General features: G+C 44.9%; 1 protein-coding gene across 1 annotated transcript; it reads right to left on the reverse strand.

The window, feature by feature from the left end:
- Positions 1-28498: 28498 nt before the first annotated feature.
- On the reverse strand, positions 28499-54472 carry TRAM1 (translocation associated membrane protein 1). The gene is made up of 11 exons (XM_075826142.1): positions 54213-54472; positions 48692-48755; positions 45288-45406; positions 42174-42290; positions 40159-40217; positions 37465-37549; positions 35982-36052; positions 35175-35279; positions 34116-34259; positions 32819-32976; positions 28499-29241 (listed from the first exon to the last, which is right to left on the reverse strand). The coding sequence occupies exons 1-11, from the start codon at positions 54333-54335 to the stop codon at positions 29168-29170; spliced, it is 1119 nt and encodes a 372-aa protein (XP_075682257.1). The 5' UTR covers positions 54336-54472; the 3' UTR covers positions 28499-29167.
- Between the last annotated feature and the right edge of the window lie 6476 nt (positions 54473-60948).

Consider the following 60948-nt stretch of genomic DNA (forward strand, 5'->3'; position numbering starts at 1 on the left):
TTATCCCCCCTTGTCTTTCCCCTCTGAGCCCTGCTGTGTGTCCAGGCAGCTGATAACAGCCACATGTAAGGTATTGCCATACCCGTGAGAACCCACATTACAGTTTATGGGGTGTAGGTCTCCGGTCAAAATGCTCACTACACCTCTAGATGAATGCCTTAAGGGTGTCGTTTTTAAAACGGGGTCACTTCTTGCGGGTTTCAACTGTACTGGTACCTCAGGGGCTTCTGCATACATGACTTCCCACTAGAAAATCCCCAGTAGGCCAAATGGTGGTCCTTTCCTTCTGAGCCCTCCCATGGGCCCAAACGGCAGTTTATCACAACAAGTGGGGTATTGCCGCACTCAGAACAAATTGCGCAACAGAATGGGGTATTTTGTTTCTTGTGAAAATAAGAAATTTTCAGCCAAAACTACATATTATTTGAAAAAAATAATTTTGTTTTCATTCCCAGCCCAATTCAAATAAGTTCTGTGAAAAAACTATGGGGTCAAAATGGTCACAACACCCATAAATGAATTCCTTGAGGGGTGTAGTTTCCAAAATGGGGTCACTTCTGGTGGGTTTCCATTGCTTTGATACCTCTGGGGCTCTGCAAATGCGACATGGCACCCGAAAACCAAACCAGCAAAATCTGTACTCCAAAGAACACACAGCGCTCCTACCCTTCTGAGGCCTCCCATGGGCCCAAACGGCAGTTTATTACGACAAATGGGGTATTGCTGCACTCAGGAGAAATTGGGCAACAAAATTGAGTATTTTGTTCCCTGTGAAAATAAGAAATTTTGATAAAAAATTACATCTTATTGGAAAAAATGTCATTTTTTTAATGTCACAGCCCAATTGAAATAGGTGCTGTGAAAAAACTGTGTGGTCAAAATGCTAACAACAACCATAAATGAATTCTTTGAGGGGTGTAGTTTCCAAAATGGGGTCACTATTGGGGGATTCCTACTGTTTTGGCACCTCAACACCTCTTCAAACCTGGCATGCTGCCTAAAATATATTCTAATAAAAAAGAGGACTCCAAATGCACTAGGTGCTTCTTTGCTTCTAGGGCTTGTGTTTTAGTCCACGAGCGCACTAGAGCCACATGTGGGACATTTCTAAAAACTGCAGAATCTGGACAATACATATTTAGTAGTGTTTCTCTGGTAAAAACTTCTGTGTTACAGAAAAAAAAAATGTATAAAATTGAAATTCAGCAAGAAAAATGAAATTTGCAAATTTCACCTCCACTTTGCTTTAATTCCTGTGAAATGCCTGAAGGGTTAAAAAACTTTCTAAATGCTGTTTGGAATACTTTGAGGGGTATAGTTTTTAAAATGGGGTGTTTTATCAGGGTTTCTAATACATAGGCCCCTCAAAGCCACATCAGAACTCAAGAGGTACCTTAAAAAAAAGGCTTTTGAAACTTTATTAAAAATATGAGAAATTGCTGTTTATGTTCTAAGCCTTGTAACGTCCAAGAAAAATAAAATAATGTTCAAAAAACGATGCCAATCTAAAGTAGACATATGGGAAATGTGAACTAGTAACTATGTTGGGTGGTATAACCGTCTGTTTTACAAGCAGATGCATTTCAATTCTGAAAAATGCAATTTTTTCTAAATTTTCTCTAAATTTTGCAATTTTTCAACAATAAACACTGAATATATCGACCAAATTTTACCACGAACATGAAGCCCAATGTGTCACGAGAAAACAATCTCAGAATCGCTTGGGTAGGTTTAAGCATTCCGACGTTATTACCACATAAAGTGAAATATGTCAGATTTGAAAAATGGGCTCTGAGCCTTAAGGCCAAAACAAGGCTGCGTCCTTAAGGGGTTAAGAGAGGCTAAATAAATGGTGCCTGAGAGAGGCCATACAAATAGTGCCCAGAGAGGCCAAGCAAATGATGCTCGAGAGAAGTCAAACAAATGCTGCCCTAAAGAGGCTAAACAAATGTTGCCCTAAAGAGGCCAAACAAATGGTGCCCTAGAGAGGACCATACAAATGGTGCCGGAGAGAGGACCATACAAATGGTGCCCGAGAGAGGACCATACAAAAGGTGCCTGAGTGAGGACCATACAAATGGTGCCCGAGTGAGGACCATACAAATGGTGCCTGAGTGAGGACCATACAAATGGTGCCCGAGAGAGGACCATACAAATGTGGAAGAGAGAGGATCATACAAATGGTGCCTGAGAGAGGACCATACAAATGGTGCCCGAGAGAGGACCATACAAATGGTGCCCGAGAGAGGACCATACAAATGGTGCCCGAGTGAGGACCATACAAATGATGCCCCGAGTGAGGACCATTCAAATGGTGCCCGAGTGTGGACCATACAAATGGTGCCCGAGTGAGGAACATACAAAGAAGCTAAAGAAATACTGCCCTAAAGAGGCCAAACAAATTGTGCCTCACAGAGGCTAAGCAAATGGTGCCTAAGAAAGGCTAAGCAAATGGTGCCCGATAGAGGCCATACAATATTGTGCCCAAGAGAGGCCAAGCAAATAGTGCCCGAGAGAGGCCAAGCAAATGATGCTTGAGAGAAGCTAAACAAATGCTGCCCTAAAGAGACTAAACAAATGGTGCCTAAGAAAGGCTAAACAAATGGTGCTCGAGAGAGGCCAAGCAAATAGTGCCCGAGAGAAGCCAAACAAATGCTGCCCTAAAGAGGCTAAACAAATGCTGCCCTAAAGAGGCTAAACAAATTCTGCCCTAAAGAGGCCAAACAAATGGTGCCCTAGAGAGGCCAAAGAACTGGTGCCCGATAGAGGCCATACAAAATTGTGCCCAAGAGAGGCCAAACAAATGGTGCCTGAGAGAGGCCAAGCAAATAGTGCCCGACAGAAGCCAAACAAATGCTGCCCTAAAGAGGCTAAACAAATTCTGCCCTAAAGAGGCCAAACAAATGGTGCCCTAGAGAGGCCAAAGAACTGGTGCCCGATAGAGGCCATACAAAATTGTGCCCAAGAGAGGCCAAACAAATGTTGCCTGAGAGAGGCCATACAAATAGTGGCCGAGAGAGGCCAAGCAAATGATGCTCGAGAGAAGCTAAACAGATGCTGCCCTAAAGAGGTTAAACAAATGGTGCCCTAGAGAGGACCATAGAAATGGTGCCCGAGAGAGGACCATACAAATGGTGCCCGAGAGAGGACCATACAAATGGAGCCCGAGTGAGGACAAAAGAAATGGTGCCCGAGTGAGGACAAAAGAAATGGTGCCCGAGTGAGGACCATACAAATGTTGCCCGAGAGAGGACCATACAAATGGTGCCAGAGAGAGGACCATACAAATGGTGCCCGAGAGAGGACCATACAAATGGTGCCCGAGTGAGGACCATACAAATGGTGCCCGAGTGAGGACCATACAAATAGTGCCCGAGTGAGGACCATACAAATGGTACCCGAGTGAGGACCATACAAAGAAGCTAAAGAAATACTGCCCTTTAGAGGCCAAACAAATGGTGCCTGAGAAAGGCCAAGCAAATAGTGCCCGACAGAGGCCAAGCAAATGATGCTTGAGAGAAGCCTAACAAATGCTGCCCTAAAGAGGCTAAACAAATGCTGCCCTAAAGAGGCCAAACAAATGGTGCCCTAGAGAGGACCATACAAATTGTGCCCGAGAGAGGACCATACAAATGGTGCCCGAGAGAGGACCATACAAATGGTGCCCGAGAGAGGACCATACAAATGGTGCCCGAGTGAGGACCATACAAATGGTGCCCGACTGAGGACCATACAAATGGTGCCCGACTGAGGACCATACAAATGGTGCCCGACTGAGGACCATACAAATGGTGCCCGACTGAGGACCATACAAATGGTGCCCGAGTGAGGACCATACAAAGAAGCTAAAGAAATACTGCCCTAAAGAAGCCAAACAAATGGTGCCTTAGAAAGGCCAAGCAAATAGTGCCCGACAGAGGCCAATCAAATGATGCTTGAGAGAAGCCAAACAAATGCTGCCCTAAAGAGGCTAAACAAATGCTGCCCTAAAGAGGCCAAACAAATGGTGCCCTAGAGAGGCCAAAAAACCGGTGCCCGACAGAGGCTAAGTAAATGGTGCCTAAGAGAGGCCAAACAACTGGTGCCCGAGAGTGGCAAAGCAAATAGTGCCCGAGAGAGGCCAAGCAAATGATGCTCGAGAGAAGCCAAACTAATGCTGCCTCTCAGAGGCTAAGCCAATGGTGCCTAAGAAAGGCTAAACAAATGGTGCCTGAGAGAGGCCATACAATATTGTGCCCAAGAGAGGCCAAACAAATGGTGCCTGAGAGAGGCCAAACAAATGGTGCCTGAGAGAGGCCAAACAAATGGGGCCCGAGAGTGGCCAAGCAAATATTGGCCGAGAGAGGCCAAGCAAATGATGCTCGAGAGAATCCAAACAAATGCTGCCTCACAGAGGCTAAGCAAATGGTGCCTATGAAAGGCTAAACAAATGGTGCCCTAGAGAGGCCATACAATATTGTGCCCATGAGAGGCCAAACAAATGGTGCCTGAGAGAGGCCATACAAATGGTGCCAGAGAGAGGCCAAGCAAATGATGCTTGAGAGAAGTCAAACAAATGCTGCCCTAAAGAGGCTAAACAAATGTTGCCCTAAAGAGGCCAAACAAATGGTGCCCTAGGGAGGACCATACAAATGGTGCCAGAGTGAGGACCATACAAATGGTGCCCGAGTGAGGATCATACAAATGGTGCTTGAGTGAGGACCATACAAATGATACCCGAGTGAGGACCATACAAAGAAGCTAAAGAAATACTGCCCTAAAGAGGCCAAACAAATGGTGCCTCACAGAGGCTAAGCAAATGGTGCCTAAGAAAGGCTAAGCAAATGGTGCCCGATAGAGGCCATACAATATTGTGCCCAAGAGAGGCCAAGCAAATAGTGCCCGAGAGAGGCCAAGCAAATGATGCTTGAGAGAAGCTAAACAAATGCTGCCCTAAAGAGACTAAACAAATGGTGCCTAAGAAAGGCTAAACAAATGGTGCTCGAGAGAGGCCAAGCAAATAGTGCCCGAGAGAAGCCAAACAAATGCTGCCCTAAAGAGGCTAAACAAATGCTGCCCTAAAGAGGCTAAACAAATTCTGCCCTAAAGAGGCCAAACAAATGGTGCCCTAGAGAGGCCAAAGAACTGGTGCCCGATAGAGGCCATACAAAATTGGGCCCAAGAGAGGCCAAACAAATGGTGCCTGAGAGAGGCCAAGCAAATAGTGCCCGAGAGAAGCCAAACAAATGCTGCCCTAAAGAGGCTAAACAAATGCTGCCCTAAAGAGGCTAAACAAATTCTGCCCTAAAGAGGCCAAACAAATGGTGCCCTAGAGAGGCCAAAGAACTGGTGCCCGATAGAGGCCATACAAAATTGTGCCCAAGAGAGGCCAAACAAATGTTGCCTGAGAGAGGCCATACAAATAGTGGCCGAGAGAGGCCAAGCAAATGATGCTAGAGAGAAGCTAAACAGATGCTGCCCTAAAGAGGTTAAACAAATGTTGCCCTAAATAGGCCAAACAAATGGTGCCCTAGAGAGGACCATAGAAATGGTGCCCGAGAGAGGACCATACAAATGGTGCCCGAGAGAGGACCATACAAATGGAGCCCGAGTGAGGACAAAAGAAATGGTGCCCGAGTGAGGACAAAAGAAATGGTGCCCGAGTGAGGACCATACAAATGTTGCCCGAGAGAGGACCATACAAATGGTGCCAGAGAGAGGACCATACAAATGGTGCCCGAGTGAGGACCATACAAATGGTGCCCGAGTGAGGACCATACAAATGGTGCCCGAGTGAGGACCATACAAATAGTGCCCGAGTGAGGACCATACAAATGGTACCCGAGTGAGGACCATACAAAGAAGCTAAAGAATTACTGCCCTAAAGAGGCCAAACAAATGGTGCCTGAGAAAGGCCAAATAAATAGTGCCCTAGAGAGGCAAAAAAAACTGGTGCCTCACAGAGACTAAGCAAATGGTGCCTAAGAAGAGCTAAACAAATGGTGCCCGAGAGAGGCCATACAATATTGTGCCCGAGAGAGGCCAAAAAAATGGTGCCTGAGAGAGGCCAAACAAAAAGTGCCCTAGAGAGGCCAAAAAAACTGGTGCCTCACAGAGGCTAAGCAAATGGTGCCTAAGAAAGGCTAAACAAATGGTGCCTGAGAGAGGCCATACAATATTGTGCCCAAGAGAGGCCAAACAAATGGTGCCTGAGAGAGGCCATACAATATTGTGCCCAAGAGAGGCCAAACAAATGGTGCCTGAGAGAGGCCAAACAAATGGGGCCCGAGAGTGGCCAAGCAAATATTGGCCGAGAGAGGCCAAGCAAATGATGCTCGAGAGAATCCAAACAAATGCTGCCTCACAGAGGCTAAGCAAATGGTGCCTATGAAAGGCTAAACAAATGGTGCCCTAGAGAGGCCATACAATATTGTGCCCATGAGAGGCCAAACAAATGGTGCCTAAAAGAGAGACCATACAAATAGTGCCAGAGAGAGGCCAAGCAAATGATGCTTGAGAGAAGTCAAACAAATGCTGCCCTAAAGAGGTTAAACAAATGTTGCCCTAAATAGGCCAAACAAATGGTGCCCTAGAGGACCATAGAAATGGTGCCCGAGAGAGGACCATACAAATGGTGCCCGAGAGAGGACCATACAAATGGTGCCCGAGAGAGGACCATACAAATGGTGCCCGAGAGAGGACCATACAAATGGTGCCCGAGAGAGGACCATACAAATGGAGCCCGAGTGAGGACAAAAGAAATGGTGCCCGAGTGAGGACAAAAGAAATGGTGCCCGAGTGAGGACCATACAAATGTTGCCCGAGAGAGGACCATACAAATGGTGCCAGAGAGAGGACCATACAAATGGTGCCCGAGTGAGGACCATACAAATGGTGCCCGAGTGAGGACCATACAAATGGTGCCCGAGTGAGGACCATACAAATGGTGCCCGAGTGAGGACCATACAAATGGTGCCCGAGTGAGGACCATACAAATAGTGCCCGAGTGAGGACCATACAAATGGTACCCGAGTGAGGACCATACAAAGAAGCTAAAGAATTACTGCCCTAAAGAGGCCAAACAAATGGTGCCTGAGAAAGGCCAAATAAATAGTGCCCTAGAGAGGCAAAAAAAACTGGTGCCTCACAGAGACTAAGCAAATGGTGCCTAAGAAGAGCTAAACAAATGGTGCCCGAGAGAGGCCATACAATATTGTGCCCGAGAGAGGCCAAAAAAATGGTGCCTGAGAGAGGCCAAACAAAAAGTGCCCTAGAGAGGCCAAAAAAACTGGTGCCTCACAGAGGCTAAGCAAATGGTCCCTAATAAAAACTAAACAAATGGTGCCTGAGAGAGGCCATACAATATTGTGCCCAAGAGAGGCCAAACAAATGGTGCCTGAGAGAGGCCAAACAAATGGGGCCCGAGAGTGGCCAAGCAAATATTGGCCGAGAGAGGCCAAGCAAATGATGCTCGAGAGAATCCAAACAAATGCTGCCTCACAGAGGCTAAGCAAATGGTGCCTATGAAAGGCTAAACAAATGGTGCCCTAGAGAGGCCATACAATATTGTGCCCATGAGAGGCCAAACAAATGGTGCCTAAAAGAGAGACCATACAAATAGTGCCAGAGAGAGGCCAAGCAAATGATGCTTGAGAGAAGTCAAACAAATGCTGCCCTAAAGAGGCTAAACAAATGGTGCCCTAGGGAGGACCATACAAATGGTACCAGAGTGAGGACCATACAAATGGTGCCCGAGTGAGGATCATACAAATGGTGCTTGAGTGAGGACCATACAAATGGTGCCTGAGTGAGGACGATACAAATGATACCCGAGTGAGGACCATACAAAGAAGCTAAAGAAATACTGCCCTAAAGAGGCCAAACAAATGGTGCCTGAGAGAGGCCAAGCAAATAGTGCCCGAGAGAGGCCAAGCAAATGATGCTTGAGAGAAGCTAAACAAATGCTGCCCTAAAGAGACTAAACAAATGGTGCCTAAGAAAGGCTAAACAAATGGTGCTCGAGAGAGGCCATACAATATTGTGGCCAAGAGAGACCATACAAATGGTGCCTGAGTGAGGACCATACAAATGGTACCCGAGTGAGGACCATACAAAGAAGCTAAAGAATTACTGCCCTAAAGAGGCCAAACAAATGGTGCCTGAGAAAGGCCAAATAAATAGTGCCCTAGAGAGGCAAAAAAAAACTGGTGCCTCACAGAGACTAAGCAAATGGTGCCTAAGAAGAGCTAAACAAATGGTGCCCGAGAGAGGCCATACAATATTGTGCCCGAGAGAGGCCAAAAAAATGGTGCCTGAGAGAGGCCAAACAAAAAGTGCCCTAGAGAGGCCAAAAAAACTGGTGCCTCACAGAGGCTAAGCAAATGGTCCCTAATAAAAACTAAACAAATGGTGCCCGAGAGAGGCCATACAATATTGTGCCCAAGAGAGGCCAAACAAATGGTGCCTGAGAGAGGCCAAACAACTGGTGCCCGAGAGTGGCAAAGCAAATAGTGCCCGAGAGAGGCCAAGCAAATGATGCTCGAGAGAAGCCAAACTAATGCTGCCTCTCAGAGGCTAAGCAAATGGTGCCTAAGAAAGGCTAAACAAATGGTGCCCTAGAGAGGCCATACAATATTGTGCCCATGAGAGGCCAAACAAATGGTGCCTAAAAGAGAGACCATACAAATAGTGCCAGAGGGAGGCCAAGCAAATGATGCTTGAGAGAAGTCAAACAAATGCTGCCCTAAAGAGGCTAAACAAATGTTGCCCTAAAGAGGCCAAACAAATGGTGCCCTAGGGAGGACCATACAAATGGTACCAGAGTGAGGACCATACAAATGGTGCCCGAGTGAGGATCATACAAATGGTGCTTGAGTGAGGACCATACAAATGGTGCCTGAGTGAGGACCATACAAATGATACCAGAGTGAGGACCATACAAAGAAGCTAAAGAAATACTGCCCTAAAGAGGCCAAACAAATGGTGCCGAGAGAGGCCAAGCAAATAGTGTCCGAGAGAAGCCAAACAAATGCTGCCCTAAAGAGGCTAAACAAATGCTGCCCTAAAGAGGCTAAACAAATTCTGCCCTAAAGAGGCCAAACAAATGGTGCCCTAGATAGGCCAAAGAACTGGTGCCCGATAGAGGCCATACAAAATTGTGCCCAAGAGAGGTCAAACAAATATTGCTGAGAGAGGCCATACAAATAGTGGCCGAGAGAGGCCAAGCAAATGATGCTCGAGAGAAGCTAAACAGATGCTGCCCTAAAGAGGCTAAACAAATGTTGCCCTAAATAGGCCAAACAAATGGTGCCCTAGAGAGGACCATAGAAATGGTGCCCGAGAGAGGACCATACAAATGGTGCCCGAGAGAGGACCATACAAATGGAGCCCGATTGAGGACCAAAGAAATGGTGCCCGAGTGAGGACCAAAGAAATGGTGCCCGAGTGAGGACCATACAAATGTTGCCCGAGAGAGAACCATACAAATGGTGCCAGAGAGAGGACCATACAAATGGTGCCCAAGAGAGGACCATACAAATGGTGCCCGAGTGAGGACCATACAAATGGTGCCCGAGTGAGGACCATACAAATGGTGCCCGAGTGAGGACCATACAAATGGTACCCGAGTGAGGACCAAAGAAGCTAAAGAAGTACTGCCCTAAAGAGGCCAAACAAATGGTGCCTGAGAAAGGCAAAATAAATAGTGCCCTAGAGAGGCCAAAAAAACTGGTGCCTCACAGAGACTAAGCAAATGGTGCCTAAGAAGAGCTAAACAAATGGTGCCCGAGAGAGGCCATACAATATTGTGCCCGAGAGAGGCCAAAAAAATGGTGCCTGAGAGAGGCCAAGCAAATGGTGCCCGCGAGTGGCAAAGCAAATAGTGCCCGAGAGAGGCCATGCAAATAATGCTTGAGAGAAGTCAAACAAATGCTGCCTCACAGAGGCTAAGCAAATGGTGCCTAAGAAAGGCTAAACAAATGGTTCCCGACAGAGGCCATACAATATTGTGCCCAACAGAGGCCAAACAAATGGTGCCTGAGAGAGGCCATACAAATTGTGCCAGAGAGAGGCCAAGCAAATAGTGCCCGAGAGAGGCTAAGCAAATGATGCTTGAGAGAAGCCAAACAAATGCTGCCCTAAAGAGGCTAAACAAATGGTGCCTAAGAAAGGCTAAACAATTGGTGCCCGAGAAAGGCCATACAATATTGTGCCCAAGAGGGGCCAAACAAATGGTGCCTGAGAGAGGCCAAGCAAATAGTGCCAGAGAGAGGCCAAGCAAATAGTGCCCGAGAGAGGCCAAGCAAATGATGCTTGAGAGAAGCCAAACAAATGCTGCCCTAAAGAGGCTAAACAAATGCTGCCCTAAAGAAGCCAAACAAATGGTGCCCTAGAGTGGCCAAAAAACTGGTGCCCGACAGAGGCTAAGCAAATGGTGCCTAAGAGAGGCCAAACAAATGTTGGCTGAAAGAGACCATACAAATGGTACCCGAGTGAAGACCATACAAAGAAGCTAAAGAAATACTGCCCTAAAAAGGCCAAACAAATGATGCCTGAGAAAAGCCAAACAAATAGAGCCCTAGAGAGGCCATAAAAACTGGTGCCTCACAGAGGCTAAGCAAATGGTCCCTAATAAAAACTAAACAAATGGTGCCCGAGAGAGGCCATACAATATTCTGCCCAAGAGAGGCCAAACAAATGGTGCCTGAGAGAGGCCAAACAAATGGTGCCCGAGAGTGGCAAAGCAAATAGTGCCCGAGAGAAGCCAAACAAATGCTGCCTCACAGAGGCTAAGCAAATGGTGCCTCAGAAAGGCTAAACAAATGGTGCCTGAGAGAGGCCATACAATATTGAGCCAGAGAGAGGCCAGCAAATAGTGCCCGAGAGAGGCCAATCAAATGATGCTTGAGAGAAGCCAAAGAAATGCTGCCCTAAAGAGGCTAAACAAATGTTGCCCTAAAGAGGCCAAACAAATGGTGTCCTAACGAGGCCAAACAAATTGTGGCCTATAGAGACCCAAAACTGGTGCCTGAGAGAGGCTAAACAAATGGTGCCTGAGAGAGGCCAAATAAATGGTGCTCGAGAGAAGCCAGAAATAAGCTGCCCTAAAGAGGCTAAAAAAATGTTGCCCTAACGAGGCCAAACAAATGGCGCCATAGAGAGGCCAAAAAACGGATCCCCAAGAGAGGCTAAACAAATGGTGTCCTAGCGAGGACCAAACAAATAGTGCTTTACAGAGGTCTAAACAAAGTTTTGTTGAAAAATAATGTTGGAATGTTAATAAAGTCAAATGTCATACGTATTTTGGAAAACAAATGATGTGACTTTTTAGGTAGTTCAGTCTAAACACCATATTTAGTAAGTCCCCGCATTATTTGTTGGAACAAGTTTCTGAAATTTTTCTTGTTCGGCAGGCTGTACCTGACGGTTTAAGACTGACACATTCATCATGGGGTGTGTGCCCTGAAAGGGAATCTACCGAACGCTGTATTAGGGGAAACTTTAGAGTTGCATGTTTAGTTGAAATTGGATCTGTCTGTGCTGTAAAATGGCTGTGTGTAGGCTCAGCCCAAAATCTGTCTAGTGACCGGGCTCCTAGTGCTGCATCAATCGGTAAACTAAGAGACCCAGCGATGTAGCTGAAATTCATATGTGTGCCTCAGCTGGCAGCCTTGAATAGACATTGCACTTGGGGGGTATGGGGAGGGCTTGGAAGGAAGTACCACGACTCATCCAGTACTCACTTGGTCCACCCACTTGGTCTGCCAATGCTGTCCTGTGTAAAGGGAAAAGGGGCAAGACTACAGGAGGAGAAATTCAGACCTTACCCTGCATCTATTCCTTCTCCTAGACGTCCTGACCTGTGGCCCAGCGTCGCAGAGCTTAGCTTATTGAGGTAAATCCACTAGCTGAGTAGCCGACCGTACTGGAAGCAGTACTTCTATTATTAGACCCCTGCAGGCTGCAACAATGAAAAATGGAGGGCCATCTGCAACCCTGAAGACTGGAAGGTGGTCTGCAATCGTGAAGACTGGAGGGCAGTCTGCAGTCATGTAGACTGGAGGGCGGTCTGCAGTCATGTAGACTGGAGGGCGGTCTGCAATTGTGAAAACCAAAAAGTGGTCTGCAATTGTGAAGAGTGAAAAGTGGTCTCGAATCGTAAACAGTGGAAGCCGGTCTGGAATTGTGGAAACAGGAAAATGGTCTTTAATCGTAAATAAAGGAAGGTGGTCAGCAGTTGTAAAGACTGGGAGTTGGCCTGCAATCCTAAAGATTTAAAGGTGGTCTGGAATCATAAAAGAGAAGGTAGTCTGCAATTGTAAAGATTAGAAGGTGGTCTGCAATCGTGAAGATAAAAAAAAAAATCTGCAATTGTGAACACTGAAATGTGGTCTGCAATTGTGAAGACTGGAAAGTGATCTGAAACTCTGAAGAGTGAAAAGTGGTCCCAAAGTGTGAATACTGGAGGACGGTTTGGTATTGTGAACACTGGAGGGAGACTGGAATTGTGAACGCTGGTGGGCGGTCGGAAATCGTACACACTGGTGGGCGGTCTGAAATAATAAACACTGGTGGGTGGTCTGAAATCATAAACACTGGTGTGCGGTCTGAAATCATGCACACAGGAGGGTGGTCTACAATCTTAAAGATTGGAAGGTGGTCTGCAATCGTATACACTGGAAGGTGGTCTGCAATTGTGAAGACTGGAAAGTGGTCTGAAATCCTGAAGCCTGGAGAGTGGTCTGGAATTGTGAACACTGGAGGGCGGTCAAGAATTGTAAAATGCTGGAGGGCAGTCTGGAATCGTGAAGACTGGAGGGTGGTCTGCAATTTTGAACATAGGAGGGTGGTCTGCAATTTTGAACATAGGAGGGTGGTCTGCAATCCTGAAAACTGAATGGCAGACTGCAACCCTAAAAAATAATTTATCTCTCGGCTCAACATATCCTGAGATGACTGGTGCGAGAAAACATAGGATTCCATGTTAAAAAAAAGTATACTTCAAACTGTGAGAGTAATTGAGATTAATGTTTGAATTCCTCAGACAGATGTAATCCGTTGGCCGTCCATCGCCCATAGGTTCCCATGTTAAAAATATGCAGACTGCACGGTATACTTTTCCCTGACGGATTTCATCGCTTGGCCATCTCTAACCCATAGACGTTATACATTTGTTTACTCATTGAAGCAAGAATTTGTCATATTTGTATGCTGAGAAATTTGAGTCCTTAATTAAAAAAAACATGTGCGAATCTGAATCCTGGTGGGCGATCTAGAATTGTGAAGACTGGAACACGGTCTGTATTTGTAAAAAATGTAAGGTGGTTTGCAATCATAAAAAATGGAAGGTTGTCTGCAATCGTAAAAACTGGAAGGTGCTATGCAATCATAAAAACTGGAAAGTGGTCTGCAACTGTAAATACTTCTAGTCTCCTCCTTCATACTGGAAGACTGGCTGGCCGTCTGTGACCCTAAATCCTTGAGGGCCACCTGTGATCCTGAAGCCTGTAGAGCCGTCTGCGACCCTGAAGCCTGGAGGGCCATCTGCGGCCCTGAAGCCTGGAGGGCAACCTGCGGCCCTGAAGACTGGTGGGCGATCTGCAATTGTGAAGACTGGAACATGGTCTGTAATTGTAAGGAATGTACGGTGGTTTGCAATCGTATGGATTGGAAGGTGGTATGCAATCATAAAAACTGGAGGGTGGTCTGCCATTGTAAATATTTCTAGTCTCCTCCTAAGAACCTGAAGCCTGGAGGGCCATCTGTGACCTTGAATCCTGGAGTGCCATCTGCCACACTTAAGCCTAGAAGACTGTCTGCAAACCTAAAGACAGGAGAGCTGTCTATAAGCCTGAATCCTGAAAGGCCGCCTGCGACCCTAAATCCTGGAGGGCTATCCACGACCCTAAAGTCTGAAGGGCCGTCTGTGAAACTGAAGCCCGGAGGGCCATCTGAAGCCCTGAAGCCTGGAGGGTTGTCTGCCACACTGAAGCCTAGAAGACCATCTGCGAATCTGAATCCTGGTGGGCGATCTAGAATTGTGAAGACTGGAACACGGTCTGTAATTGTAAAAAATGTAAGGTGGTTTGCAATCATAAAAACTGGAAGGTTGTCTGCAATCGTAAAAACTGGAAGGTGCTATGCAATCATAAAAACTGGAAAGTGGTCTGCAACTGTAAATACTTCTAGTCTCCTCCTTCATACTGGAAGACTGACTGGCCGTCTGTGACCCTAAATCCTTGAGGGCCACCTGTGATCCTGAAGCCTGTAGAGCCGTCTGCGACCCTGAAGCCTGGAGGGCCATCTGCGGCACTGAAGCCTGGAAGGCCATCTGCAGCCCTGAAACCTGGAGGGCCATTTGCGTCCCTGAAGCATGGAGGGCACTCTGCGACCCTAAAGTCTGGTGGGTGATCTTCAGTTGTGCACGGTCTATAATTGTAAAGAATGTAAGGTGTTTTATAATCGTAAAGACTGGAAGGTGGCATGCAATCGTAAAAATTGGAGGGTGGTGTGCAATCGTAAAGACTAAAAGGTGGTCTTCAATCATAATGACTGGAAAGAGGCCTGCAGTCGTAAAAACTCGAAGGTGGTCTGCAATCATAGCGATTGTAAGGTGGTTTGTAATTGTAAAGATTGGATGGTGCTCTTAAATCGTAAAGGCTGGAGTGTGGTCTGCAATTGTGAACACTGGGGGGCGGTCTGCAATCGTGAACACTGGAAAGTGGTCTGGAATCATAAAGACTAGAAGGTGGTCTGCAATTCGTAAAGAGTGGAAGGTGGTCTGCAATCGTGAACACAGGATGGCAGTCTGGAATTGTGAACAAAGGAGGGTGATTGTAAAAACTGGAGGTGTGCAATTGTGAAGACTGGAAGGTAGTCTGGAATGGGTCTGTAATCGGGAAAACTAGAAAGTGGTCTGCAATAGTGAAGATTGGAAGGTCATCAGCAATTGTAAAGACTGGAAGGGGGTCTGCAATTTTACAGACTGGAAGGGGGTCTGCAATCTGGGACATTGGAAAGTGGTCTGCAATGGTGAAGATTGGAAACGTGAACACAGGATGTCGGTCTGGAATCGTGAACAAAGGAGGGTGATCTGCAAACAGGAACACAGAAGGGTGGTCTGCAATCATGACGTTTGGAGGGCAGACTGCAGCCCTAAAAACTTACTTTTCTCTTGGTTCACCATATTTCAAGATGAGTGCCGCGTGATGACACCCATGTTAAAAAACAGCATATCTCAGACGGATGCCTCTGATAGATGTCATCTGTCATTCATCCATCACCCAAAAACTCCCATGTAAAAAAAAAATGCGTACTGCGCAGTATACTTCCTTCTACTGTATTGCATAAATGTATACCTCTGACAGATGCCATCTGTCGGCCATCCATCGCCCATAGGCTCACATGTTAAAAAAAACATATCGTGTGGTATACATTTTGTACTGGATGACACGAGAATGTATTACGTTTGTATCTTGAAAAATGGAAGTCCTTAATGAAACTCAAGCAAAGGTAAGGGTGGACACATCTGTAATTAAAAGATAGCCTTTAATTTAGATCAAACAACATTTTGAATATTATTGAGTAAATAAATAGAGACACCAAACTAATAGTGCCCGACAAAGAGGCTAAACAAATGGTGTCAAATAGAAAAACCAAACAAATGGAATCATAGAAAGGCTATAAAACAATGGTATAAAGTGAGAGTCAAACAAATGATGTATAGAGTCTAAAAAAAATTAGTGAATGAATAAAGAATGGTGCTGACCAAACAAATGGTACCTGAGAGAAGACCGAACAAATGGACCACACAAATGGTGCTGACCAAACAAATGGTACCTGAGTGAAGACCAAACAAATGGACCATACAAATGGTGCCCAACTGAGGACCATACAAATGGTGCCCGAGAGAGGACCATACAAATGGTGCCCGAGAGAGGACCATACAAATGGTGCCCGAGAGAGGACCATACAAATGGTGCCCGAGAGAGGACCATACAAATGGTGCCCGAGAGAGGACCATACAAATGGTGCCCGAGAGAGGACCATACAAATGGTGCCCGAGAGAGGACCATACAAATGGTGCCCGAGAGAGGACCATACAAATGGTGCCCGAGAGAGGACCATACAAATGGTGCCCGAGAGAGGACCATACAAATGGTGCCCGAGAGAGGACCATACAAATGGTGCCCGAGAGAGGACCATACAAATGGTGCCCGAGAGAGGACCATACAAATGGTGCCCGAGAGGACCATACAAATGGTGCCCGAGAGAGGACCATACAAATGGTGCCCGAGAGAGGACCATACAAATGGTGCCCGAGAGAGGACCATACAAATGGTGCCCGAGAGAGGACCATACAAATGGTGCCCGAGAGAGGACCATACAAATGGTGCCCGAGAGAGGACCATACAAATGGTGCCCGAGAGAGGACCATACAAATGGTGCCCGAGAGAGGACCATACAAATGGTGCCCGAGAGAGGACCATACAAATGGTGCCCGAGAGAGGACCATACAAATGGTGCCCGAGAGAGGACCATACAAATGGTGCCCGAGAGAGGACCATACAAATGGTGCCCGAGAGAGGACCATACAAATGGTGCCCGAGAGAGGACCATACAAATGGTGCCCGAGAGAGGACCATACAAATGGTGCCCGAGAGAGGACCATACAAATGGTGCCCGAGTGAGGACCATACAAATGGTGCCCGAGTGAGGACCATACAAATGGTGCCCGAGTGAGGACCATACAAATGGTGCCCGAGTGAGGACCATACAAATGGTGCCCGAGTGAGGACCATACAAATGGTGCCCGAGTGAGGACCATACAAATGGTGCCCGAGTGAGGACCATACAAATGGTGCCCGAGTGAGGACCATACAAATGGTGCCCGAGTGAGGACCATACAAATTGTGCCCGAGTGAGGACCATACAAATTGTGCCCGAGTGAGGACCATACAAATAGTGCCAGAGTGAGGACCATACAAATGGTACCCGAGTGAGGACCATACAAAGAAGCTAAAGAAATACTGCCCTAAAGAGGCCAAACAAATAGTGCCATACAGAGGCCAAAAAACTGATGCCTCACAGAGGCTAAGCAAATGGTGCCTAAGAAAAGCTACACAAATGGCGCCCGAGAGAAGCCATACAATATTGTGCCCACGAGAGGCCAAACAAATGGTGCCAGAGAGTGGCAAAGCAAATAGTGCCCGAGAGAGACCAAGATAATGATGCTTGAGAGAAGCCAAACAAATGCTGCCCTAAAGAGGCTAAACAAATGCTGCCCTAAAGAGCCCAAACAAATGGTGCCCATGAGAGGCCAAAAAACTGGTGCCCGACAGACGCTAAGCAAATGGTGCCTAAGAGAGGCCAAACAAATGTCTGCTGAAAGAGGCCATACAAATGCTGCCCGAGAGGGGCAAAACAAATATTGCCCGGGAGAAGCCAAAAAACAAATGCCCGACAGAGGCTAAGCAAATGGTGCCTAAGAGAGGCTAAACAAATGGTGCCCGAGAGAGGCCATACAAAATTGTGCCTAAGAGAGGCCAAACAAATGGTGCCTGAGAGAGGCCATACAAATAGTGCCCGAGAGAGGCCAAGCAAATGATGCTCGAGAGAAGCCAAACAAATGCTGCCCTAAAGAGGCTAAACAAATGTTGCCCTAAAGAGGCCAAACAAATGGCGCCATAGAGAGGCCAAAAAACTGATGCCCGAGAGAGGCTAAACAAATGGTGCCCTAGCGAGGACCAAACAAATAGTGCTTTACAGAGGTCTAAACAAAGTTTTGTTGAAAAATAAGGTTGGAATGTTAATAATGTCAAATGTCATACGTATTTTGGAAAACAAATGATGTGACTTTTTAGGTAGTTCAGTCTAAACACCATATTTAGTAAGTCCCCGCATTATTTGTTGGAACAAGTTTCTGAAATTTTTCTTGTTCGGCAGGCTGTACCTGATGTTTTAAGACTGACACATTCATCATGGGGTGTGTGCCCTGAAAGGGAATCTACCGAACGCTGTATTAGGGGAAACTTTAGAGTTGCATGTTTAGTTGAAATTGGATCTGTCTGTGCTGTAAAATGGCTGTGTGTACGCTCAGCCCAAAATCTGTCCAGTGACCGGGCTCCTAGTGCTGCATCAATCGGTTATCTAAGAGACCCAGTGATGTAGCTGAAATTCATATGTGTGCCTCAGCTGGCAGCCTTGAATAGACATTGCACTTTGGGGGTATGGGGAGGGCTTGGAAGGAAGTACCACGACTCATCCCGTCAGGGGCGTAGCTAAGGGGGGGGCAAGCGGGGCATGTGCCCCGGGCGCAGCCTGGAGGATACTGATAGGGGGGCGCCGAAGAGCAGCTGATCACTGCTGACAGGCGCCCCGTATGTGGGACACCTGCAGTAGCTTAGGAAGAGCCAGGACATTACGGCGTTCTGACCGGGGTCTGTGACGGCCAGGGAGTGGACCAGTCACCTGACCTCACGTCAGTGACATGAGGTCAGATGACTCAGGTCAGGGGACAGGTCCACTCCCGTGCTGCAGCCTCCCAGCATCTGCCTGTGCTCTGCCGAGAAGCAACGAGGAAGCTCCGCCCACACACAGCCGGTCCTGACCTGTCAGTAAGGAGACATGGTGAGTGTGTGTGTGTGTGTGTGTGTGTGTGTGTGTGTGTGTGTGTGTGTGTGTGTGTGTGTGTGTTACATCTACTACATTATCTGTACTCAGAGTTATCACTGTTACCTGTGGTGTTACATAGGACTGCAGGGAACATCTACTACATTATCTGTACTGTGTGCTAAATTACAATCTGTGTGCTAAATTACAATCTCAGCTCTGCTACACAGTACAGATAATACAGATAAAAACAAGGACATTTATGCAAAAACACCGAAAAAGGCCATACTTACAAATGGACACAGCAAGGTCAGAAAGTATGGCCTTTTTCGGTGTTTTTACAGTACAGATAATGTAGTAGCTGTTACCTGCAGTCCTGTGTAACACCACAGATAACACAGTCATATCTCTCTGAGTACAGATAATGTAGTAGCTGTTACCTGCAGTCCTGTGTAACACCACAAATAACACAGTCATATCTCTCTGAGTACAGATAATGTAGTAGCTGTTGCCTGCAGTCCTATGTAACACCACAGATAACACATAGTGCTAAATTACAATCTCAGCTCTGCTACAATGTGTTATCTGTGGTGTTACATAGGACTGCAGGTAACATCTACTAAATTATCTGTAATCAGAGTTATCACTGTGTTATCTGTGTTGTTACATAGGACTGCAGGTAACATCTACTACATTATCTGTACTGTGTGCTAAATTACAATCTCAGCTCTGCTACACAGTACAGATAATGTAGTAGCTGTTACCTGCAGTCCTGTGTAACACCACAGATAACACAGTCATATCTCTCCGAGTACAGATAATGTAGTAGTGTTACCTGCAGTCCTATGTAACACCACAGATAACACATAGTGCTAAATTACAATGTGTTATCTGTGGTGTTACATAGGATTGCAGGCAACAGCTACTACATTATCTGTGCTGTGTACATATGTGCCTGTGTGGGTATATATGGGTTTGTTTGTGAATGTGTCTTTGTGCCTTTTATGTATTTGTTCCGGTCTGTGTATTTATCTGCGTGTGTGTGTGTGTGTGTGTGTGTTTATGTGTCTGTACGTCTATATATTTCCCTGTATGTATGTATTCCAGATGTGTGTATCTATATTTGCCTGTATGTCTAAATATCTGTCTTTATGTATGTACAGTATATATGTTCCAGCGTGTCTATATATGTGGTTAATTTTTGGTTTCTGTAGGGGACGGCAATAGTGAGTCCCGCACAGGGCGCCATCCAAGTTAAGGCCGGCCCTGGCTGTCACCAACCCTAGTCAGAAGAAACTCCGCCGCTGCCTGCGCCGAATGACCTCCTCGGCTCCTCCGGTAAGTCACACCAGGCAGAGCGGAGAGTGGTATCGGTAGGCTACCGCTCACCGGTCTGTTCACAGTGTGGCGCTATTTAAAAGGGGGGGGTGTGTGGCGCTATTTTCAAAGGGGCAGCAGCCCGCTGCCCCTTTGTAAATGGGCACTATCTGTTTGTAATGTGGCACTATTTACAAGGGGGGCTGTGTGTGGCACTATTTACTGGGGGCTGTGTGTGGCACTATCTACAGGGGGCTGTGTGTGGCACTATCTACAAGAGAGGGGCTGTGTGGCGCTATCTACACGGGGGCTGTGTGTGGCACTATCTACAAGGGGGGGTGTGCCGCTATCTACTAAGGGGGAAGCGGGCTGTGTGTGGCGCTATCTGCAACCCTGAATACTGGAAGGCGGTCTGCAATCGTGAAGACTGAATGGCAGACTGCAACCCTGAAAACTAATTTATCTCTCGGCTCAACATATCCTGAGATGACTGGTGCGAGAAAACATAGGATTCCATGTTAAAAAAAGTATACTTCAATCTGTGAGAGTAATTGAGATTGTTTAAATTCCTCAGACAGATGTAAGCTTGGCCATCTATCACCCATAGACGGTATACATTTGTTTACTCATTGACGCAAGAATGTGTCATATTTGTATCCTGAGAAATTTGAGTCCTTAATGAAAATCAAGCAAAGGTAAAGGTGGACACATGTACCTAAAAGTTAGCATTTCATTTGGACTATTTTTTTTTTTTTCATTTTATTTCCCTATTTCTTTTTAAAATTATCAAGTAAATAAATTGAGATGCCAAACACATAGTGTCCCTCAGAGAGGCCAAACAGATGGTGTCCTAGACAGACTAAGGCAATGGTGCCTGAATAAAGTAATGGTGCTGACCATACAAAGGTGCCTGAGTGAGGACCATACAAAGGATACCCTAGGCTAAAGAAATGGTGCCCTACAGAGGCCAAAACCCTCTGACTCTACTCTGTATATGTGTCATGCTGAGCAGTCACACCTGAGGGCAGAATGCTCAGCATGACAGAGACAATATATGAATAAATTCTTTATTATTATTACAATGAATGTATATTATTTATATACTGTATATATATATAGATAGATATACATATAATAACAAAACAGATCAGGGGCGGACATACCATTGCTGCAGCCTACTGCCACCTTATAAGCAGCTTGCAGCTTCCTACTGTCTATAGCTCACAATTACTGGGGATTGCTAGAGAAACATAACAAACTGACCTGTGTGAATGACACCTTAGAGACAGTGGCGTAACTACCGCCGTAGCAGCAGTAGCGGCTGCTACGGGGCCCGCGGCATGAGGGGGCCCGTGTCGCCCGCCAGCACGGGCCCCCACCATGGCCGGAGGCTCCGCTAGCAGCCGCTATGGCTGCTACAGCGGGACGCCACTGAGCACTACAGCAGAGCGGGGAGGTATCTCCCCGCTCTGCCACTAACTGGTTCCCGACCGCTGGCTGTATTTTTACGGCCAGCGGTCAGGGACGCGTCCTTAAAACCCGAGCCATAGACTTTCTACGGCTCGGGTTTTAACTTGCTGCCCGCGCGATCGGGCAGCTGAATGTCGGGTCTCCGGCTGTCAGTGACTGCCGGGGACCCTGAGGAGAGGACAGAAGCAGCTTTCGCTGCTTCTGTCTTATCTGTTCATTTGTACACAGCGGCGCTGTCTCTATTCCTCCCGGTGATCATGTGACTGGTCACATGATCGCCGGGTGCCGTTAGTGACAGACTGCTGCTGGGTCTAACAAGACCCGGCATGAGTACCCTGGGCAGTGAGGTTATGCATCTAAATGGATAGAGGGAGGAGCAAGAGCATCCAGGAGACTTTCCTAGGAGGTCATCAAGGTATAGCAAGACCAAAAATCTACAGGTTTTGGGAACTGCTATGACTTCGGCAAGTAACTTCAGGATGACATGGAGTTATCAGGCCGAAAGGAAGCCTACGAAATGTACATATCGGGATGCGGAGTTCTGGTATCCACCACAGAAAGAAAACTCGATCACCATGCTCTGTGACTATCCGAAGATGTCGGACCCTAATAAATGATTGAAGAGCATAGATCCCGTAAGAGGCTGATAGACACTTCCTTCTTGAGCCCCATAAAAAGACAAGCAATTCCTTTTCTTGGGGTTCTCTACTCCTGAGGAAGCAAGAAGATTACACCCTTAAGAAGTAGTCCACAGCACAACGGCAAGGAAGAAAGTACCGCAGAAATGGTGTGGAGCCTGGAAATAAGCTTGTGTAGCCCAAGAGGTCTTTCAGACCTGTAGGTCTGGAAAGGGAAGCAGATTTTGCCTATTTCAGACAAGACGCCCTGGCAGGTCCAAAGAAGTAGTGTATGCCATGAGCATAGAGAAACTTGAACAGGCAAGAGACCGGCAGGTCTACCCAAGGCAAAGTGGGCAGCTTGGCCAGCCTTCAGATACAGGGTTTTGAAGTGCTAGAGAACGCCTGTCTGGGAGATTTACCCTTTGAAAGAACTTTGTAAGAATCCAAAGTGGTAAAGAAAACCCTTGAGAGAACGTATAATCCTCCAAAAGGAGGAAACCTTCGTTGTGGATTAGAGTGGAGGGTCAAGAGGCAATATACAGCGGCTCTTGAACTGCAAAGAGGAGGCTCCCCATCATGCAAAAAAACCCATTAGGGCTCTGTTTGGCATCTAGGTTCAGTTCTGGATTGGATACCTCTGTGTATTTATTCTTGCGCCATTGAGATAAAGCGTTAGGGGGGGGGGGGATCCAGACCTGTCCCTTCTACATGGTCTGTCACAAAGAAGGACTTACCTGGAGACTCAGTGGGAAGTCTCCTGGGAGGGACTTTGTCAGCTAGATGACCGAGGATCGCAATCATGCGACCTGTGCAAAGTGCATAGGGGGTTAATCTGTGGCAAACGTCGGGCCACGGATGGCATTTTTAGAGCCCGACAGGCAGGGCAGAGGTGTCAAGACTGACCCACAAAAGGAATAAGTGGTGCAACTAGGGACCCCCCCCAAAAAAAAAAAAGGATGACTACCAAAACCGGGCAAAACAGACGCCTCAAAGTAGCGGTCAAATACGCCACAGCAAAAAAGTAAACTATAAAAGGGAGTAACGTGACTGCGAGATGCTCGCAACAACTGCATAGCCATGTCAATAGCAGTGACTAGCTTAACCCCTATCTGCACGAGTAACTGTACCTCCTCGTGTGGGAAGTAACCTCCCTCAATGACGTTACTGAGTTTTTCCCGGTGCACACTGTCGGCGACAGTGTGTACCAGGAAGTCAGCTGTCTCCTACAGCTGATACTCCACTCTTGCCGGCCAGCAGTGCTTTGCCGCTGATTTCGGCAAATTGACCCCTTAAATTCGGCGATCGGTTGCAATCGCCAAATTTTAGGGGTTTCTAGCATATCGGCAGACCCCGGTCCGAAATCACGGGGTTTGCCGATAGTTAGTATGGCAAACCTTCGGCTGGTCCGGATAGGCTCCCTGTCAGAGTGACAGGAAGTCACTGTGTCGTTCCTGATGACAGCGGAAACTCCAGTGTTGCCGATCAGCGGCTCATCGCCGCTGATTTCGGCAATTAACCCGTTACATGTGGGGCTCGATTGCGATCTCTGCATGTAGGGGGTTTGTAGCACATCAGCAGCCCCCATGCAATTGTGGGGGCTGCTGATGCTTGTGATGGCATGCAGAGGCCAGGCAACGGCCTCCGGGTCTGCCATGTATGAAAGCCTAGGAGGATCAGCCTGGCTGATTCTCGTAGACTAACTTTGGGGCTGGGTTCACACGACCATGTTACGTCCGTAATGTACGGAACGTATTTCGGCCGGAAGACCCGGACCGAACACAGTGCAGGGAGCCAGGCTCCTAGCATCATAGTGATGTACGATGCTAGGAGTCCCTGCCTCGCTGCAGGACAACTGTCCCATACTGTAATCATGATTACAGTACGGGACAGTAGTTCCACGCAGAGGCAGGGACTCCTAGCTTCGTACATCACTATGATGCGAGGAGCCCGGCCCCCTGCAGTGTGTTCGGTCCGGGTCTTCCGGCCGAAATACGTTCCGTACATTACGGACGTAACATGGTCGTGTGAACCCAGCCTCAGAGTGACTGTGACGTCACACTGACAGTTGGAATACGTTACACTACCTAGGTAGTGTAATGTATTCTAGCAGCGATCAAAGCCGCAGGTCAAAAAAATAACGTGTAAAAAGTAAAAAAAAGTTAATAAATAAGTTTTATAAAATTGTAAAAATACGTTTTTGTTCTCCTATAATAAGTCATTTATTATAGGGAAAAATGAAAACGTTAAAAAGTACACATATTTGGTATCACCGTGTTCGTAACGACCCAAACTATGAAACCATGTTAAGTTTTCCGCATGGTGAACGCAGCTAACAAAATAAACAGAAAACTGTCAGCATCGCTATTTTTTGGTCACCACCCCTCCCAAGATATAGAATAAAAAGTGATCAAAAAGTCGCATTTACCCCAAAATAGTACCAATAAAAACTACAACCCGTCCCGCAACAAACAAGACCTCCCACAGCTTTTTTGACGAAAAAATAAAAAAGATAAGTCTCAGAATAGCGTCTCAGAAAATAAATTTTATAGAAACGTAATGTTATTGTGCAAACGCTGCAAAACGTAAAAAAAAAAAGCTATACACATATGGTATCGGCGTAATCGTACCAACCGGCAGAATAAAGTAAAACTTAATTTATTGCGCACGGTGAACGCTGTAAGAAAAAGAATTTAAAGCGCCAAAAATCACTGTTTTTTAGTCACCTTCGCTCTAAAAAAGATCCTGTGGGGTCAAAATGCTCACTATACCCCTAAAAAAAAAAAATCCTTGAGGGGTGTAGTTTCCAAAATAGGGTCACTTTTGGGGGGTTTCCACTGTTTTGGTCCCTCCGGGGCGTTGCAAACCCGACATGGCACTGAAAACCAATCCAGGAAAATCTGCGCTCCGAAATCCTTCCCTCCTGAGCCCTGCTGTGGGTCCAAACATCAGTTTATGACCACATATGGGGTATTGCCGTAATCGGGAGAAATTGCTTTACAAATGTTGGGGTGCTTTTTCTCCTTTATTCCCTGTAAAAATCAAAAAATTCTATGTTTCCACAGAAAAATAGGTGATTTTCATCTTCACAGACTAATTCCACTAAATTCTGCAAAAAAAACTGTGGGGTCAAAATGCTAACTATACCCCTAGAAAAATGCCTTGAGGGGTGTAGCTTCCAAAATTGAGTCACTTTTGGGGGGTTTCGACTGTTTAGGTACCACAAGACCTCTTCAAACCGGACATGGTGCCTAAAATATATTCCTAAAAAAAGGAGGCCCCAAAGTCCACTAGGTGTTCCTTTTGTTTCTGAGGCCCGTGTTTCAGTCCATTAGGACACTACGGCCACATGTGGGATATTTCTAAAATCTGCAGAATCTGGGCAATAAATATTGAGTTGCGTTTCTCTGGTAAAACCTTCTGTGTTACAGATTTTTTTTTTTTTTTTTTTATTCCAAATGAATTTCGGCAAAAGAAATTTGTAAATTTCACCTCTACTTTGCCTTAATTCCTGTGAAACGCCTAAAGGGTTAAAATACTTTCTGAATGTGGTTTTGAATACCTTGATGGGTGCAGTTTTCAAAATTTGTGATTTATGGGGACTTTCTAATATAGAAGGCCCTCAAAGCCACTTCAGAACTGAACTGGTCCCTGAAAAAGTGGCCTATTTAAATTTTCTGGAAAATATGAGAAATTGCTGCTAAAGTTCTAAGCCTTGTAATGTCCTAGAAAAATAAAAGTGAAAAAAAAATGATAACACATAAAGTAGACATATGGGGGATGTTAACTAGTAACTATTTTGTGTGGTATTACGGTCTGTTTTACAAGTAAATACATTTACAAAAATGCTAATTTTTGCTAAAATTTGAAGTTTTTCACAAATAAACATTGAATTTTTCACTAACATAAAGTACAATATGTCACGAGAAAACAATCTCAGAATGGCTTGTATAGGTAAAAGCATTCCGTAGTTATTACCGCATAAAGTGACACGTCAGATTTGAAAAAATCATCTGTGTCCACAAGGCCAAAACAGGCTGGGTCCTGAAGGGGTTAAGCGGTAAACAGCATAACAATTACTTTACCTACACTCGGGATACAAACATGAAAGGCCCTGCACATGCTCAGTTCCTGTCAGAATCTGAATCCAGAAATTTGTGACCCAGGCTGTAGCGCTTCTCATTGAACTTTTAAAATGAAAGGTGGAATCTGGTTAGTTGCTACGGGCGACAGCTCCACTTTTCCTTTACACTAGTTTGGATAATTACAACCGAGTCCCAGGCAGTAGCTCTTTTCATTGAGCTGTTGAGGATGCTGGACAGATTCACTACTCCACATACAAAAGGGGAACGTTTGGCTACCTGATGCGCACAATGACAAAGTAGCCACGTCAGTTACAGGATATGCATCTCATAATTACTTGTAATGTAGGTGTCTGGTGCTCGGAATATCTGCGCAGGCAGGTCTGAGACAGGGTACTGCATAGAACTACTCCGCCTATGGATGGGGGGGTAATAAGGCTGCCAGGTGCCTGCAATAACCACTGCGAAGCAATGTACCACTAGGCTCAATGCAATTAAAAAACAAACACACAACAGGTTAGAACTACGGTTATGCTGCAGAATGATCTGAACCAGTTTCTTTGGAGTGCAGATTAGTAATCACAAAACCAGGGATGTGGAGACAGGTCTGCAGCACTCAAGTAAAAGCGGATTGTGACAAACAATGCAGATACTAAAATTGGTGATGGGGAGTCACCCCCATGCTCCCTGAAACCAGCTCCCGCAGTAGAAAAAAAAAAAGAGGGATAGAGGGGCAGTGCAGGCCTAGGAGGAACTAGAGGATAGAGATTGCGGCCTACCTAGGATGCAATGAACCAGGGCCTGTACCGGATGCTGCGGCCGGCCCGCTTCTAAATTGAGGAGTGGGGGTAGAGAGCGGATGAGTAGGCAGCAGTGAAGCCACTGCCTAAATTTGGATAGGGCAGCCGGGATGGCAGGGTGTGGTCTTGCAGACCTCAAGAAGCCAGGGCCTCTATATCTGGCAGTGGCCGGGTCACATGGTGCAAAGAGCCACGCTACGCAACCACAGCAGAGCGGGTCTGGCCAGGGATTATAAGTGAGCTGACAGAGGATTGGAGCTGTGGGTGAGAAAAAAAAAAAAAAGCCACGCTCAGGAGGCCAAGGCCTGATTACAGTGAAAGGCCGTCAGGTGGGAATCCCACCCTCCAACGGCCTAGGAAGGCCCGGTACCTGGGGATAAAATAGCTATGGAGGGGGATTAAAGCCAATCGTGAAGTGTGCTGCAACATGTGTGAAAATAGAGGCTGGCGAAAAAAAAAAAGCCAGTGCGGGCTGGAGCCTGGGAATCCGAATTATCGGTAATAGCATCCTGGCAGCAGATGGAGAATCGCAGAAATACACAGGCCGGACGAAAGAGGTTGTCCTCATGCTAGCATCAGATATTTGGTAGGCGTAAGAAGTGGTTGAGGAAGAGGGGGTGGGTTTGTTGGAGGGAATACTTACCTAGTATTAGGGCTGGGCAATTAACGTAAAAATAACCTTTTTTCTATTTTGTCCCCCGCTTTAAACTGTATCTGCATCTTCAGGATGCAGATACAGTTGAATCGAATGGTAGAGCAGGGGGCCGTAAGGTACCTGCTCTACCATTCACTACGTATCGCCGGATGCGAGGCAGTGACATTATCACCCCTGTCTGCCGCACAGACTGTAGGAGCAGAGGTATCTCCTCCACTCATTGTTGGAACGGGGTTAGGGGCGTATGTATATTAATTTTATTAGGCGCTACGGGGGCATTATACTGTGTGGGGAGCACTATGGGGGCAGTGTCAGGGGATATATTATATACAGTAGTATACAGCAGGCTTAGGGGATAAATAATAATTCAATGGTGTAGCATGCAAATAGGGGGCTTGGCATGCAATCGTTCATTAATCAAGTTAACATGTTCAATTAATCGTGATTTCGGTCACCCATCGCCCTGCCTTACCTAGTATACTCACATCAAGCAGGGAATAATTGTTCCTAGGTCTTCTCAGGTCCCCGCACGATCACACCTTCAGCATAACTCCCCTTGGTGAGTGAGAGGAAGACACGTTGGGTGACCTTATTGTTTGTCGGGTCACAGGGTATTTAGCGGTTCTCTGTGCCTCCTGGATGTAGGGCAGGCAACACTTGGGTTAAATGGGGGAACAGGGAGATCTAGTCAACCCTGTATTCCCAGAATAAAAAGGCAAAAAAAGAAAAATTAAGATAGATGGACCTGCCTCTTAAGGACACGAAGCTAAAAACCTGATTAGCTCAGTATTTGCAGGAGGCTAAGTTCACACTAGCATTGTCTCCCGTTTAGGTCTCTCCGTCAGAGGAAAAGATGACCGAAAATCCAAACGGAAAGCATTGCTTCCGTTTGCATTACCATGGATTTCAATGGCAATTCTTTTGTTTCAGTCATTTAACTACATTTGTAAAATGAAACCGTGCACCCAATCACAATTCAATTTTTTTTATTTTATGGTTGTTTTTAATCAAATAAGAAAAAAAAGTTGGCTTATAAAAAACTGAAGTGAAAATACATTTATCACAGCATTTACATCTTTTAAACATTTTAGTTGGCATATCAAAAGAGTAGGATGCTGGAACTGTACAATGGGATAGGGATTATTAGCAACATTTGCAAGTATGTTAAAGTGAATCTGATTTTGAACTTCTCCCCCCTCCCCATCTCTTTTCATAGTCATTAAAAAGGAGTATTGATTGATACATTTGGCTTTGACTCCTTTGCCGAAATTGCGTCTGGCAGGACAGCAAACAGGGGAGCGCTCTGTTTCTCTGACAAGTACAAAAAAGGTAAAGCCAATTTTTATTTTATACTTTGCAATTTGGCCCACTTCTTCGTCTTCCGATCTGATAGCGACAATTCTAGCATTAAAGAAATGCTAAAAAAAATAATGAAAATTAAAATGGAAAAAAAAGAAAAGAAAAAAAAACACCCTGTACAGTCTGGAGACCATGGCATTATATAGTTTGGAAATACATTGCATTATCTGCTGTAACAGTAAGAATTGTAATGCGGCGGGGCGCTGTACAGCACAAGGCAACTTCTCTTTGGGAGCAGAGTACATCAATTGCAAATTATTTTGTTTTAGCATGTTTATTTTAGGAAGATTTTTCTTTACGGCTGCGGGGAGAATCTGCTCCATTTGAGGTTACTGTTCCGTTGACTCCATTCTCTGAAGAAATAAAAAATAGGTGGGAGAAAATGTTCAACATTTACAATAAATCTAACGATTCAAAGAAATCATTATCCAAAAGTCTAAATGAAATGTCATAAAAGGGTCATTGACCGTTATCAGAGCAGGTATCCCCCATTTTTTTTTATTTTTTTTTTATAAAAACGTGGTCCCGATCCCTGGTTTTACTGAAGATTTGGCTATATGTCTCAGGTGAAATTAAAGTGTAGCTAAATGTTTGACAAACTTCTGACATGTCATAGTGACATGTCAGAAGTTCAGATTAGTGGGGGTCCGAGCACTGAGACACCCACCAATCGCTGGAACGAAGCAGCACTCGTGTGAGCGCTCAGCCGCTTCGTGTCGGTTTGGCTTTTACCAGAAAGTTGATGTATCAGAGTACAGGCTCGTAGACTTTCTATTGAGTCCGTACACCGATAAATTTATTTCCGGAAAAAGCCGAACAGACACAAAGCGGCTGAGCGCTCACAGGAGTGCTTCAGCTGCTTCGTTCTAGCGATTGGTGGGGGTCTCAGTGCTCGGACCCCCACTAATCTGAACTTCTGACATGTCACTATGACATGTCAGAAGCTTGTCAAACGTTTAGCTACACTTTAAAGAGGCTCTGTCACCACATAAGTGCCCTATCTCCTACATAAGGAGATCGGCGCTATAATGTAGGTGACAGCAGTGCTTTTTATTTAAAAAAAAGATCTATTTTTACCACTTTATCAGCGTTTTTAGATTTATGCTAATGAGTTGCTTAATGCCCAAGTGGGCGTGTTTTCACTTTAGACCAAGTGGGCATTGTACAGAGGAGTGTATGACGCTGACCAATCAGCATCATACACTCCTCTCCATTCATTTACACAGCGCATAGGGATCCTGTTAGATCAGTATTGTTAATGTGTAAGTATAAGACAGCACATACTGAAGTGTTTAGAAAGTGAATAGACATTCCACGGGATGTCTATTCACAATCTCTGCACTTCGTTACTCTGTCTGTGGTAGTTACAGCAGAGGACGCGTAATCTCGCGAGATTACGCAGTAAATGACCGGTTACAACGAGATCACGCTTCCTCTGCTGTAACTACCACAGACAGAGTAACGAAGTGCAGAGATTGTGAATAGACATCCCGTGGAATGTCTATTCACTGTCTAAACACTTCAGTATTGTTAATGTGTTAGTATAAGACAGCACATAAGGATCTAGCAGGATCCCTATGCGCTGTGTAAATGAATGGAGAGGAGTGCATGATGCTGATTGGTCAGCGTCATACACTCCTCTGTACAACGCCCACTTGGTCTAAAGTGAAAGTACGCCCACTTGGGCATTAAGCAACTCATTAGCATAAATCTAAAAACGCTAATAAGGTGGTAAAAATTGATCGTTTTTTTTAAATAAAAAGCATTACTGTCACCTACATTACAGCGCCGATCTCCTTATGTAGGAGACAGGGCACTTATATTGTGGTGAGAGAGTCTCTTTAAGTGTCTGTAGCTTCCAAACGCTCTCAACTACACAACTCACATCCACTTCAGTGACCATGTAAATGCGGTTACTTCTCAATTTTAAATCACTTTATGACTTGTCAGATATTGTGTAAGTGCTGATGTGGAAAACCCTTTAAAGTAAAAGGTCACCCAAACAATTACACAGTTTACATTATCTAATGCTAAAGTAGTGCAAACAAACTAAAATTTAGCATTTCAGTTTAGTGTAGGTTAAAGTTCCCTACGAAACAAAACATTAAAGAAACCAAGAGCCTCGCTGACTAAACATTTCCAGTGGCTCCGTTCAAGAAATCTACTCCTGGTCCCACCAGCACAAGGAAGGCTTAATGTGCCGCTCCTCACACACAATGACACTTGTGCATGACACTTCCCCCGAGGCTTGCCACAAGCACTGATAAGAGCTGGGACATCGACATGCAGAAGGAGAAAGACATGTGGATCTCCTTAAAGGAACAGTGTCTCCAACATTTTTTTTTTTATATCAGTTTTATGTTAGGGCTTTATTAAAAACGTTTGTATTAATTTGTGTGTTACTTTTTTCTATTTTTACACTTTTTTTTCCCTATGGGGGCTGCCATTTTTTTTTCCATTTCTGTATGTGTCGATTAACGACACATACAGACATGGAATACGGCAGCTCCAGTCCCATAGGGACTGCGAACGGGGCCCGTTCCATCCACTATGGTGTACGCCGTGTGTATGGGAACGGCGCATGCGCCGCTCCCACACAGTCAGATTTGAAATGCGCGCCGTCCGGCGCCATTTTCCTGTGGACCGGAAGTCGCGGCCGGGCAGTAAGATTACTACTTCCGATCGCGGCTTCCGGACTTGTGCACATGGAGCAGCGGCAGCAGACGGAGCGGACGGACCGGAGGGAGCGGCGGCGACTGGAGCAGGTAAGTTATTTCTATGTATGTTCGTGTTTTACTGTGTGTTTACTACTGTATGTAAACCTACTACACTGTGTGTTAGCTCAAAAAATGGCGACACACAGTGTAGGAGGTTAGACCGTTCAAACCCCTCGTTTCTCCCGGCACTAGCCAGGATAAAGGAGGGGGGTGATTCTGAGCGCTCACTAGAGCGAGGGATTTTTTCCCAATTTTACAGCATAAAGCAATGTGGTTGCTTTACCACATGCTATGCTGCAATTTTGGGAATTGCTCCATCTAGTGACCAGTGCTGGGAAATATTATAAATTGAATCCAATTTATAATATTTCCTGACTCGTGAAAAAAATAAAAAAAAATTAGAACAATGTTTAATCACCTACACACTAATTGTTTAACTAAAAAAAAAACAAACATGTTTTGCTGGCAACACATTTCCTTTAAAAGACAACCAAGGTGTGGGAAGGAAAGTCAGTGGTATATGCCCTATTCTTAGCCTGGGATCCCACATAGCGTAAATGCTGAGGAAATTCCGCAGCATTTATAGAATCAGCAAAGTGGATGAGATTTGAAACTGTATGCACATGCTACAGAAAAAAAAAAAATCTGCGAAAACGTTAAATTGACCAGGTAGATTTTAATTCCGGCACATGTCAATTTGTGCTGTGGTACGGTTGCGCTTTCCCCATTGCATTCAATGGGAGATAAAACCTGCCACACATAGCATATGTTGTGGTTTTTTCTGACAGAAATGCTGAAACAAAATCGTAAATCTGAAAAAACAAACTGTCATAGCAATGTGTTCATCTGTTCTGAGTACAGCCCTGCCTCCTGGGATAGTGTCATCCTATGTGACTGCAGGGACGTCCCAGAAGGCCGGGTTACACAGAAAACAGAGGAATGCTTTGTTTTGACAACTAGTACGGCTTTCCACAGCGGAGATTCCACCCAGAAATCGGCATTACAATTTGGTACGGTTTTCCGGGCGGAATTCCCTGCGGTTTCTAGGTCAAAACGCGCTGCGTACTTTTACGCAGCGTATCGGATCTGTGGGAAACCAGCCTTATTGTTCTGCTTTTCTCTGTCAAGAGTGGAAGGGTTGTGGTAAACTTGAACCTATGGTCTAAAAGCTCAGTCTCAAAGGAAGATATGACAAAACATTTAAGGCGCTCACCTTTTTCCTTCCGTGAGGATTTGCCTTTAGAAGCAACAGGTTTCCTCTTTTGAGAAGGCTGTGGAGATGAATGTTCTCTCCATCGTCGCAGCTGGAAATTAATGAACTTCCACATCATAAATGCCTGAGCTATGCAAATCGATGCCAACACACTGATTCTGGAAGCAAAAAAGGTGGCAGCATAAGAAGGAGAATTCGAACACTCTTCAGAAGTTCAGTTCACAAGCTTGTATGCTTCTTACAATTATTGAATATCACTGCTATTGGCTTTTATCTAGACAAGTGTTCTTTCAGGAACGGCTGATCGCTTACAATAGGAACATGTTGAAACACGGAAAAAAAATATTGCTTTAGAGCCAGAGGTAGGTGTGCGTGCGCTTCTCTATAAGTTTAGACTGCGGTCAGATGAACTTCTATCTTCCACAACTTTACCATGAATAGGCATGCTCAGATCGGCAAAGCCAAAATGTTTATTGGCAAGGGGAGATTGGGGATAGCTAGCATAGTTTATCTCCTGGGGAACAGAAGATTGGACATGTAAGTGTTATGCACACAATGCTTATTGGTAGACAACGAAGCTGCCACAATTAGACTATTGGTATATTCCGTCAAAATTACAACACGTTATTATTGGTGTGGAATCTTATTGCAAACAAAGCCAAAGAGGTGTGCGAATATTAAAAGGCAGATATTCAAATGGCCACTATACGAAGAAATTGTCTTACATGTAAAGCTACTAAATATATCCAATATATTAGAGAAAACGCTGGAATAGTCACAGCAGGCTTCCTTTTAACCAGATTGAACATCCCTTTGACCAGGTTCGGGGATGTATTTTATACTGATGACCTATCCACAGGATAGGTCATCAGTATATGATCGGTGGGGGTCCAACACCCAGACCCCACACCGATCAGCAGCCTCCAGGTGCCGGAAAGTGTACAGTGGTCAGTGCCGGAAGCAGAAGACTCCAATCAAAGTATAGCAGCCGTGATGCAGTACAGCTACAATTCAATTGACTAGGAGCAGAGCTAAAGTAACCCAGCGCAGCCATAATACAGTGGGTGGAGCCTTCTGCTCTGTAATCGCTGCAACAACAGCTGATCGGTGAGGGGTCTGGGTGTCGGAACCCCACCGATCATATACTGATGACCAATCCTGTGGATAGGTTATCGGTATAAAAAAAAACAATAGGCCCCAAACTGAACAAACCTTTAATACTAGTCTCTTCTCCAATAATAAAGTAATGTCTCTTACTGCATTTGGTTCAGAGTCCAATTCAAGCACATAGATTTACCTTATTGCCAGAATGTTGAAATTTCCAGAACTTATGTCCAAAACCTGATTCTCTGCTCGAGCAAGTCCAAATCCAACAGTGAGAACTGAGAGGATAAGAGTGAGGAGACGGCCCAAGACAAACAGGATAGCCCATACAGTAAACCTGTCAAGATGAACAAATGGTTACTTTTATTGTCCTTAAAAATATAATTGCCATATTTAAAAAACAACTAATAATTCTCACTTGTGTAAGTGAAAGTAGAATCACATATGGACAAACATGGTTAAAATTGTATTTATATTTGTCAAAACAGTTTTATCAAATCCTAAATGAAACTAAAGCATCAAAGCTTCATTTAACGTATGAATTTATACTGAAGATAATGTCGCTAGCTCCCAGAAAATAGGCAAGCAACATTGTAGAGACATCTTGGGTCCCCTACGCTCATAGATGTTAATAATTTAGATTTCTATGGAAAGCAAATTTAGCTAATTTTTTAATCCTGCAAACTTGAGACAAATATTTTGAGAGTTGTTCTGGACCATGCACATTGCCTTTTCCTCTGCATTTAGACTGTGAAAATTCCAGACCATCAGTGTAAAATTGGCTTTACATTTTGTAGATACTAATCAGATAGGAAAACGGGAGAAATAGGTACTGGATTAAAGAATTTTACCCGGACAGATATGCGCCCATAATGAGCGGCAATAATTACATGGGCCAATTAACAATCTTGAATACGATCGTTTGGTCCCAATACAGTTTACATAATGTTGCTTGTTCGTCGGCTGATCGCCGCCCTGTTTGCCCTGGACAATGATCGGGAACGAGTGTTTATACGAACGCTCGTTTGCCCAATCATTGGTCCGTGTAAATGGGCCTTAAGTGTTTTAGGTTATGGTGGACAATGTAGGAAGCTATGGGAATTATGGGGGCACATTATGAAGTTCTAGTACAACACCATTTAGACAATTTATGCAATTACCACAGCTCATGAACGGTCAAACAGAAGGAAACATTAGGAGGGACTAATCTGCAGCTCTATTAATATTCAGTGCAATGCAGAAAACGACTTACCCTTTCTGGTATTTTTCATTGCTGAAGTAAAAAAGGCGGGAAATGTGGAAAAGAAACTCTACAAAGTAATGGAGAACCAGAAGAACCAGACCAAGATGATTGAGGCTGCAATATAATTAAAAACAGAAAGACCATTAATTCAACTTTACGACGGCCTCAAATGGACTATACATGGACTATATTTTTACTTTTCAACTTGAAAAAAAACCTTTATATTAGTTAGAATGGTTATAGGATACAGGTTTATATGCTGGATGTATTTTTCTTCCAAGATGCTAATGCTCCTCTGGCCACCAAATCTGCCAAAGGGACACTCAATTCTTTTATCGTGGCACGTGTTTCAAAAGTACACTTGGTTAAAGGTAGGGCAGGTCATCCTCTTACCGGGCACTTCGTTTGTAAACCATCCCGACTGCCGTCATGTCACGTTACCGCACAGCCACTGGCAGATTCCAACAGCATCTGTTGTGTGGACTGGAAGTCTCTCACTATGAATTCCTATGACACGCTTAATGTGAGTATTGGAGAATCAGGTCAGTTTTCACAGACCTGTTTCACCCGCTAAAGTGGATGGTTCCGTGAAAACTATAGGGTGCCACTCAGATGCCGTTAAAAACAGCCTGAGTGGCACATCGGTCGTGTGCAACTGGCATCAGAGCAGAGAGCTTTAATAATTAGGTGTGGAGAGGAGCGATTAGAAGGGGGGGGGGACCAATGCTTCCCTGCTGTACGTTTTCAGAGATTAATAAAATATATCAACTTTTAGTCACAACCACGTGTGAGCTTTCAATACAGGTTCAAACTTACTTTAGGACATAAGCGCCGATAATATGGAAGAGGTACAGTCCAATGTAAACCAGCTGGCGAGGAATATCTTCCTGAAAGACAAATGTTCAACCATGAGCTTTTTTTCCCCATCCCCAACACCTCGACGATTAATATCTTTACATCTGTGCACAAAACATAACATCTGTGCCATGTATTAACCCCTTAATGACCAGCCTATTTTAGACCTTAATGACCAAGCCATTTTTTACGTTTTTCCATCGTCTCATTCAAAGAGCTATAACCTTTTTATTTTTGCGTCGACCTAGCTGTATAAGGTCTTGTTTCTTGCGGGACAAGTTGTAATTTTTAATAGCATAATTTTGGGGTACATAGTATTTATTGATTAACTTTTATTAACTTTTGGGGGGGGGGGGGAAATAGAAAAAAAACCAGCAATTTCGCCACACTTTTTTGCGTCCAAAATTTACTCCGTTTGGTATGAATAACACAATAACTTTATTCAGTGGGTTGTTGCGATTGCAACAATACCACATTTGTATAGTTTTTGTATGTTTTACTACTTTTACACAGTAAAAACGCTTTTTTTTCAAAATTATTGGTTTTTGTGTCTCCATATTTGAAGAGCCGTAACGTTTTAATTTTTTCACCGATGCAATTGTATGAGGGCTTTTTTTTGCGGGATGACTTGTAGTTTTTATCGGTACCATTTTGGAGTACATGCGACTTTTTGATCACTTTTTATCACATTTTGTTTAAGGCTGGATTCACAGAAAACAGCAATTTTTGCATGGTTATTTACGACGTTCACAGTGCGGGTTAAATTATGTAATAAGTTTATAGTCGGGGTCGTTACGGACGCGGCGATACCAAATATGTGTAACTTTTTTTACTTTGTTAATAATAAAGCAGTTTGTAAGGGGGAAGTGTGGGTTTTCCATTTTTTTTCACTTTTTATTAAACTTTTTTACTAGTCCCACTAGGGGACTTCAATATGCGATTATCCGATCGCATTTATAATACACTGCAATACTTCTGTATTGCAGTGTATTATGCCTGTCCTGCGGCATGATCTAGCAGGCATACACTACAGGCAGACCTGGGGGCCTTTATTAGGCCCCCGGCTGCCATGGGGGAGACAGACACTCGACGATCTTATCGCCGGGTGTCAGGGGGGATGAGAGGGAGCTCCCTCCCTCTCTCCAAAACCACTCAGATGCGGTGCACGCTATTGAGCACCGCATCTGAAGGGTTAAACGGGTGAGATCGATACTAATATCGATCTCACCGGGCAGAGCAGTGACGCTCCCAGCCCTCAGCTGCCTCTAGCAGCTGAGAGCAGGGAGATTTGACAGCTCCCTGCTCTGTTTACTTATTCCAACGCAGCGCCGTAAAAAGTCTATTGCATCGGAATAAGGCCCGTTAGTGACCGACGTAGAAACACGATGGGCCGGTCACTAACGGGTTAAACACACAGACGCATCCAATACAATAAAACATTTACCTTTTTAGTTTTCTGGAAATAAAGTTCTGGAAAGGCATGAAACCAATAAGCCAACTGAGAAATGTAAAAAAACTTCATCTGGAATCTGAGGGAAAAAAAAATAGAACTCACTTTGCAATAAAAGGTATTGTATCCAACCATTTTCTTAGCTTACTATTCAGCAGGGAATGTTTGAGCCACACACAAATAACGGGCAATCTCAGGAGCACGCGCACACTGTGCTTCTCGTCGTGATTTAATATCGTTCACACAATATTGTAAAAATTTTATATATTTAATTTGACTGGCCGTTATGTAATAGAAAATTTACTCTGCAGTGGCCGCTGAAGGGGAACTGTAAAAGCGAACAAGAACTTCCCCTAGTGACAACAGCTCATAGTTGGGTGGCGTCTTCATGAGATAACCGCGTTAAATATTTGGGAATTGCACAAATAGAAATTGCCCAACATACTGCCAATAGTGGCACAATTCAACCAAACTACATTCACTACGAAGTCCTGCCGCAGTTTGCTTTATGCCAGCCTGTGTCTGCTGTAGCGATGTCACAATACCAGAATTTGGACTTCGATACCGATACTTTGTGTAGTGTGATTCGATACCAAAACGATACTTTGCCAACAATTATATATATATATATATATATATATATATATAAAGTTCTTCCATTTTCTGATGTGAGGCATGTGGTGTGATGAATCTTGAACCTCCATGTGCCTCTCAATAATTAACGCTATCATGTTTCTCAGTCATAATGGACAACATTGGGTTAGTTTGAGGTACATGATGGGATTAATTACTATTAATGTGAGGTACATGGAGGTATTAAATTAATAACACCTCGTGCCTCACATTAATAAGTGAAAGAAAGCAGTTTATTTTTTTGCAGCGCACATATCATAAATGACACTAAATTTGTTGTGCAGATAACGGTCCTAACGATACCGAATGTGTGTCTACTTTATGTATTGAGACTTTTATTTGAATGTTTATTGTAAAAAATTTGTATTTTTTAAAATTTTATTTAACATCACTTGAATTTATTTATTTTTTTACTTTTTTTATTTTTAAAATTTAATGTACTGGCATATATTTATACACCAGAACATTAGCCTGTGTATGGAAAGTACACAGGCAGTTGTTAGGACATACCCAAGTAGCCCTAACAGGAAATCTGGTCAGACAGCCCTGGGGTCCCTTTTTGGACCTAGAGAGGTCTGCCCATATATGGTATGTCCCTCAATTGCGTCACACGGATTCCCTGTGACGCAATCAAAGGGGCATCCCCCTTCTGATTTTACTCTTGAATTCTGCGGTCAGCTTTGATTGCAGCATTCAAGGGAATAGCGGCAGAGATGAGGTTTCTCTGATCTCTGCCGTTAGAGCCGGGTTACAGCTGTGTAATACAGCCACTACCCCGCTCCTGACAACAAGTGTGCGTGCGTGGTCAGCATGAGGTGATGCAACCAGCGCCGGCACTGAAGACAGAACATGGGGGTGTTTTGCAGCGCACCCGCCAGCGCTAATTAGTGCAGCGCCGGCTTTATCACATCATCCTGACGACACACACTTGTCAGAAGCGGGGCAATGACTATTACACAGCCGCAGCCCCACTCTGACTACACTAACGTGTTACAATACTAAGCTGTGCGGCCGCACAGCTTAGTAACATACATGAATTAACGGTATTGAACCATTTGAGGGTGAACGGCATCCAAATAGTATCGATATTTGGATGCATCATGTGACCCTAGTCTGCTGCACCAGAGAGAGTATATCCTAACTCAAAGCAAGTGATAAAGTTTATTAGGGAATTGAGAGATAGATAGCTATCTAACCATCCATCTCAATTCCCTAATAAACTTTGTTTATCACTCACTTTGAGTCTGAATATGAAATGAAACTAATTAATATCACCCAGGGCAAAATGGGAGCGAGTGCAAGTCCAAAAAATGGAGGCCGTCATTAACCCCACATACATGCAATACATTAATGATTTTAATTAATTTAATGCTGGTTCCTATCATCCCCAGATATATGTAGGCTTAGTCCAAGTTCTGGGTGTATGTGCAGCGTAGGTTCCCACCTCAGAGGTTGCCTTGTTGTGGCAGGTGGGCTCACACAATTTGATCAAAATGTGCGCTAAGAACCTCCCTACTGTAAGTAGATTTAGCAGTAATGCATATTTAGTGGCTTAGGTGGCATAGTGTTTGCAGTGTGCGCGATATATATATATATATATATATATATTGCGGCTGTTGACTGAATAAATCACATACTTTTTGGAACCATCGGAGTGCTGTGGGATTTCTTTCATATATAATATATATATATAAATCTGCAACCTACAGTACTCAGATCAAAGCAGCTCCAAATATCTCTATGCTAAAATTATAGCAGACTCCCCTTTAATGGGGTGATGGATTTTATTAGCCACCACTTATGGTTTTATAGTTTGTTCAGGGAATCTGCAGCGTGGGAATAGTAAAGCCATCTCCCATACTCCCTGGTGCCACCAACAGCAGAAACTTAAAAAGCTCCCGATTACAGGTGGATCGGTAAACAAGTGCAATGCCATTGATGCTCTATTTTCTTGGATACAAGAACAACAAAAAGGCGTGTTGTAAAAAAAAACAAAAAAAAAAAACAAAAAAACACCCAAAAAAAACAAACACATTGACGAAAGATGGTACTCACGGAAAGTAAATGTGGGGGTAACCTTTCCATAAACTTGTTGGATCTGAAAGGTAGTTCTCCTATACAAATGATAAAAACAAAGTCAATCAAATATAAAGCACACCATTTATCAGCCATAAGCCTCTGACAGGTTATTTTTCACTCATTGGTGAATTATGTGGTATTCTTTAACCATTAAAGCTGTATCCAGACAGTCTAATTTGTGGTTGTGCAAGTAGTGATTTTGCTGAAAATAACATTACCGTTTAGAAATGGTTACTATGGAAACACTAATACCACAAATACTGCAGGCTCTTCAGTTCAGTGCGGCGCGATCAACAATACTTTGTTCATGTTAGCTGACTATCTCCGTGCGGCAAATAAAGAAATAACAGGGCATAAGGAATACACAAGTGAGAGACAAAAAAACAAAACACCTGTGTATCTAAACACGTATGGTATGCTGCACAGCCTACGTCTGCAATACAACCAATAAGGATTAGAATAATCTTTTCTAATGGTACAAAAACTAACGATTAACCAAAATTCTTGGAAGAAAAAAAAAAAAGTCATAAATTTTACTGATCGTCAACACAAACGTGACATTGTGATTGACAAGTCAAGACTAATTTACGGAGGTTCTTTGTACCTACTTGTGGATTTTCAGTGGACTATCGGGTGTGATCAAAAACGTTATGACAGCTTAGCATTTCATAAAATGTAAATCTATGGCCAGCATCGTACCATGAAGAGACCAATTATTAGAAACTGTACGACAAACAATGGCAAAAAAAAACTCACAAAGCCTTGAACAACGTGAGTTCCTCACTTATTAGATGAAGACCTATAAAGTTATCAGTAATTATAAATCATCATTATTACTAGCAGTCATTTTAGGGCTGTACATGAATCAATTTCCAACTAGTCAAGTCAAATACTGAATACTCTGACATTGGAGCAGTGTTCAGCAATAAACAAGGGTATTATGAATCCAAACAGGAAACATAATATCTAAAACGGATACTAACTTGTCTAACAACTTATGCTTATCTAATAGTCATTTCAACTTCCTAATTCACTTACCATTAAGTTTTTGTTGTTTTATCCATGCAAAATCTATGTGAAGTTACTGCCACTAGGTGTCTCCCTTCCTGTAATCTGCTGTCCTCCCCCTGTTGTCAAGCAAAATCAGTCCCTAGTTATGGATGGACTGCAGGAAATGGGGTGGTCACTACCATGCCTGCCAATAGACGTCTATGGAGAGAAGGGGGCAGAAGGAGCAGAAGAAGAAAGACAGGCAGTCCATACAAGTCTATGGAGAGTGTAGGGAGGAGCAGGAGGAGGGAGCCCATAGAGAATGACGCAGACAAGTTTATGGAGAGGGGAGCAGGAGCAGAGAGTGAGAAAGCTACACACAGACATGTTGCAGCTTCTGGTAAGTGTTAGGGTATTTACACATCTGGCGGATTTGCCGCAACAGATTTTCTTGCGAAAAATACACAGCATATTACAGCATCAGCAATGTGGAGGAGACTAACAAATCTCATCCACGTGCTGCGGATAAAACACAGAAAAAATAAAAAAGTGCGGAAATTGACTTGGTGTGGATTCTCAAGCTGCAGCGTGTACATTTCTCTTGCAAAAACACAGCGGACTTTCCGCACAGTGAAACTGGCTGAAAATTCCACAGTGCTTACGGTGTGTGTGGATGTGCCGTTTAACGTCTCACCCCAGTGCTGGATTCTCATCTGCACTGCTCATTACTGCTGCTATATACAAGATAGAGATAAGAGAGCAGGATTCTCATCTATGTGTGCAGTGTACAGGAGACATGATAGTAGTAAGGCTCCGCCCACTAGCGCAGAGAAACCGGAGAATCAGCGATAGAGCCTGCAGAGGGGACAACTGCTAAATAATGCAAACCACAAATCCTATAATGTCCAGAAATCGTGTTACTTCTCATGTACACACGACCGCTCATCCTGAAAAGTCACCTAAAAAGTTAGATACACTTTAAGTATACAAAGTTTACTTACTGAGTGAATGATGCTTGCCCCCCAGGCACACGAGAATAAGTAAAAAGCACTCAGCTGCCCAGACTCATTGAACTTGCTGTGTTTGGTCTTGGAAAAATGCATGCGCCTGTTAATTTTCTGAAACAAAATAAATAAAAGAAACAAAAGTTTTAGGTTAAGAGTGACTCAAATGATTAGACATTGTACATGGTTTTCTCAGCAGGTAAATGTCATAATTTTAAGACAAATGTATGACAAAATAGAATGGGAGTGTTTCCGATGATCCATTTTATTTACATGGTGGGGGCTGTGCGCACGTCGTCAACTCTTTAGTTGGGAATGGAGACTCGGGGGGGGGGGGACGGGACCCTGAGGATCACTGTGCTAATTATGTGTATCACCAATTGCTATAGACAAACCAGTAACCCCAAAACTATAGTAATGAACATTGTAGGAAGAGTTACTCCATACAATAAAAACTTGAATATCTACAGTGAAGGAAATAAGTATTTGATCCCTTGCTGATTTTGTAAGTTTGCCCACTGTCAAAGACATGAACAGTCTAGAATTTTTAGGCTAGGTTAATTTTACCAGTGAGAGATAGATTATATAAAAAAAATAAAAAAAAATAACATTGTCAAAATTATATATATTTATTTGCATTGTGCACAGAGAAATAAGTATTTGATCCCTTTGGCAAACAAGACTTAATACTTGGTGGCAAAACCCTTGTTGGCAAGCACAGCAGTCAGATGTTTTTTGTAGTTGATGATGAGGTTTGCACACATGTTAGATGGAATTTTGGCCCACTCCTCTTTGCAGATCATCTGTAAATCATTAAGGTTTCGAGGCTGTCGCTTGGCAACTCGGATCTTCAGCTCCCTCCATAAGTTTTAAGGCTAGGCCACTCCATGACCTTAATGTGCTTCTTTTTGAGCCACTCCTTTGTTGCCTTGGCTGTATGTTTCGGGTAATTGTCGTGCTGGAAGACCCAGCCACGAGCCATTTTTAATGTCCTGGTGGAGGGAAGGAGGTTGTCACTCAGGATTTGACGGTACATGGCTCCATTCATTCTCCCATTGATGCGGTGGAGTAGTCCTGTGCCCTTAGCAGAGAAACACCCCCAAAACATAATGTTTCCACCTCCATGCTTGACAGTGGGGACGGTGTTCTTTGGGTCATAGGCAGCATTTCTCTTCCTCCAAAAAGGGCGAGTTGAGTTAATGCCAAAGAGCTCAATTTTAGTCTCATCTGACCACAGCACCTTCTCCCAATCACTCTCAGAATCATCCAGATGTTCATTTGCAAACTTCAGATGGGCCTGTACATGTGCCTTCTTGAGCAGGGGGACCTTGCGGGCACTGCAGGATTTTAATCCATTACGGCGTAATGTGTTACCAATGGTTTTCTTGGTGACTGTGGTCCCAGCTGCCTTGAGATCATTAACAAGTTCCCCCCGTGTAGTTTTCGGCTGAGCTCTCACCTTCCTCAGGATCAAGGATAACCCACGAGGTGAGATTTTGCATGGAGCCCCAGATCGATGTCGATTGACAGTCATTTTGTATGTCTTCCATTGTCTTGCTATTGCACCAACAGTTGTCTCCTTCTCACCCAGCGTCTTACTTATGGTTTTGTAGCCCATTCCAGCCTTGTGCAGGTCTATGATCTTGTCCCTGACATCCTTAGAATGCTCTTTGGTCTTGCCCATGTTGTAGAGGTTAGTGTCAGACTGATTAATTGAGTCTGTGGACAGGAGTCTTTTATACAGGTGACCATGTAAGACAGCTGTCTTTAATGCGGGCACCAAGTTGATTTGGAGCGTGTAACTGGTCTGGAGGAGGCTGAACTCTTAATGGTTGGTAGGGGATCAAATACTTATTTCTCTGTGCACAATGCAAATAAATATAATTTTGACAATGTGATTTTCTTTTTTTTTTTTATATAATCTATCTCTCACTGGTAAAATTAACCTAGCCTAAAAATTCTAGACTGTTCATGATTTTGACAGTGGGCAAACTTACAAAATCAGCAAGGGATCAAATACTTATTTCCTCCACTGTACGTCTCACCCCTATACACTATGCCCGATTGCTGTTGCCCTTCTGTTTTTACCTCCAGATCTATGGGCAAATATTGCTGGCAGTGCCATAGGAATGAGTGGTGCTGCAATGCACTTTAGAATGGCACAGGGAACCCAGCCAATGCCATCTTTGACAACATGTCAAAAGTTGGCTCCAGTGAAATGGTCAAATAATTATACAGACGTTGGTCTAAGCACAGCATTTACATGCGGAGATATATTTTCTATCATGAAAGCTTGAAATGTTACCAATCTAAGAATACCCAACCCAACTACCCCCAGCAATACAGATTGGAGTCTGGTCATCCCTTACATGCAATGGTCACTAAATGTGTGAAAGTTTTTTAAGTTTTACAAAGAGCGATCATATTCATTAGGATTTACATGTAGCCATTCATAAAGTAGCCATAGACAAAAATGTTATTGTGCCATCAGGACAATGGTCAGGAAATCGCATTTACAAACATTTCCCAGGGTACGAACAATTTTGGCGTTGCACGATAGAAAAGTAAATGCTAAGAACATAAGATTTACCACGGAAGATAAAGAAAAAAAAAATTGATTTTTTTTTCTGATCGACGAGGCAGGTTTACAATGACCAGAGCAGTTTATTGAACAATAAATATAACTTCTCGTCAGCGATTGGAAATCATTCATATGGTTAAAGGTAATCTCTAATGCCCAAGAACATCTTTAGGGTAGGAACACAAGGCAGACACACTGCGGATTTTCCGCAACGGATTTAATTGCCGGAAAACCTGTAGCGTAATACAGTGGTAGCAGCACGGGTGAGATTTGAACAAATCTTAGCCACACGGTGGTGCAGTTTGTTGGGTGAAATTCCCTGTGGCTACCAGGGCGGATATGCGGTGTATTTTCTGCGGCACCACACGACTCATCTTCCCATATAATAGCGCATAACCCCACCCAGCAACAGAGAAATCTTTTCGGACGAAGTAACCCTATAAGAGCATACTCCTTGACGGTGATTTGTACTATATCTCATAAGTGATCAGGTCAAATCAGTCTAAAAAAATAAAATAAATGTTACTTACGTCTAAGACATATTCCTGTATAACCGCATGTAATATTATTGCCACAAGCATGTAGAAGAAAACTGTGGAGACATCTTTAATGCCGTAGTGATACAACGAAACTGGTTCAGTGAGAACACCTGTAAGAGAAGAATAAACCATCCAATCTAATGCATGTGACAGCTAAAATATACCTTAAAAAGCCAAATAGACAATCTTTGCTACATTTTTTTTCCCCTGTAAAACTTTCAATGAAAACCTGTGAAAAGTAAAACGCTAAATAGTGAAAACGCACAGCACTAATTGACATAGGATTGCTATATATAAAAGGTTTATTGGTCATATAGTTTACTAAACACGCAGCATTGTATACATCTAGGATCAAATGGCCATCCCCAAGGATCTATTCAATCTTTTATGTATCCCATAAATACAGAGGAGACGGCGCCCGGGCATCCTGCAGGAAGCCCCCCGTAAACAAGGCTAGTGCCACCTCCAGTCGATGTTCTCAAGAATGCATCCAGGAACCAAACCTTAGTCAAAGCTGGATCAATGTAGCAGTGCCGCTGCAGAATTCTTCAACCCCTATTTATAGGATTCTATAGAACGTCTATAACTAAGCGGAAACTCCTGCATCACACTGTATCCTCAGTGGGTGACTGGTCATACTCCTGTGCGGGTGGGCTGTACAAACACTCAGCCAGCGTCCTGAAATAGTACACACGGCTAGCAAACCGTTTCTATTTTGGAGCTTGTATTTTATTTATTTTTTTATAGATTGTTTGACAGCCCACACCAGATTTATTTAAAGCCTTGTAAAATGTGACCCAACAGGAAGGTGAACAATAAGGCTTCGTTCACATCTGCGTCAGGGCTCCGTTCCGATGGAACGGAGCCGTGACTGACACAAATGGAAACCGTAGGTTTCCATTTCAATCACCATTGATTTCAATGGTGACGGATCTGGGGCCAATGGTTTCTGTTAGTCTCCGTTGTGCAAGGGTTCCGTCGTTTTGACGGAATCAACACCGTAGTCGACTACGTTTGTGTCGGTCAGGGCTCCGTTCTCACGGAAAGCTCAGACGGAACGGAGCCCTAACGTAGATACGAATACAGCCTTAGCTGTATAAAGATACCAACTAACAGTGCCTTCATTATACTGGGGAAGACCAAAAAGACGAAGAATGTCAATAAGTAAAAATGTATTCGTCTGAGAGATGTCTGCATATATTTAAGATGCTGCACAACTCATGATAAATGTCCCTATTGAGTCTTAGAAGTCATAAGCAGCTTCAAGAAATCTCTTTAATTTGTTGGGTATTTATAGTGTCCGTCCAACTTTAAGCTCCCTGCCAGTCTGCCATCGGGCACGGATAGACGTGACTGCACGCCGGGCGGTACAGTTGCCAAGGCAACCATACAGACACCCAGCGAGTATCACAAATGGGTTCTAAGTAGAATAGGACCCATGCACGAAACTAGCTGTGCGTCGTACTGGCGCCTTGGCAACAGTTGGGCTTTTCACACCCAATGTAAGATTGGGAGGGAGAGTAACATTGGAGGGACATTTTAAAGGCCATGTAAACCTTTGAATGGCATTTCTTAATAAAAAGGTCAGTGTGATTGGTGTCTCTTTAGAAATAGTTTTTATTAAAAAGCCTTACTTTTTGGAGATACAGCTGCTCTGTATTCTCTATACAGAGCAGCTGTATCTTGTGCTATGACCTGAATTCGTCAGTCCCGCGGACCAGCCGGGTTCAGCGTCAGCAGGTCCTGCGTGGATCCACCTGTAATCTATCACATCTAAGTTATTTAAGTTAGGAACTTAGATGTGATAGATTACAGGTGGATCATCACTTTCACTGAACCCATCAGTACCGCGGGAATTGGCAATGGATACAGCTGCTCTGTATAGAGAATACAAAGAATCCGTATCTCAAAAACTAAAAATTATTTTTAATAAAGACTTCTTATAAAGTTGCACCAATCACGACTGACCTTTTTATTTATTTTTTTAACATACCAAACAGTGCCTGGACTGGTTATACTATAGTGAGCTCTCTCACACAGGATATAAACAAGAATTTTTCCATTCACTGACAAAGTAAAGATTGTTAAAATTGCGAGGAACTGAAACACATAGGGGACATTTACTGTTAAATGTGCCAGAACCCTGGGTAAAATTGTGGCAAAAAAGTGCAGTAAATAACGTGCGCCAAATTTATTACACGATAGACACTTTTTACAGCTTCCAACAGTTTTGAAAAATGTCAAAAAAGTTGTGGCTGAGAGGAGAGAAAAAAAATGTGTCAAATGAATTAACACTGTGCGACATTTTTATTGATTTTTTGCACAAAATAGTGTAGTACGCCGATCATGAGGTTTTGTTAGGAACAGGAAACCGTTAATAGGTCTATCTAGTTGTACCAAATTTATCATTCCACGTAAGCCATTTTGATACATTTTTAAAAACAATGGGGGCAATTTATTAAGACTGGTGTTTCATACGCCAGTCCAGATAGTAGGAAAAGTTCAAGTAAACTGCAACATATCTATTAAAGAGGCTCTGTCACCAGATTTTGCAGCCCCTATCTGCTATTGCAGCAGATAGGCGCTGCAATGTAGATTACAGTAACGTTTTTATTTTTAAAAAACGAGCATTTTTGGCCAAGTTATGACCATTTTTATATTTATGCAAATGAGGCTTGCAAAAGTACAACTGGGCGTGTTGAAAAGTAAAAGTACAACTGGGCGTGTATTATGTGCGTACATCGGGGCGTGTTTACTACTTTTACTAGCTGGGCTTTCTGATGAGAAGTATCATCCACTTCTCTTCAGAACGCCCAGCTTCTGGCAGTGCAGATCTGTGACGTCACTCACAGGTCCTGCATCGTGTCGGCACCAGAGGCTACAGATGATTCTGCAGCAGCATCGGCGTTTGCAGGTAAGTCCATGTAGCTACTTACCTGCAAATGCTGATGCTGCTGCAGAATCAACTGTAGCCTCTGGTGCCGACACGATGCAGGACCTGTGAGTGACGTCACAGATCTGCACTGCCAGAAGCTGGGCGTTCTGAAGAGAAGAGGATGATACTTCTCATCAGAAAGCCCAGCTAGTAAAAGTAGTAAAAACGCCCCGATGTACGCACATAATACACGCCCACTTGTACTTTTACTTTTCAACACGCCCAGTTGTACTTTTGCAAGCCTCATTTGCATAAATACGAAAATGGTCATAACTTGGCCAAAAATGCTCGTTTTTTAAAAATAAAAACGTTACTGTAATCTACATTGCAGCGCCTATCTGCTGCAATAGCAGATAGGGGCTGCAAAATCTGGTGACAGAGCCTCTTTAAGGATGTATCAAGCAAGTTCTGTGATGCAATGTCAAAGAATCCCGTCAAGATTAAATTCTGCGCTGCTTACCTTCCACTGGAATGGTGACATTATACTGTAGTGTGACAAACATGACTGCCACTTTTGCTGTAATCTAAAAAGAAAAAAAAACAAAAACAAAATTACAACAGATCGAGATAATGTTCTAAATAAGCAAAAAAATAAAACTAAAAAACAAAAAACACTGGCAATAGCTCAATAACCAAAGTCATAGCATGCAGAAACGGGTAGGATATCTGGAGTCCGCAGCTGCTGCAGAACTAGATCCATCACCAGCATCCTACACAGCTGCCCATGAACTGCAGCTCAACACCAGCTACAAGGAGGCTGATGCCATGTTGTCTGAGCCAGACGTGCCATGTAGCACTGTACGACAAGTGTTATTAGATTTAGGCCTCATGATCACGGCTGTTATAGATGTGACGCATGGATCCTAAACGCAGCGCCCATATATTACCCCCGTGTGCCTCCAAGTATATAGAGGCACACCATGTTTTTTGTTTTTTCTAATCTCATGCATTCCATGTCATATTACTAAGGTTTTATCCCCTAGAAGCATTTTTGACAAAGGTGAAAATGATGGCAGACAGAGTACAGTACAGATGGAGCACGGAATTGCCATGTGCATGAGGCCTTTCAAATAGCGGCCATTTATCAGTTTCTTTTCAATTATAAGTTATAAATGACCGACTGCTGCCACAAACCCAGGTTATTACTGTACGATAATCCAGTATCGGATGATCCGGCACCAATCAGGTCCCATTGCAAGCAGGAGCGAAACAGGTGGAGGACTCATTTTACATAGACTCCTACTGACTTTTCATTGCCACAAGCGAAACTTCATGACAGGACTCCGCTGTACTGGGCTGCCACGTGAACATCTCCTTGTAGTTCTAGGCACACAGCCAGAGTAGCATGCTGGAGCGGATAGGAGATCCCAAAAGTGCAGGCCACCCAGAGCTTCATGTACTAGAGAGCAGTCAGATGCCTATGACAATACTTTACTTAGATCATTTAACCTAAAAACACGATGTAATGTCATCTCTGCGCTACACAATAAAATACTGAAGACAAAAACAACAACTGAGCTGCGCGGTTTCCAAAACTCCTATGGTAGTGAATGGCAGTTACGGAAGAAGCGTAGCATGCGAGCTATGCTGCTTCCGTAACTACTATTCCGTTCTATTGGACTAACGGAAACAGCGTAGCTCAGCGAAATCACGCGCTTCAGCACGGTCGGAAATCACGCGCTTCAGCCACAACACAGCAGTAGAACAGGGTTTAGGGGGCCCCGTTCTAGAGATTGGTGCGGGTCCCAGAGGTGGGACCCGCATCTATCTGACACTTATGACAGATCCTGTGGATATGTCATAAATGTCTCATGGGAAAACCCCTTTAATCCAATAATCTAAAGTCAATATTTTAAACAACTTAAATTAATGAAATAGTCACTTGAAGATGGAGATAAATCTGGGTACTAAGTTTATTAAAATTATTTCCCACAGAATATCTTATATTGACGGACGTAATTATGAATATCTGTTACAAACTACTCAAGACTAATGTCAACTTTTAGGCTCACAGTGGATTTGTTGCATATTTTTTTTCCATATATGCGGGAGGAAAATCTGCAACGGATAACATGAGTTAAAAAAGATCTACATTCTGCTGAACATTTTATGCATGGTGCGGATTATCAGATCTACAGCATGCGCATTCTGTTACGGATGATCACAGAGGATTTCAGCCTTTTCATTCTAGAAGAAGTGAAATCTGCAGCAAAATCCGTAACACAAGGAAACGCTGCAGGATCAATGTGGAAATCCACTAGATGTGTGGGTACACCAAGTAAACTAAGGCCGGGTTTCCACGTAACGTAAACGCTGCGGATTTTCTGCAACAGAATTGTGTGGAAATTCCGTAGTATTTACAGTCGCAGCAAAGCAGATGAGATTTAGTAAGTCTCATGCCCATGCTGCGGGGAAAAAAAACCACCGCGTAAACGTTGAGGTTGGGTTCCCACAGTGCAGATTTGCTGCAGATTTTGCATGAGTTTCTTTTAAATCCAAAACCAGAATTGGATCCAGGAGAGCAGACCTATACAGCCTTCCTTTCTATATTTCTTCTGTTTAGGTTACGTCCATGGTTTTGTCCCAAAAAAAAAAAAAACACATGCAAAATCTGCAGCAAATCTGTACTGTGGAACCCAACCTAACAAATTGGCCTGCGGTGCGAAATTTAATTCCGCAGCATGTCAATTTATACTACGTTTTTGTTGATTTTCTGTTGCGGATTTTCCCCATTGAATTCAATGGGGATGCAAAACCTGCAACAGAAAGCAAAGGGTTGCGATTACACCGCAAAAATCGCAACTCCGGGAAAAAAATATATCATACTTACACGCCGCTCTCCTTCCTGCATTCTGACCTCCTGGGATGACGTTTCATCCCATGTGACTGCTGCAGCCAATCACATGGCCTGCAACCTCATCGGAGGCCGGAGCGGACGTCGAAGGAGGGAGGTGGTTAAGTATGAGCGCTTTTTTATGCCCGGAGTTTCCGCCCGAAAAACTGCATCACAACGTGGTGCGATTTTTCAGACAGAAGGTGCTGCTGGGCTCCAAGTCGCATACGCTGCGTGATTTTTATGCAGCATACCTGACCCGTGGGAACCCGGCCTAAGGCCTTATTCACAGCGAGCGTGTGTTTTTTGTGCGTTTCAGCTCCGTGTGTCATCAGTGTTGGCTGCGTGATTTTCACGCATATGCCATGCTTATGACACGCGGTTTTGATGTTTCGAAAAAGAAATTAAGGAAGTGCTTTTATTTTTTCCTTCATTTCTTTATCTACTGTTACGTGACACACGGAAGTGCTTCCGTTTGCCGCGCGCGATTTTCACACACCCATTGACTTCAATGGGTGCGTGATGCGCTAAAAACGGCCAAGTATAGGACATGTCGTGAGCTTTACGCAGCGGACACACGCTGCGTGAAAATCACGGAAGGTCTGAACGGCCCCATTCACTAACATTGGTCCATGTGACGAACGTGATTTTCATGCGCGTATCACGGACGTTAAACACGTTCGTGTGAATAAGGCCTAAGTGTGTTTTACACTCATGGCATATGCATATGGGGGGAGGGGAATAAACAATATTACACAGTAGATCTGCTTCACAATCCAATCTTTACACATCAGATTCTACTTCTAGAAAATAACATTGATGAAGGACAGTAAACCTGAATCCCCAAACCACTGGCAGAATGAAGGGGCCAAGGTATTTAGTAATGAGTTTCTAGGACACTGACAAGACCTCTCCAATCCTCCACTTACCAGGAAACGTGCACAACAGAAACCTTATGGAAGAGATTCCACTAAACAAGTCCCCAACAACCCTCAAAAGGCTTCGGACAAACTAATGAGCAGCGCGTTCCGTGTGGTATCTTAAAATGCTGACGTTCAATCCAACAGTCGAATAACCGTACAATCTGATTTTAATGCCAACCACATACATGTCCATAGTGGCCGGCCAACTACTAATTCTGCCGACTCCACCGAAAAACATGCAAGGCCGAGTAGAGGTTTATTTTAACGGAGAAAGGGGAATAAGGTGTCTGATAGTGGCTTGTCTCCTGTGGGAAAAAAGGATAGGGCATATGGTAATCCCACTAGTCCCCGACATCTGCCAGACAGCTTGTCCCCATATATGCGAGATAGGTCACCGATCCCATTGATATCAGCAGGTTTGGCCAACTTGTGTATAGCGAGCTGGACACTGCACATTACCGTCTCATGTATACATAAAACTATGGGTGGGAAGTATAATGTGAAAGTCACACGCAGGCTGATATATCCAGGTGCCAGCAGGTTCCCTACAGAACTTTTGCCGATCACATTCGTAAGACCAGGATCACACGTGCAGTTCTGATGCAGTTTTTATTCTTAGCCAAACACAGGAGTGGACACAAGAAAGGAGAAGCCGAAGTATTTTCTTAATACCTTTCCTTTGGATCAACTTCAGGCTTTGGCGGAAAAAAAAAAAAAAAAAAAAAGCCCCAAAAACTGTATGTGTTTAATCCTGGCCTAAGCCGAAGTCATTTCTGTCCAGGCTTGTATAAAATCTTCACATTTTTTCACTTTGATGATTGAAAGCAAACGTGGCCAATATTCATCTAACATATGGCAGTGATCACCACTGCGTGCCAGCGACATGCAGCCTGCTCTGGTCAAACTACAACTCTCAGCATGCTTTTCCAGATATACAAGCACTTCGTACGCAATATTTACTAACGTAACCACAGCCCAACAATAAACTTGAAGCGTGGCTTAGTCACTATAGGTACCAATACATGCAGCACGTCATCCTGACAGTCAGTGCCTATAGTTGTCATTCACACTTTCCTGCAGTTCAGGATGTGACATTTATAAAAACTCTCCAACCAAAACGCGGAAATAAACGGATCACCACAAAACACACACGACCGATCCTGAACCCGTTATATTACTCAGACGTATACATTGCAGAGAACAGCCGATAACCATGAAAAGTACCACACGTAGACATCTGACATTTTATCTGTATATTTATAGACTTCTCTACGTAGCACTGGCCATCAAGGAGATGGTCGGCCGTCCTGGAGATCAGCGGTTCTGAAGATAAAACCACTTATTATTGTGAAAATGTCCAAACGTCAGGATTTATAGATCGTTAGATTGGCGCTTCGGTAAAGTCCTTAGACGTGTGATCCCCAATATCTCTCCCCACGTCTGAAAATATGGCGATTTAAATGGAGAATCTGGGTGGATACAACAATAAAACATGTATCCACCAAGTTTATGAAGAGACACACAGCGCCATAGAAACATACTACAGCAAATCCAAAGCAAACGCCTACTACTAGAAACATATCCTACCAGCGGGTCACAAAGTTTAGTCACGGAAATGTTGCAGGGGTACACATGGCAGAATAGGACTACGGGAAAATGACAGGACACCATTGGCACTGGACTATACGCTCGCTTTATAGAAAACAAATGAAAAATACTGTAAGTGAAGACACAGGGGATGATTTATAAAAAAAAAGTTTTGCAATGGAAAAGTGAGCAGTTACCCATAGCAACCAGTTTGACACTTTCATTTTCAAAAATCACTGAGGTAAGAGCTGGGATCGGATTGGTTGTTACCCTACACATTTCTTTCCTCTTTATATAGATCTCCCCCACAAGGTACCGGAGGTAATGAGGAGGTGTGTGCACCATACACTGCTGTACAGTGTGACTGTGTGTGTCATGTGTGAGCACAGCTGTGACACTACAACACACAACAAGCGGCCTCTGGGCATCCTATCTAAGAAGACATTAGCAGATGCAGCGCACGCCCCAGATCGGGACTGTAAACAGTTGGTTTCACACAGCATCTGCTCGGCCATGCTGGAACTTATAGTCCCACCGGCTGCTTCCTCAGTGTAACGTCCCACAGGTTACTCAGTACACGCCATGCAGTGTGTGCTGTCAGCTAGGAGCCGTGTCTGCGCCTCTCAGGCCCCACTCACCTCAAACATGAGCCCAAGTAAGAAGAGCATAGCCAGGCAGGACACAATGTCCGCATGGTTCTGGATGATGAACTCATGGCTCAGCACTGGAGGAGTCTTGCTGCTCTTCTTGCGGATGCCCATGATGACGGATGGCACTCGTCTCTCGCACACACCAGGGACAACTGGGGCAGCAACACACCGGGTGCACTGCCTCCTCCTTTCGCTAAGATGACGCTATACACTACCACTGTCTTTCACCACGTCAGCACTACGAGGAGGAGCCACGTCTTCTACGAATCACGTGATAGGCGTCGGTTGTGTTCAGTGTGCCATCTTTATTACGGGCAGAATCCTTTATCCAGGTCTTAGAAAGTTACTGTTGCGCAAATGCTATGGCATTAGATGGTATTTGTAACCCTTCCCGTTAGTTACAAATAATAAAAACAATTGTGCGCTAGCTATTCTGTAGATTTACTATTTGTCAACACTTTTATATGTTACCCTATGCAATGTTCCATCAACAAAGATGCCGGACAGAGCGTTACGTCGTTCTCTGTAATGAAACGTCTCGCTTTTCTAACGTACGTGTTGTGTGTGGGGACGTGAGTGGGAGGGGCCTAGTCTGGTCCAGTAAGGATGTGGTGTGTTGTGGTTGGCTGTTGGCAGTTACACGTAGGACAGTGATGTTCCTCATACAGTGTACGGTCAGAAAGGCCAGGCCACAAGTTTACAGTACAGTACAGTACAGTATTCATCTATAGGGAGTGATAGTAAAGATACAGCAGGTCACTACAACCAACGTAAGGGTATGTTCACACGGCAGCGTCCGTAACGGCTGAAATTACGGGGATGTTTTCAGGAGAAAACATCCCGTAATTTCAGCCGTAACGGCATGTGCAGGCGCTTGAACGCCGCGTCCATTACAGACGTAATTGGCGCTGCTTTTCATTGGAGTCAATGAATAACGGCTCCAATTACGCCCCAAGAAGTGACAGGTCACTTCTTTGACGCGGGCGTCTATTTACGCGCCGTCATTTGACAGCGGCGCGTAAATATACGCCTCGTGTGAACAGACAAACGTCAGCCCATTGCTTTCAATGGGCAGATGTTTGTCAACGCTTTCAAGACGCATTTTTCAGACGTATTTCGGGACAAAAACGCCCGAATTACGTCCGTAATTAGTGTGTGTGAACATACCCTAACACTGCACACAGTGCCCGTATAACGCCTCCATACATTGCTCGGGTCTGGAAAAGTAGAAGGCCGGATTCACACGAGCGTGTTCGGTACGTGATATACGGACCATATGTCGGCAGTATTTCCCTGGCCGAACAAAGTGCAGGGAGTCACTGTCTCGCTGCGGGAAACCTGTCCCGTACTGTAGTCATTTTTTCAGTCCGGGAAATACCGCCGACATACGGTCCGTAGATCATGGACTGAACATGCTCGTGTGAATCCGGCCTAAAAGAGACGTACTGACGTCAAGCATTCATTACCCCATTTGGTAAGCTCCCCAGTATTCCAGTCAAACGTGGGATTATGCAACTGCAACCAGGGAAGGCCTAAAACCAAATCGGACGATAATCCCTGCATCAACAGTACAGAGCACTGCTCCAAATGCATGGAGCCAACAAGGAGTTCAAAAACAGGGGTATGCTGTGTAAAATAACCATTAGCAAGAGGAGTGGAGTCGATACCCACTACCGGGACAGGTTTAGGCAAATCAATCAAAAGCATAGCTAGAGACATAGCAAATTCCACAGACATGATATTAGCAGAAGACCCTGAATCCACGAAGGCACTGCCGGTAGCAGACCTACCACCAAAAGAGACCTGAAAGGGAAGCAAGATCTTATTACGTTTCATATTTACGGGAAATACCTGTGCGCCCAAGTGACCTCCCCGATGATCACTTAGGCGCGGAAGTTTTCCGGCTGCTTATTCTTACGCCTAGGACAGGTGTTCACTTGATGCTTGTCATCCCCACAATAGAAGCAGAGACCATTCTTCCTGCGGAACTCTCTACGTTGTCGGGGGGACACGGAGGCCCCGAGTTGCATAGGTACCTCCGAGTCTTCCGTGGAAGAGCGAAGCAACGGGACCTCGGGAGGCATCATGGGGGAGTCAGAGGGGAAAACATAAAAACGTTCAAGTTGTCGTTCCCTGAGACGTCGATCAAGTCGTACCGCTAAAGCCATAACCTGGTCTAGGGAGTCAGAAGAGGGATAGCTAACTAGCAGGTCTTTCAGGGCATTCGACAGACCCAACCTAAACTGGCACCTTAAGGCAGGGTCATTCCACCGAGAAGCTACGCACCACTTCCTAAAGTCAGAACAATACTCCTCAACAGATCTCTTACCCTGACATAAGGTCACCAGCTGACTCTCGGCAAAGGCAGTCCTGTCAGTCTCGTCATAAATGAGTCAGAGAGCAGAAAAAAAACGATCAACGGAGGAAAGTTCAGGGGCGTCAGGAACCAAGGAGAAGGCCCACTCTTGGGGCCCTTCCTGGAGCCGGGACATAATTATACCCACCCGCTGGCTCTCAGAACCTGAGGAGTGATTCTTTAAGCGAAAGTAGAGCCTACAACTCTCCCGAAAGGAGAGAAAAGTCCTCCGGTCCCCTGAGAACCGGTCAGGCAACTTGAGGTGGGGTTCAAGAGGTGAGGTGAGGGGCACTACCATGGTAGCGTCAGGCTGGTTGACCCTCTGAGCCAGGGCCTGGACCTGTAGGGAGAGACCCTGCATTTGCTGGGCCAGGGTCTCAAGGGGGTCCATAGTAGAGACAGGGACCAGGGTAGACTAAGTAATGGGCTTGTGATTATGTAATGATAGGGGTAGGGAAACGGACAAGTGAGCCCTAATCTACCCGCCACTCTGTCCCTGCCTACTTGCAACGACCCGCCCTAGGCGACGGGGTACAACTGGGCGGCGGTCCCTACGCCCAGTAAGTGCACGAGACAAACAGACAAGGGTACACAAAGCTAAGGGAAATGGGGCAGTTGCCCACGGCAACACCGTGAGCAACAAGAGAGGTGAACGAGCCGAGTCAAACCAGGAGTGTACGAGGTAGCAAACGCAGAGCAGGAGAGTAGTCAGTAAGCCGGGGTCAATATGGAGCAGGATCAAATAGTCAGAAGCTGTAGCTGGGACAGGAAACCACACAAGAAGAATCACAAGCAAAGGAGGAACAGGAAAGGCAGGTATAAATAGACAGAGGGCGGGAGCTAGCTGAGTCTGGCCAGGCTGCGATAGGCTCTCCCACTCCTAAGCCTGCCAGCCTGAGTGGTGGAAGCTGGAGTCAGTCTCAGAGACATAGACTCAGGTGAAGACTTAACCCCGAAGCTGTGCCTGGCAGATCCTTTACACGTACTTCTTAACCCATTCAGAACCAGGCACCGTTTAGCCATTTTTACGTGTTCGTTAAACGGGCTAGCGACGTGACTTTTGTTGTTTTTTTTGTTTTTTTTTCTCAATGCAGGTTTCTTTGCATTTTTTTAGACATATTTCTTGATTATTTTTTTAGCATTTTTAGCCTTATAGTTTGAAAACAATGGGGGGGGGGGGGGTATTTTATGTGGAATTTTTATTTGATTTATTTTGTTTTTAAATATTAGAGCCTGTCCCTCAAAAGGTTAGAAAAGACCTTAGGGGGACTTTATTTCATTTGATTTTTTTTTGCACTGCACTGCCCCAGTTACAGGAGAAATCAGCCCTTTGAGGGTAAGGCCACACGGAGCGGCCCTGACACGGTCGCAACGCAGCTAACAACCGCGTCGGCACCATGTTCGGTGTGGCTGTCAAACAGCCTGTTAGTGGCCGCATGTTAACTCGGGTAAACCGTCCCTTTATCTGAAAAATCGTGCGGCCATGAATTGATACACCCTTTACGGCCGCACTATTTTGCAGGTCACAGCAAGGTACCCCCTATTCATTCTCTATGGCAGTGCCGGCAAAAGCCGAACACTGCACTCAGCTATCTACAGCGCTCCCATAGAAAATGACTGGAGCGGCAGTGCGCACGAGCGTGTAACCAGAATACCCGTTAACAAGGTATTTGACAGCCGCGCCTACATAGTGAGAGCGCGGTTGTTGGCCGCGTTGCGACCGTGTCAGGGCTGCTCCGTGTGGCCCTACCCTTATAGTGACTTTTGTTACTGACAGGATTGTTCTGGGTCTAGTTCAGGGGCGGACATACCGCATGTGCAGCCGGTGCAGCTGCACAAGGGCCCCGCGTGGGAAGGGGGCCCGTTCAGTGGCGTAACTACCACAGTAGCAGCCGTAGCAGCTGCTACGGGGCCCGCGGCATGGGGGGGCCCGTGTCGCCCTGACAGGCACATTACATTTTATGTACCAGGCCTGGCGGCACGGGCCCCCTCATGCCTAGTAGCATCACAACACTAGGCATGAGGGGAGGGAGGGGGCGGGGGCCCGGTGATAGCCGCCACACTGCACTACCAATCGGGAGGGAGGGGGCGGGTGCCCGGGCCCGGTGATAGCCGCTACACTGCACTGCCAATCTGGCACAGATGAATACGACAGGACGGCGATGCTGGTGGTAGGAGGAGCGCTCAGGCAGGGGAGAGGACAGGGGGCGGTGCGACGTAAGACTTCGGGCGGCTGGACAGTACAGTCAGGACTGCCGGAGAACTCATAGGATGAGCGGAGGACAGACACAGGACGAGTGGAGGACGTGCAGACTGCAGAGGACAGGTAGATGAAGTTAAAAAGTTCATGTCAGAAGGGAGAAGTTTTTATGTAGAAAAATCTGCCTCATAATTCCTTCCGGAATTTTGAGGCATATTTTGACCTGCCGGTAGAACACTTCCCGCGTTTTTCATTGCGTTTTTTTGTGGCGTTTTTCGGCCATCGGGCCGTGGGCAGGGAAACGCAGCAAAAAACGCATTTTCTGCCTGCCATTGTTGTCAATGGGAAGTCAGAGACAGAAACGCCCGAAGAAAGGGCATTGCGCTTCTTTTTCCCGCATGCGGTTTTTACTGCTCGCAGGAAAAATTTCATGGATTTCAATGGGAGGCACTTTCTGACGTTTTTCGCGAAAAAAACCTCAGTGTGAACTCCCCCTAACACAGGGGCGTAACTACTGCTATAGCAGCCGTAGCGGCTGCTACGGGGCCGCGGCATGAGGGGGCCCGCGTCACCTGCCGGCACGGGCCCCCACCTTGGCCGGAATCTCCGCTAGCTGCCGCTATGGCTGCTACAGCGCGATGCCACGGAACACTACGGCAGAGCAGGGAGTATCTCCCCGCTCTGCCATTAAACATAAGACATGTATCCCCTATCCACAGGATAGGGGATACGTGTGTGATCGCTGGCATTGATAGGGAGAACGGGGGACCGAAAGTCCCCTGAAGTTCTCCATCACAAACCTCGGACTTCCGGGGTCTGTGTCGGCAGCTCCGTAGAAATGAATGGAGCGCCGGTCACACTTGAGCTGCGCAGACACCGGAAGTCAGAGGTGAGTGATGGAGAACTTCGGGGGACTTTCGGTCCCCCGCTCTCCCTATCAATGCCAGCGATCACACATGTATCCCCTATCCTGTGGATAGGGGATACATGTCTTTTGTCTTTTCACACTGTAGGTCGCATTTTTTTGAGTGATTGGGGGTGTATGGCGTTCCCTACAGGGGGGGCTGTATAGCGTTCCCTACAGGGGGGGGCTGTAAGGCGTTCCCTACAGGGGGGGCTGTATAGCGTTCCCTACAGGGGGGGCTGTATAGCGTTCCCTACAGGGGGGTCTGTATGGCGTTCCCTACAGGGGGGTCTGTATGGCGTTCCCTAAAGGGGGGTCTGTATGGCGTTCCCTACAGGGGGGGGCTGTATGACTTTCCCTACAGACCCCCCCTGTAGGGAACGCCATACAGAACCCCTGTAGATAACGCCATACAGACCCCACTGTAGATAACGCCATAAAGTCCCCCCTGTAGATAACACCATACAGCCCCCTGTAGATAACGCCATACAGCCCCCCTGTAGATAACGCCATACAGCCCCCTCTGTAGATAGCGCCATACAGTCCCCCTCTGTAGATAGCGCCATACAGTCCCCCCTGTAGATAGCGCCATACAGTCCCCCCTGTAGATAGCGCCATACAGTCCCCCCTGTAGATAGCGCCATACAGTCCCCCCTGTAGATAGCGCCATACAGTCCCCCCTGTAGATAGCGCCATACAGTCCCCCCTGTAGATAGCGCCATACAGACCCCTCTGTAGATAGCGCCATACAGTCCCCCCTGTAGATAACGCCATACAGCCCCCTCTGTTGATAGCGCCATACAGTCCCCCCTGTAGATAACGCCATACAGCCCCCTCTGTAGATATCTTGAGATTCAGTCCTGCTTGATAGGTAACAGTGCAGTAAGCTAAGCATGATAAGATCATCTAAATTATTGCATCTCAGTTGCATGAGTGCTTTGTGTTATATTCAATGATTCAATTTAACCTAAGTCTCTAAATGTGGGCAAAGAAAATAAAAAAACTATACTCACCTCCTCCCTCGCCTCCGTTCACCCGCCGCAGCCCCCATCCTCCTGTCTCGGTCTGTGTTACAAGTGTACAAGGCTGCACTGGTGACGCGCTGCCGATGGCACGTGACCGCTGCTGCCAATAACTCCTCATTGGTGTGCTGCTGAGGACAGTAGTTCCACAGCAAATCGCTGTTGAGGGCATTGATTGGCTGCAGCGGTCATGTGCCATCGACCGCGCGTCACCACAGCAGCTTTGTAAACACAGAAAGGGA

This window comes from Rhinoderma darwinii, chromosome 5 (genome assembly GCF_050947455.1).
Source record: "Rhinoderma darwinii isolate aRhiDar2 chromosome 5, aRhiDar2.hap1, whole genome shotgun sequence".
Taxonomy (NCBI): domain Eukaryota; kingdom Metazoa; phylum Chordata; class Amphibia; order Anura; family Rhinodermatidae; genus Rhinoderma; species Rhinoderma darwinii.

Coding starts and splice junctions, on each gene's coding strand:
- TRAM1 (XM_075826142.1), bottom strand. CDS start 54,335: ATGGGCATCCGCAAGAAGAGCAGCAAGACTCCTCCAGTGCTGAGCCAT. Junction 45,407..48,691: donor TGTCACCATTCCAGTGGAAG/GTAAGCAGCGCA, acceptor CTTCTCTTACAG/GTGTTCTCACTGAACCAGTT. Junction 29,242..32,818: donor ATCCTCACGGAAGGAAAAAG/GTGAGCGCCTTA, acceptor TTATTTCTTCAG/AGAATGGAGTCAACGGAACA.